Here is a 72,089-nt window from a genome sequence, read left to right as displayed (position 1 = left end):
TGAGCTTCATTGGAACTTAGGAACAAATCCCGTCAACTAGCTCGGCTAATGTTTTGCATTCAATCAAAAACAAGGTTGATGTAACTTTAGCAAACCATTAGTTCCCTGATATCAGTTCAATTTCATTTGTCTAGCACCAAATCAAAACATCAGTTGCCTCAAGGTGTGTAATCAAAGTAAGTCTCCTGTTATCTATGTACACAAATTCATTTTTAGTTCAGTGTGACTCAGTATTTTCTCCATTTCACCAAATGAAACAGACAAATGCACGACACAGCAGGCATCTTTGGAGTGGAAGAGAAACAACATATTACGTCAAAGTTTGAGCAAACAAAGCTTCTCAACAACCGGTAACTGTTTTAGATGCTTTGCGATGAGAAAGCACATAGTTGTTCCTCTGTGGTACAGTGGATCTTTTGATGCACTTGGTGTTTTCTTTTGGGGTTTTTTTTTAACATCCTTTACATTCTCCTGTGCTGGGAGAACAGTATAGTACAGTTAAGAACAGTTTGCACTGTGGGCCTGTCTATTGTTTCTATCTAACGAAAGAACCATGAGGAGAGAGCAGAGTTAGTTGCAGGCAAGTGGCTAAGGGAAGTGATGGAGAAGAATTTGCACATTTATATAGACCTGCACACACTTAATGGGCCAAAAGTGTAAACTTGCATTAAAGTCATTTTAAAACTTAAAGTAATGAATGTAAAAAGTAATAATAGCAATAAAACCAAATAAAAGAAACTATACAATTTTGAAAAAGCCAAATGCGTACAGTCTATTAAGTCTTTTAGATAAACTGACAAACTCAGGCATTGCTAACAAAATATTTATAACTATTACTATATATATTAATCTGTTGTACATAACAATCACAACTAAATAGAATTCCACTTTTGAACTGAATATTATGAATGAACTGACTACTGCTAACTGAACTAATACTGTATGTGAGCTGTGGAAAACCAAACATGTGCCAGAACTTTCTTTGGACAAGGTTCAATTGTTAAGTTTTTTGAGGCAAAAACTGACATAATTAAATTAAGACTAAGGCATGTACATGTTACCATGTTCTGTAAGTGCAACTTCATAATTTTCCTTAACCCCCCCCAATCTGCAGCATTGTGTACACTATAATGTCAACAGTTATTTGTGACTGGGGTATAATTTTCACTGTAGTATTTATGGCATTTACTGGATGAAGCAGTAAAAAGTCCTGTTGGACATATGTGACTCCCTCCATCCCAACACTGCAGAGAGATTGACAGGAATTATAGGCTTTCTATTATTTGGTTCTATTTGAGTAGAATGGCTGCGTCCACACATGACAAGGAAGCAGAGACGTCAATGAAAAATGAATTCTACCCACTCAAATCTAAAAGTTGGCAATTACTACAACAAACCACCCTGATTGCGAGCATGTGTCATTCCTTTGGACAGGCTTTAAATAACAAACATATATATATATATATATATATATATATATATATAGCTTTCAGAGACACTTAAATGCAATAATGTATTTTTGTTTTTGTCAATATATTGACTAATTGATTGAGGCAATAAAGACTTTCCCTCAAGGTTAACCACCATCAGCATTGATGCAAAGTGTCTTAAACTGAACTACTCTTTGTGTGATTTTAACTGAATCCCGCAGAGGTTTCTCAGTCCATGTCTGGAGGTTTGGCTGAGAAAAAGCTGTCTCCAGACGGACAGGGATGATATAGTCACTTCTCCTAGGCTCCCAGTACTCTAATCGGCTTTGAGAAGAGAGACGGATAGAGGACATCATTGTCTGTTGCTTGGTGTTTTAGCCCTCGAGGCCTCAGCTTCTGTGTACCAAGGCCAAGCATCTCTCTGGCCTCACGCAATCCAGCTTCTGTGAGGCACGATCTGTTTCGTGCCCCAGGGAGCTTGCCACTGCTGGAGCTCACTAAAGTTTGTGAAGTCATCCCGGAGTCGCTACTTTCATGTCTGGATATGTCAGTGTCTCTGCAAGATCTCAATGTAGCCAGTCATTGTTCACTATAAAGGTTAGGTTTATTTTTCTTTTCTTTTCCTTTCATGTCTGAAAAATGAAGCCATTTTATTAGCACAAAATTCCATAACAGTAAAAGGTCTGCTCTTTTTTACTGAATCTTCTGGACTGCCCACACCACAAATTAAGTGCCTTGAAAGGCTTCCATTTAAATTGTGCCCAAAAGCATATGCAAAGGTATTGCAAATTCTGCCATTAAAACCTGTATCAACAATTCCCATGGCTTTTAAAATTTGCACTGGCTTTTAGAAGTACACAATTCTGCCATAATTAGGAAGGAAAATTACAAAGTCAAGTCCCATTTCACCACCAGAAACAAAAGTCTGCATTCATTATTCATTTGTGATTTTATTGCATTTTGCTCCTCATATTGCCGTGTTATGTCACTCTGTATTTAGCAATGCTACCACTAAATCAGCCCGATGTGGGCTTTGCACTTTCATCAGATTGCCTAAACATGATCTGAGTTGTTTCTTGAATAATGCATGTTTTACCAGTTCAGCCACACACCATACTTGAATGTAGGAGAGGTACTTTTCACTGATAAATTTTTAATATAGCCAACCTTGCTTTTGAAGGGCCCATAGCACTGTCTCATTATAAATAAGATGCAGTTTCATTAGTATCAATTTTAGCACCTGGGAGACTTGCGAGATTCACCTTAACTCTTGTTTTGGCCAGGAATAATAGGCGGGATGATCAATAATGCATCAACAAGATAAACACAGAACACTCCTGCTGTTTATTTCAAGAGCACTTTAATAACCATATTATGTTTAGTATAAACCATTCTGCATCGTTACATGAAATAATTAAAAGTACATTTTGCAGACAAGATTTTTACCCTTATTAAAAACATATTGATGTAGATGGACATGGACATGTTATCGCTCAAATAGGGGTGTCTGAAGCAAACATAAGCCTGTGGGTTAAAGTTAAATATGCAGATGTTTGATGTTGAATTCAGCATGTTAGGGTTAGAACTGTGTGCAGCACATTCTGCAGTAAGCTGTAATTATCAAGTCCCCATTGTCATTTATGACAGTGAGTGTCTTCCACTTCTGGCTGGTTAACCCATTCAGAAGTGTGTGTGTGTTAGTGGTTATGATAAAGTAAGGCAAGGACAGAGTTTTTGGCTTTTATTATTATTTTACATGGTCTTGTGGATACTGAAAAAGTATTTTTTTTTAGCATTTTGAAGCATATAAAGTGTAGGCTTTCATGTAGTCATTCCTAGGCAGCAGCACTTTGCCTAGTACTGAGTCAGAGTAATGACTTATGGCACACTAAAGTAAAATAGGATCCAAAGCTCAACCAGCTACTAGAGGAGCAGGTTGAGCGAGTGATTGCACTAAATTTTTTTACATGCTAGTTGTGGGGACCAACTGATCTCCCAGCAGTTGAGAATGTACATTTTTCACAAAAGTTGGGAGGTTGTAATGAAGATATAAATAGAAACAGAATGCAATGATATGCAAATTGCACAAAACCACATTTTACTAACAATAAAAGACAGAAAATAACATGTCTCAAAGTTGGAGTAAGAAAAGGCTGGAAAAATAAGTGGTACTAACAACAATCAGCAATCAGCAATTCCTAAATAAAACCAAGGTTGCCAAGGACCAATATCATTTAGCAGTTAAATCACCATCCTGCAGCAACTGCATCACGATTTAAGAATGAATTTCTGAATTTCAGTTTCAAATCTGTGAGGCTATGGCTAGACTCTAAAGCCCCTTTTCCATTACTACCTACTCGTAATCAACTCGCCACGGATCACCATGGCTCGACTCGGATCGACTGGTTGTCCATTACAATCCGGTACTACCTGACCTGTGTGGTTGTCATCATAGTAACATGTCCGAGTGTCCTGCGATGTAATTAATATGCAAAACAAACGCTATAAAAAAGGTGGACATCGAGGCAAGAATATACCTGCTGCTCGGTCTGTGGCTTTTCATCAGACTCCGGGACCAAGGCGTAGTTTTTTGTAGCCATTTCCCTCGTTGCACTGTTTCAAAAATGGCAGTTTTAATTTTCGTGAATGAAGTGCTCTCATGACTCATCGAGTGATGCTACTGAGCAGCCAATCGTTGGCATGCAGTCAGACGACTCACATTTTAGTACCTGCTCGGATCACTTGGAACCCCGGGCAAGCAGGTACTAAAAAAGCACATAGTACCTAATGGAAGTGTTGATCCAAGTAGGTACGAATCGAAAAGGAGCTTAAATGTAAGTAGTTAATGTGATTTTCTTTTGAATGCCAATTTATATCACAAATAGACAAAAATAATAATAATAATAATGGATTGCATTTATATAGCGCTTTTCGAGACCCTCAAAGTGCTTTACAATTCCACTATTCGTTCACTCTCACATTCACACACTGGTGGAGGCAAGCTACAGTTGTAGTCACAGCTGCCCTGGGGCAGACTGACAGAAGCGAGGCTGCCATATCGTGCCATCGGCCCCTCTGGCCAACACCAGTAGGCAGTAGGTGAAGTGTCTTGCCCAAGGACACAACGACCGAGACTGTCCAAGCCGGAGCTCAAACCGGCAACCTTCCGATTACAAGACGAACTGCCAGCTCTTGAGCCACGATTGCCCCCAACTTGACCCCATTCAAATGCAAACTGACAGCAGACTAACTCTATCCTACTGCAGTTTTGTTTCCATTTTGACCACTAAAGTCACTTTGAAGATGACAAACAGAAAAGGTACAAGTACAGACATTCTATACTTTAGTGGAAGAGAACATACTTATATTATACTCTGGTAAAAGTTGAAGTACTGAGTCAGATCCTTTACTCAAGTAAAAGACAAAAAGTACAGCCTCTGAAATGTACTCAAAGTAAGAAAGTAAGAAGTAGCCCATTTTCAGTTTCTACCAGCTACATCTGTACAAAGCAAACAGAACCGTGTGCTACATTAATACTGTAAAATATATTAACATTTGCATTCCCATGTATTATTTCAAATGCGCTCTGCTTGAATCAGCTATATAGAACATGAGCAGTGAAAAAGAAGGAGACATTTTAAAAATAGCTCTATTTTCTGTTGCCTACATTGTAGAAAGTGACTTTGCCTCCGCACCTTAACAGGAAAAAGAGTACAGTCAGGGGTTAAAGTGCGAATCAACAGGTGGGGGGGACCCTAAAATCATCTGTAGTGGCTCAGCCATGGCTCTCAATAATTTCTATTGTAAACTACAGTAGATTTTCTTAGTGTGTAGTGATCAGTTAACTGTCTTTGCACTAGACACTATAACGTTTGTATGAAGTTGGAATTAAGTGACTGAATCCAAGTATCATCAGCTAAAATTCATATTAATCTCTTCTACTCTTAATGTAACCTAACTCTGACCATGAAAACCACAACCACTGTGCACAAGTCCAACACACTTTAAATCCATCACATTACTGGAAGCTAACCTGTTTATCCTGCACTAAACTGCACAGTATTTTCAGTGCTCCCTTTATGCTCGCTCCTCTTCTATAAGGCAATCTTGATGCTGAAGTACCGCAACCACAACTTATAAACATCTGCACTCATCCAAAAAAATGAGTGCAAAAAACCCCCCCTGACTATGGCGCTATAAATGATGCATAAATTATATGATTTTTACCTCTTTCATCTCTTGATTTGCAATAACCCCTGGTGATTGATACACCATTAGGATTGCCTTTAATGCATTATTGTTTAGGCTCAAATCGGTTTGATGTTCAAAGGCGCGCAGTGCTGGGAAATAAAAGCCTCCATCAACTGTCTCAAATCAAAAGTGACGTGCCTGTTTTGAAAATGTGAGCAGTAAAAAGTAGTGATATTTGTGTTAAAATGTAGGGAGTAAAAGTAAAAAGTAAAGAAATGAATACTCAAGTACAGATACCTGAAAACTCTGCTTAAATACAGTAACAAAGCATTTGCACTTAGTTACTTCCCACATCTAACGGGCAGTGACAGCGAGTGGTTGCAGACCTTGCCCTGTCTTTGAAACAACAATTTCAAAGGCAACAAGATTGCAACTCCATCGTCACACCGTGACAATAATTTAGGTTGTGCCGCAATCCTAGTCTTTGTGAATGTGTGAGTGCATTTTAATGTGTTTGCCTTTAATCAATAATTAGTAATGTTAAAGAGATAAGCTTAGCATACTGGCACTTTGCTTTGAGCAGCACTTATATTTTGTCTAATTGCTTTCAGTGGAAGAACTGGATTCTTGGGGGATGTTGCTAACTCCGGGTCCGATAACAGGCACCATACCGGGAGTAGATGTGCTCGGTGTGAGGTCTCGCAGCAAGCTATCAAATATGGTGCATTTCTCGGCTTTTAAAAAAATGTTATGCATCGCCAGGTTTTTCATCAAATTCGAAGTGTTACCTCCTTTGCACAGTATCACCTTAAAGCACTTGTTGCAGGCTGTTGAGTTTGCATCTTTTGCTGTGAAGTACAGCCAGACTTTTGACCACTTCGCCTTGGGCATTTTTAATCTGTAGCTCTGCTCTAAAAGAACGTATGTACATGGGCCCGCCTACTATCCTTGGAAAGGTAAAATGATTGGCTAGAATCCAAAGTGTATGACATCTCAGGGGGGGGGGGAAAAAGCACAGAAATAAAGCACCGAAATGTGCGCTGCTTTTCGGTCTGGTTACTACCGTTTATGTCAGAACATACCGGTACCCATCCCTAGTCAACAAACCTATGTTCAGTTACTAGAGTTAACCAGACTGTTACTACTACTGTTAATACTAAACACACAAAATGTATTTTTTCATATGCAATAAAATGCATAATTAAATATCTAGCAGACCAGCATCTAGGGGAAATGCTGATGTTGAATATTAACATTAATTTCTTAACATGGGGGATTGTGCAAGTTTTGTGCAGGCCTGTATGCACACATGCCTGTGTGAGGAAATTTGCATCTGGCTGCCTCAGTGTATGTGCATGTGTGCGTTTGTGGGTACGCTTCTATTTTGCATGGTGACTCAATTCCAAGGCTGTGGCTGAGCAAAGGGTTGTCCTTGGCTGTCACTTCTCATTATTTGCTGGTCAGTAAGACAGCTGAGCAGAGGGCATTGTATGAACAGTGAGGAGATGAGTGACAGGCTCTGGGATTGAATGACTGCGCCCTGTTAGAACCCCTGTTGTCTTCAAGGGAAACCTGACACTCAAGTGGTTTATAAAAGATGAAGAATAAAGCCGCACATCTATGCTACACATCCCCCCGCTTCCACCAGCCAACGCAGAGGTATTTGACTGCATACATGTAAATTGATTCGAATCCATGCAGAGATTTACACAGCCACACACGTGCAGGAAAAGAAAGAAATGGATGTATTCACTTCACAAAATCCCCATGAACACAGAGCCATACCATCACCACACACTGACAAACAATCACTCCGTTGTCTCCATGCTATTGATATTCCTCACAGCTGCGGCCTTCATGCACTTACAAGTTATCAGAGGCTGCTTTCAGCCACCACATATAATGGAACTCAGAAGCACTTCATTTCTCTCTTTTTCTTTTCCCTCTTATGAAGGAATAAGAATGCATATATGAGCACAGTGGTAAATTTAAAAATGAAAACCAACTCACATTAGCAAAGCTTGAAGTACACACCCAGAAACTCATGTATTTAGCACTTCAGCAATACAATAAACCATCTTTAAACTGAGAGGAGCTTCAGCTAAAGAGTTCTGTGATTAATACTAAGCATATAATTCAGAGGGCACTATAATGAATGGCCCTTTTTTGGGATTATAAGCATGAGAAAAACTAGTTTTACCCTGCGCGTCAGCAAGATTCTCTTCCAGCCCAATCTCTCCACAGAAAAACCATCAGCGTCATCGCTGAGCATGCTGTAATAGACGGAGAACTGTGAAAAGGAAAGGCATACGTGCCTGTTGGAGATTCAGCTGTTAGAAGGCTGACAAAACAACAGCGAGAACATTCCAGAATTTACTGCATGTTCCAGTTTCAGATAAAGGGTGTAGTGCTGCTATTAAAATTTTATGATCCCTGATTTGTAAGCTGTTAGGTGCAGGAGAATTAGGTAGCGGATATTTTAGATACGTAAAACAAAATTGGATAATGTTCTTCTCCTTTTGGCCATTAGTGGAAGAAAACTGAGAATTTCAGCATAACCTTGAATGCATTTTACATACCGTATTCTTCAGACCATAAGGTGCACTGTCGATGAACGGGTCTGTTTTCCTACATAAGGCGCACCAGATTATAAGGTGCATTAAGCGAAACACAACACTCAGGTAAGTCAAACTTTACTCAACTCATTCTTGTTGCTTCCTCCACTTCGGTACCATTGATTCATTAATGTTGAATTCTCTCGCAGCTGCTCTATTCCGTGTTTTTGCAGTATATTAATAACTAACCTCGTATTTTGGATGGATTATCTCAATTGTTCTCCTGACTGAAGTTTGATCCGTTTACAGCATCCTGCCATGTGATTGCATTTGTCCCTAATCATCGGGAACCCTCCCGTGAAGTGGAAAAAAGTTAGCGTTCAGCCTCCAGCTTCACGGTGTTTATGTTATGCTAGCATAGCTTTGTCGCTAGCCATCACGTAGCACATCATTATATACCAGCTAGCCCAACTTCAGTAACCCTACAAAAGTCACTGCTGGTTAGTTTCCTGTTTTCATTTATGTTGGAAGTGATAGCAGAGATGTACATTTTATTTTTTTCAGAAATATCTCAGTCAGAACATGTTACACCATGTTTAGGTAGAAACTAGCGAGCTAACTTCTTGCTAACTTCTAACTCCGTTAAATTTAATATATTCTGTTTTCATTGATATCTGGAACTTAATTGTTACACCTGGTAAAGTAGCAAAACTGATCATTTTCTTAAAGATGAAAGAATTGTTTAACTCTCAGTGATGCCACGGTGTTCGTTTGACTTTGGGGCCTGAAGGCTCCTGACTACGGTAGCCGTAATGCTCTGACAATTCATCAAGCGGTGCGGCTTTGTAGCTTACCAAAGTCGTACTAAAACTGATTTTGACAGATTTCTGAGCACTGTGTATCACATAAAATCAGTTCGAGGTCAGTAGGCACAACCAGAATTCATACATAAGACGCACTGGATTATACGGCGCACTGTCGATTTTTGAGAAAATTAAAGGATTTTAAGTGTGCCTTATTAGTCCGAAAAATACGGTAGGTGACAATAAAACACCTTAAACATGTGACTATAATAATACTATAATTAGCTTAATGTCAGTGTGCAAACTTCTTTGTATATGTTTTTTACTCTCCTTCCATTCAAAAATGTAATTGTTTTTCATAATTCCTTAGCTTTCCACACCCAAAGTGAAGTTTTTGACAGTGTCGGATGAGCTCTGCATAAACAACTTGATAAGTCACTTAATTATTCACTCTGCCTTGAAATATGATTTATAAGTAAATAAGCAGACTGCCAGTGGAATGGGGGTAATGTCACCTTTTTAAATGGCATCTCAGTTGCCTCGAGAGATTTCAAGAAAATCTGACTTTAAAAATAAATCAAAACTGCAAGATTAATTTTAAGCAGAACACTGATAAGGTGTCCCTAAGTGTTTTATATGGCTGTCATTGTGCAAGTGGCACTGATATTTTTTGTGGCTGAAAAATTTCACCCCTTTCTTCATTTCTCCAACCCCTATCTGTATATCTCTCTTGACAATCTGTACTGTAGGCAGAGATAAATCAAATTGTGAAAGTGAAAGTACTCTACTTAACTTATTGACTTTGCTCAGGTCACAACAAAAAAGGAAAATGCCTTAAAAATTACTTGATTACAATCTTGCTTTTATCACTTTGCTCCAAAATCTACTCAAAATCAGAGGATTCCTTCTATGTGGTTGTTGCAAGTGACACGATAACAACCAAGAGACTGCCAGTGGTTCCATGTCAGCTTGTTATCAAAAAAGCTACCGTAAATTTTTGGATGAGTATTATAGATAAGAACAAGGAAAAGTCCATCCATTTTGCTTGAAGATTTTACTTTCCTTTCCTGGCTGCTACATCTTTCAGCTTTAACAGTAACATTCAGCCCCTGTTTTCTCCTTCTTATTGTCTATGTTATTCATGCTCTTATTAGCACAGTGCATGCAGGCATTAATGTCTGCTCCATGCATTTAGATATTTAAAATTTCAAATCCCAAAAGACAACACACAGTGGGTATTAATCTTTTTGTTTTTTTCCTTTGGTTACCCACTGAGATGTTGTGTGTGAGCTTTGCATGTGTGTGACAGAGAGCGAGCAGTTGCATTAGAGAAACTAGGTAGAGAAGAGCATGAGAGGTATTTGTTTTACAAAACTGCCAACTGAGAGTTTGTTAACTGCAGGTTTTAAATTAAAAGAGATTTAACTTGTTGCCAAGTTAGTAAAGTATTTAAAGGTGTCACTACTGTAGTTTTAATGATGTTATTGATGTTAATGACGAAGGTAATATACACAAAATTGGTGGTATACATTTGTGGCACTGTACAGAATGCATGCAAAATATCTATTAGAAAGATAGATTAATCCTCTATAAATTATTTTGCAGGAAATTACATTCCCACGGGAGCATCAACACACACATAACACCACAGATCCCAAAAAGCAAAACAATATTAATTCCTAATCAAGTTAAAATCATATAAATGGGAAAAACATCAGTAATTAACACTCGCAAATATGCAAACATAATCATTGTCATCATCATCATTATTATTATTGTTGTTGTTATTGTTATTATTATTATGCAATAAACAGTCTTATAGCAGCTGGTATTGTCCACACACATACACACTGTTTTGTCTGTGTGTGTATGGGCTCATGTGTTTGTTATTCTATACTATTCTATATTTAAAAGAAGCCACATACCGTAAAAGCATGCGGCTCAGGATGACAAATCTCCTCTCACTATCTAAAGCCATGCAGCCCTCCAATGCATGGCCGGGGCTATGTTTCCTAGTCTCTGACATACAAGCAAGTGGCCTTTCTGCTAAACTACCCCAGCTCCCCAAATGGAGTTCTCATTTTCAAGGGGAACGGCTGCATGGCATAACGCACTTTGTCTTGGGAATTACTTTTTCTCTGCCTGTGTGGCTCCCCTGGATGGACATGGCTGGCTGGCTCTAGGGGAGACAGATGGAGGCTGCTGGCTAGCCTGACACATGTTGAGCGGCTGTGATGAGTCGGTGAAGAGGGGCGGCAGGATAGAGGGGCACAGCACTCTGTCTATGTGATGTGTTGATGAGAGCAGGGAGAATTGGAGGGTGGAGGCCTCACTTGGCCTGAAATCAGCTGCCGACAGACTGAAGCTTCACCAACCTGTATAGTGAACGTTATTTGGATCAGACTAAATGCATTTTTATCACTACTGGGGAGATTACACAACTCCCAGGATTTTAACTGATATTATTATAATGAATATATAATGAAAATATTTATAAAACACTTTCTTTTTTTTAGTGATATCTTTGGCAAATTCACTCTTCCACTCCACTGATCTAATGACTACCTATACAAGCATGTTACTTGATGGTGGATTACTTCTACTTTCCGTGCTTCTTGTCATCTGTATGTAATAAAGAACTGCAGTAGGTGCCGACTCTTCTTACACATTCAGTAGGCACTGAATTGTTGAACCCAGCTGTGATGATGTTGTTGTTCATGGAGGTGCTGTTACAAGAGTCTTAAACATTAATCTCCTGTTACCAGTGGCTATAAGACTGACGTAAACATGTTGTAATTTCAGCTGGAAATTAGTTAATGACACTGACAAGGACACCACAGACAACACCAGAAAGATCAGAGAGGCCGTTTACATCAACCATGATCACTATTATTCATTAACAACTACTTCCACTCCATTCAGTGAACATGGACCATTATATATTGTTATTATAAGCTTAAAGTTCAAATTCTAGCACACCGCAGGTGTGAGCCCCTTGATTGCAAGACAAGAAAAGCCAGATAAAGAAATGAGAAATGTCACAGCAACATGACAATTCTGTAACAATCTGTAATCTTGTAGTTGAAACAATTGGAGATATTTCATATGCCCCACAGATGCGTCAGATCAACATTATTCAGAAATATTTTAGCTTTTTTAAGCTATGTTTACAGCTTTGTAAAGCCTTTACAAGAAAACTGCAACCATGTAAGTCAAGCCAAGGCAAAAATAATACTGATGTAAAGGAGCATTGGGCATTACTTTGCTTGTGAACATCATTAAGAAAAAACTTTCAAACAAAAGATTTTCCATGAAACTATAATGAGGCGGAGTGCGTGAGTAAAAAGTGAATTTAATATGATAATGAATCCACTGATCCACTGTTCTACTGATTAATGTAATTCATGGCTGCCTGCAACCTAACTGTTTATTAGAGGATCACACTTTTGGTGGTGTCTGGTGTTTCCTGCTAGATTCCAGACCATGGCAATGAGAGAAAAACTTAGGGTGCCTTAGGCCATGAAACAAAACTGGCAGTAGACATCAGGGTTGAGCTGAATAATTTAGCCTCACAATACATTTTCATATTCACATTCATTTTCACTGGCACGTTCACTTGAGAAGCTACCTCCTCTACTGCCTGACTGCGTCTTTCCTTTCAGACCCAAAATAGCTGAATTAACTGACTCCTCTTGAGGAATAGAGAAGGCACCACCTAAAGGTTTGGTATGATGTACTGTGAGGACTTTGTTGATGCTGATTAGGAAAACTGTCTCAGGGGTTGATCTGTTAGAGCAAAGCCATTAGTAATGACACCAGGTGCACATTTAATTTACAGCATTTCCCTGTGCACTTGTGCTTTGCTGAATAGTGCGAGCAAATTATTATGGCTGATATAAGACAAAGAACACAAAGTCAGAAATTCTTTAGCAGTTAAATGGTAATTATGGTATTTCAAAAGATCAGTGAGGCAGATAACACAATTCTACTGAAAAAAAAAACCCTCAAAAAGCCAATAAATACAATATCACTGGACGAAAATATAGTTTAATTATCAATTAATATTTTCTGTCTATGTACAATTACTAACAAAAGACCTTTTAAAGTTTGATGCTAATTGTGTAAGCTTCAGATATTCATACTTGCAGTGGTGAGAAGTAATGAAGTGCAAATACTTTCTCTTATATTGGTAAGTACTTTTAAATTTTATTTAACTTTTTACTTTGAATCCCTAAATTTTAATATAAATATTTGTACTTTCTTGGCTTGTTACTTTAGGTTTACAACATTTAAGGGGAGGTATTATTTCCCAACACCTCACCCCTTCAAACATCAAACCGATTTAAGCCTAAACAGTAACACATGAAATCAATCACGTGGAAAAAGATGAAGGAAGCAAAAATATATAATTTATGCATAATTTATAGAGCTACAGTCAGAGTGAGCTTGTGGCTTTTTTATTTTTATTTTTTTTGGCACAACACCAGAAGGAGTGCAGATGTCCATAAGTTGTGGTTATGGTACTTCAGCATTTAAGGTCCTACTACAGAAGAGGAGCATAAAGGGACTAATGTTTTTAAGTGGCAAGTAATTTCAAATGCAGCGTTTCCATCAGCTTAATAAACATCAGCAAACACACAAACTGTTTGTGTGCAGTTTGTTGGACACTGTGTCTACTAGCTAAATGGACAGCTGCCGTGTTTACTAGGAAGAGAAAAGAATGAGATATGACTTCACTAAGAGATGGAGTAAGATGTAAGTAAGACAGGAGAGGAAGAAGAGAGGTTATAGTTAAATGAAAGGACTGCCCTGCTCAGTGGTATTTGATCAAATGGAAATGTAAAGCTTACACGCAAGCTCTCATCTATATATCATGAGAAGTTATGTTTTTTTAATATTGGGAACGGTCCTGCAAAACAAACTGATGCATACAAACTTTGTGTTATTCAAATGTTGAATGTCAATGCTCTTCGGTTTAGTGCAAGATAAATACTATAGGTTAGCTTTCTGTACTTGGAGGAATTTACAGCAAAGCACTGTGTTGGACTGGTGCACAGCTGCTGTGGTGTTCATGATAAGAGTTAGGTTAGAAATGATTTTAATTTAAACTGCTGATGCTTAGATTCATTCATTGTATCTATCTTAATAGCATCTAGTATAAAGACAGCGTAAGCAGTATACTGTCAGTGTAGTGGAAATTAGCCAGGACAACTCATGAAACATCTGCTTACGTCGTGTTGATTCAGTTGAGAAAATCCAGACAGAGCGGTAAACCTCAGTGCACCTCAGTGTCCTAATGTTATTTTATTAATATATTAATTTAGCAAAAGGTTCAGTTAGCTTTGCACAAAACACACATATCTATACTTCTACTAACTGCAGCTGCAGTGGTCCAATTAGTCAAATCTGTTTATTGGCATAAAAAAAATCTGAATACTCAAGCTTGATCTAGAAAAAAAAATCCTCTTGTAAGATTACACAGTCAGAATGGCAGCATTAAGAACAGGTGAGTCTGAAAAATATTTTTGACGCACGTAATATTTGCACAAATCGTACACATCCAGTCTGTAACTCTTAGATAAGACAAAGACTGAACTATTTCCAAATAGTTCACAATGACAAGAGGTAGGTTCCCATATGGAAATATCCCATATTACTAAAAAAATATATGAAAGTAATGAGAAAGTGGCCACTTTCATGAGTAAATCATGTAAGCCTTATATGATTTATATATGATTTACTCATGAAAGTGGCCACTTTCATAAGTAAATCATATATGTTTTTACTATTTCTTTTCCATATGGGTTTGGAGGAGTAAAAGTAAGGTTTTCAAATCTTAATCAGACCTCATTTCATTCTGTCCCTTAATGCAAAGGATAAAAGATTAACACCGTTCAACACTTTTTTCCTACTTTTTATCAACAAAGATATACCACTTTTGCCACAGCAGCAGTGGATTTCTATTACACAGGTAATGTCTGAATACCTGGAGGGCAGAGAGGATTCAGTATGTTGGACAACAAATCAAACAGATCAAACAGATACGACACAAGAAAAATGACAGCAGTTCTCTCTCCTTCTGTTGAAGCTTTTCCCCCATAATATCCTACTTCAGAGCACTCTGTTTAATTAAGCTTGCTTGAACAGGTGACAAACACCTAGTGAGGATTATTTTCTCTTTGAGTGAGGTAGATTTACACAAGAATAATGTTTGTCTTCTCAAGTCTGCTGCAGCAGTGAGACAAAACATACTTGTCAAATAGGCAAACAGGTGTGCAAAAAGAAAAGTATGACGAGGAAAAGGGAGAGAAGGAGGGGCAACAAGGAAAATGTGGAGACAGCAGAGATGACCCACATTGGTGCGAGTTGTTATGAATTCACAATGATGCTGCTGGGCTTGTTAGCACACGGCTGGGGAGCCAGGGGTGATGGGAGATGCACAGTCGGCTACCTCGGCTAACCCCTCTGCAATTCTATTACACTTGTTTATAGCTCTTGGCAAACCGAACACCAAAGATACTTTAGCTTCTCAGAGAAGGGCAGGGTTAAAGGGGGATGACTACTTAGCATTTCACAAGGAGACACAGAGGGCATCCTGAGCAAAGTGAACACGCGGGGGAAGTGAAGAAAGACTAGAAAGGAAGATACAGATAGAACTGGGCTGACTTTTATACTGATGCATGATAATAGGACAAAACGGTGAAACAAACATTATGGGATTAAATATTACTTTGGCTTATGTTTTCTTCTAAGCTTTCTGTAAATCTGGGCCTTTATTACATATGCTGTGAATGTTTTGGTAAACATGTCATTGGTTTCCATTAACACAATGTTTTTGAATGACAACTGGTCATCCCGTTTCTGTGGAAGTATGAGAGATACCAGCTGTCACAGCTAATGTAAGTGTTTCTGGGCAGCAAACTGGGGATGAGAGTAGCACCTGCAAATTAGAAAGTCTTGTCATACACATATGCACACACACAAAAAAGTGTTTTTTTGTCTGTTTACATCTGCAGGTGTCAACAGTTTTTCCCTATTAGTTAAACTGTGGCAGTTTCTTTACATTGCAAATGAAAGAAAATGACAAAAATACTTTGCTAGATTAAACAGCAATTTAAATGAATGAATGTAAATTGCATAACTTTATATTCAAGGTATTTTGTATGACGTGTAGCTTTGAATTCCTCTCCTTTAGATATCCCATTCATCTTTTGGATCACAGACAAAAGACAGACAATGGTTCGACAAGACATAAACACATGTGACAATGTAAAGTTTTAACACCATCAGAAGTGCAAGATGAAGAAATTTTCTACTGTTTTGCTAAATTTCTCAATTCTACATTTCTTAGAAGCTAATTCAAAACTCACTTTACAATTAGTAAAAGTATGTAAAATAAATCAAAGACAATCTGCCAACACAAGAAAAGATGAACCAAGAAACCTACCAGTTATCTGCCTTAACCCTTTAATAAACTATTACTAATGGTTTAAACTGTGTATGGGAAGAATTTAGTTGACTAAACTGTAACTTTTACATGATTAAAAAACATCAAAACACCCAAATAAACAGGACTAGTCTTCACATCTCACATATAGATAGATGCAACATGGATTTTCAGTACAGCAGTGAATACATTCACAAGAGATACCTCAACCCATAGCTGGACAGGCCATCGGGCATACCGGGCAATTGCCCGGTGGGCTGATGGTGTTTTTTCGTTTTTACGGGCCGATGTTTTGTTTTTTTTCCCGTTTTTTTCCCCCCGTAACGGTATAAACACTGAAAGGTGGTGGATTGGCCAGATGCTGGGAGGTGTGTAAAAATAACTCAGTTGTTTGGTGGTGGCTATTGAAGAGCTTCCACAGATTCAGTAACATTAGCAAGTGGTGGAGGCCAGCAGATGCAACACGCTGGCAGGTGGATGACGGAAAGGCAGGAGGAGCAGAAACCCGAGACGGTGAACTGAACTTCAGGCAAGAAGTTATGACCTGCAGTCTATCTGGGTCAGATATAAACCAAGTTTAGGTGGAGTTTATTTTCGTTATGCTGACTTTTTACAGTCAGTTACAATAACTCGTATTGCGTACTAGCTAGCATGATGGAGTTTCTATACTGCTGGGCGGGTGTTATGATATTATTGATGTTGAACTTGTTTTATCTTATTTTATTTGTAAGGTTAGTTATTAGAGTTTCCAACCCTCCCGTAAAAATGGAATCGTCTCGTATTCAGAGAAAATATTGTGCGTTTCGTGTTGAGGTGAAAAGGAACACAGTTTGTCCCAGACTTCAGCTACAATGAAAAAGACACAAAGCTGGAGTTATTCTGTGTCTTTGCTGCTCAGCTGCCTCTTCTTCTCTCATTCTCTCCCTCTCCTGTTTCTACTTCAATCATGAACCTGATCAATGATCAGCTGATCAGCTTTTCTCTCTGGTTTGTTTATCGCTCACTTTGCGCCAGAAAGAGGAAACCAGCGGATGTCGCGCTAAACAACAGCAGCATGTTTAAGCTCGATCAGCTGTTGCTAGAATTTATTTAATATTAATTTCTAGTATCAGCTGATGTTTGCTGGAGCCACAGCTGTAAAAGCTGCTGGTCATGATACCGGTTTGGTTATCTGGTGAGAGGGAAACATGAAGATGAAACCAGGAGATGTCCTTACTGAATCATCAGAGCTGAACAGGTGATGGAGAAACAGGTTTACCTTTAGATGACACGAGTGAGTGTCAAGGGAAGTTATGAACTGTTTCTGAGAGACAAATAACACCAGGATCCTTTTCTAAGTAGCTGACAGCTGGTAACTGTGCAGGGGCGGGTCTAGCAAAGTATTGCCAGGGGCCCAGGTAGGGAAAGGAGGGCACAAAGAAATACTTTTCTTTCTTATTCTCATTTAAAATGTCTCGCTTTTAACAAATAATTATCTGAATCTTACAACAAACGTTTTCATCTGATGTAAAATGTATAGAAATCCATTATTGTACATAGTAATTTTTTTTAGAGTCCCATCAAATTTTCTTCAGAAGTAGCTAAGTACTGTATATGATGCCAGTATTTTCCCACATTTTCTAGATACTGTACCAGTACTGGGTGTAAAATGCCATCAAAAAGTCAATGAAGTTTTATTCTTTCTCACCTGTCTTTCTATCTCCTTTCACTTTTTAAAGGTTGCCATGTTAGAAAAAATATTTTGCCCTGCCATGCTGTTTATTGATGTGGTAAATGAATGGTTTATGAAAATATATCTAAATCAGTAATCAGTGATGATCATGTCTCACCTCTAGTCTTCTCTGTCTTAATTTCAGGTTTTCACCATGTGTTGTAGATAGTTCAGGAGGTTAACTCGACCAAGCAGTCTACTTTCGGGTACTGTTTAGAATACCAGAATAGGGAGGATGGTGTAGGTTTAAGTTTATTAGATTGATACATATATACCAACAAGACAGTGTACATCACTGTGACAACAGCGTTTGTTTTCATTCAAAGACTTATTGGTTTTTCCTATAATACCTGGTGGGCCGGTCTCTAGTCAAAATGCCTGGGCCGATTTTTTGTCCCAGTCCAGCCCTGCCTCAACCAATGACAGTTACTGAAGGAAGAATACTGCAATCATGTTTTTCAGCGCATATGGCTTTCTATCCTTAAGGCAGTGAAAGCATATATAATGGAAGCCACAGTATGTCTCAACATGCTGGGCTCATTTCTATTTCCACTGCATCCTCACAGGAGGAGATAACCACAGTGACCCATAATAAGCAGGGAAGAACCATGACAGTCCCCATCCTCAATCGTGCTGTGTTCAAGTCACAGTTAACTGATGGGCCCGTCATGTGTGCTCATGCTCTTGTGGTGGAGTTAATGGGAGCTGAACACTTTTTTGTTGCCATTTCACATTAAAAGCTTCAAGTACAGTTTGAGGTACTTTTGGAATTCATTTGATTTAAAGCTCAGAGGAAGATGTGGTACATTTCACTCAGCTACAGTTGCAGACATTTACCACATACATTTCTGTTCAAAATGTCACATAAAAACTTAAGATAAGCTTATGAAATCTAATACACTACTAAAGCCCACATCACAGAAAAAGCAATATGTAGCTGAGGTGTCATAATAGTTTATCTATAATATATATCAATACTTAATTTAATTTTCCACTTTATTTTCTGAAATTAACAGTAGCAACATTATCATATATTTCAAGAAATAAGGAACACACATTAATTTCAAGAAACCCCATCCTGCCACACCACGCCCCCGCCCGCCCCATGGCAATGTTTAACACTTTGTAGCACCCTTTCTTCTTTTAGCAACAGTCAGTAAATGTCTGAAAGCCAAGACCAGTTGTTGTTGTTTGGGAGGGAAATCCTGTCCCATTCTAGCCTGATGTACATTTATAGCTGCTTAACAGCCCCCTGGGCTCTTCTTTCTCCTAGTTTTGTTTCATGATGTGCCAAATTCTTTCAGTTGGTGAAAGTTCTGGACTGCAGGCAGGCCATTTCAGCACCTGGAGGCTTCTACTCCGAAGCCATGGCGTTTTACTAGATGCAGTATGCGGTTTAGCACCGTCTTGCTGATATAAGGAAGGCCTTCTCTGGCAAATGTTGCTGGATCACAATTCAGTTCAATTCAATTCAATTTATACAGGGGCAAATCAAAACAACATCAGAAGAAGGCTTTTTTGCAGTGTGGTGAACCTCTGTTATCTTTACTTTTTAGATATTCCACCATTAAAAAAAAAAACAAAAAAACCCAGTAATGTTACTGACCTGTTGCCAATTAACGTGCTTAGTTGAAAATGTTCCTCCAGGTGTTTGTTTTTAGCACTTACATTTTAATCTTTTTCTAGCTCCAATCCCAATTTGAGACATGTTGTTGCCATCAAAATCAAAATGATCTAATACTTTTCACTAAATAGTAAATTGTTTCACTTTAAACTTTTGATGTGTTTTCTGTTTTATTGTGAATAAAATATGGCTCTGTAAGTTGTAAGCCATTGTATTCTGTTTTTATTTCCAACACAACACAACCATAGCATGCACAAAAAGAATTAATTTGCTTTTAGCATGAAATTTATCATTGCTGTTAATGGCCCCACCCCACCCCAGCCAAGCCACACTGTAAATAGTGCATGGCTATAATTAAATACAATTAACAGACATAGCACAATTGAAAATTTCAACTAAAAAACGTGGCTTGAATATGAAACAGGGCTATGGTTTATAATGAGACAACAGGTTTTCTCTTGCCAGGGCCCCTAGTGTAGCTGCATGCAACATCCACACTTTAAATAAGAAAAATCAATCAAACACTTAAGCTTCATTTCACTGTATGAGAGCATTGCTCCATCACAGGGTTCTATTGTCTACATGCACAGTTCTGTAGATGGGGGAAGAAAAAAAAAAAAAAAAAAGACACACACACACACACAACACATACACCCAGAGATAGAACACACACAAGATGCCAGATGAAATATCAAAAGGTCAGTAGACAGGCAAGAGGATATGGTGGTGCCACTGTAAGACAGGCTGGGTCCTAGCACTCTGTCCCCGAGTGTTTGTCTGTTTGAAATCAAGGACAACACTGGAAATTGTAAACACGCCTTAATGTCTATGTTTATCCATGCATATTTTAGATGCCAGATGCGCCTTCCAATTCCTTAGATTTTCAAATCCGTCTCAGTCACCATGAAGCTAAAAATCCAAATACAGAACTATGATTTGCAGAGATTACATAGAAAAATACTTAAACCTCTTAGAGAGTGTGCAAATTATCAGTTGAAATGCTATAACTATACATACATTTAACGAAATTATGCTAGACACAAACTAAGTGCCAGGTGGCGCTTAATCCATGAGTATATGGTGAATGCTCACTGAAAGTTCCATTAATCCCCAGAGTTCGTGCATCATGGTTTCATCTGATTTATTAACACAGTGGATGTACCCTGTAACAATAATTACTTCAGGTCATCAGTCAAAAAACAAGAAACGTTCAACTTTTTTTAATGTCTGTCGACCATTTTAGTCTTTAATCAAGGCAAATAAAATGCAACATGTCACAACTGCACAACAGCGCCACACAATGGTCAGGAGAGGGAAAAGCATAATGGATAAGGATTCATTAAAAGAACAATACCTTAGATTGTAGCTTATCACTTGGCAGGTGAGGGAGGAGACAGTGTTTTCTCATATGTCTCCAAGTGATTAAAAATCTCAAAAATATTACAACAAATCTATCAGAGTAGAGTAAAACACCAGCTCGGCATTCATTTGATGAATGATCAGAATGGGGGATCTCTACCAAAAGAAATTGATTGTTACTGCTGAGGTCCAACACACAAAGTAACAAACATAGTTGCTAAAAAGAGAATAGAATTCTGCTAGTTTAAGCATCAAACCAGAATGACCACTTTATTATGACTGGGCAGCTGCATCATTACATACTGTATTCTGAAATTCGATGGAATGGGAGAGGGACAATGTCGGCCACTGCCACGGTAAAAAAAACCCGAAAGCATTAAGAGTCGTGGTCCACTAAAAAGCAAGTTTTGTTTACGCACATAAGACTTATGTCTTTGCAGAAGGCATGGCTCCGTATCAGCAGTAAATAGATGATAATTAAGGAAAAGAAAATTATTGCTGGGGAATGGAGGGTGTGCAATCAGAAGCATAGAGGGAGAACAATACCATACAGATCAACAAGGTGATACACAAAGTTACTTTTAAGATTTTTTCAGTATATGTATCTTTATTAAACTTAATAATATGTAAATATATTTTCTAGTCAAAACACTTTGCCATCCAAGTTTTTGATGGCTTGATAGTTTTTTTGGCCACAACTGTTTGCACATCTGTTACCTTTTGGGGCAGTTGTCTCTGCAGATGTTTTTCATTATGCAATGCAAATCTTTTTTTGTTTTTTAGTAAAGTATTTTTTTTTCCAGAGAGTGCTAGTGTTTTATCCAAGATGGGGTAGCCTATATGTACTTTAATGTTTTGGAGTTAGGTGCAGTATTATTGTGTAAAACTGTAAATATGAGACCAATTACAAGCCAGGACAAAGTTTCAAACAAATATGGAAAACAGAGGAAACAGCTTGCCTACCTCTATCCAAATGACAGTAAGTTCTTGAAGTCTCTGCCAATTTCCTGGCAACCTCAAGGTGATGACAAGACTGCCAAGACTGAACCTGGCCAACAAAAAGAAACAATGCATTTGTTTTTTGTGGAAATCAAAGAAAGGAAAGACAACATATAATTTCGGTGGCACTGGCAGGTTGAATTAATTATTTTAGAATATAGCCAATCTCTCTGTTTCCTCCGGTTATATATTTTACTCCAAGATACTATAGTATTCCTCCTACCTAGACATCCAACTGTAATGAAGATATCAAATCCCCTCCACAGCCTCAAAAAAGCATCTTGAGTCTTTTAAATGAGAATTTTTTTGACTTTACTGGGAGATAAACTTGTTTGGAAATACACAATGCAATGCAAATAAAATTTCTCCTGGCTTCATTCTTATGGTTGGAAACTATTACTATAGTTTCTCACAGATAACACCCACTCTGCTGTTTATATATGTATTTGGTGTGTACGTTTGTGGGTCTTCGCCTGCACGTATTCGTGTGCATCTCTGTGTATATGCATCTTTGTGTTTGTCAGCCTGTGCCCAACTAGAAAAAAAAATACGTTCCATAAAACGTCTCTATAAACAGCATGGCACAATAAATCCAAGGCAGAAATATTAAGTGGAACCAATATTTTGCTGGACTCACTCCAGATTTCTAGTAAAACTCACAACTTGTGATGATCTTAGCATTAAAAATATATATTTTACAGGGGGGAATAATCCAACTCCATTCCAGCCAAGGCATCATTGTCATGGAGCTATCTGCGTTGTGCACCTGTGCCTTTCTACTGAGAGGTCATTAGTTTACATTCTCTCTTTTAGGCACAGCTCTATTAAATACACCATGCATACCCAAGCAAAAAAGGATTTTTGCAATGTCACGAAGAAAGAAAATGACTGGGGGGGAAAAGTGCTGCAAACTGTTGCTGTGTTCTAAGAAGGAAGCCTCCCATATGTGCAGAGAAACGAAGCAGTGAAGCTACAAAGGAAACATGCTCAAGGACACCTGTTCGTTGCAGGGAGCAGTTTGTGAGAAGCATCTTGTCTGTGCAACACTGCACCAGTCATGTGTGAATGAAAAAAAAGGAACAGGATCCACTCCCTTATCGCCACATGGAACCACAATGTACTTTTGAAAGTGATGACATATTAAAAATTTGATGAAGTCCTAGGATGACACAGCGTGACTGTGTACTTGTGGAAAGTATAATGCAGACTTTGAAGCATTTCTTTATGACATTATTTTTAAGCCTAACTAGATCACTTATTGATCAAAGAAAATAGCAAAAGATAATTAATACTGTAATTAGGATTACAGCATCAGCATAATGTCTGTGATGCTGGTACTAGAAACCACAGAGGACTTCAAAACAAATTCATCTGCATGAAAGACCCAAGTACCCTGAATCAACTCGGCATTTCCCATGACAGTTATACCAAGGAATGTGAAGCCATACGAGTATACTGAACATACCAGCCTATATATACCAGTATAGACTGAAGAAGTCACTTGGATGAGCGACAAAACGTTTCTCCCACTGAAAACGTTACGTCCAGATGAACAGAATCAACTTTTGGGGCATACTACTGTAGGTGGAAGTGATAGGGTTGAGTTGCTTGTTTACTGTAAGGCATATAACTAATGTTATATGTTAGAGCAGTGGTTCTTAACCTTGTTGGGGGTACCGAACCCCACCAGTTTCATATGCGCATTCACTGAACCCCTCTTTACTGAAAAATACAATATGATTTTTTTCAAATTCAAGACATAGATCTGTTTTTTACTGGTGCACAAAATGAGCCGTGCATGTCACGGCGGAGGCTCTGCCGAACCCCTGAGACCGACTCACCGAACCCCTAGGGTTCGATCGAACCCAGGTTAAGAACCACTGTGTTAGAGGTTACATTAGCTAGCTATAAAAACAAAATAAAAAGACTGAGGGCAACATCATTGCATACATCTAATGTGGCTTAAAAATGCTCTGTAGACACTGCAGCTATTATCACTTTTTTAAATCAGCGTCACACAGTCACAGCTGATGATTTTAATTATGTTTTAAATATAGTTACTCTGGTTGTATTTACGTTCAGACCTTGTGTCTGAACTCTAAAAACAATTACCAGACCTCTGTGACCACAGAGCTATACATCAGCATCTGCACAGAGCCTCTGTCTGTTCGCCACAGCCATCTGCCAAAAATTGCATTTTCAGGAAGCTGACATTTTCAATTGGCTTTTAAAATGTTAGTTTCATTTTAGGTTGATTCTGGTTGTGTTATGTGTGGCTATGCATTGTGTAGAAATATAAATTTTGATAAAGAGGACAAGGGAGGGAGGAAAAAAAGTCAGCTTGGTCCTCCCTTCCTATTTTTGTCTCTCAGCGAGATGAGGTCATCAAACACCAACCTGCTTTGTATATTAATGATGCAACAGCCAGGGTTCTTTGGACACCCTGTCCCTGGAGACTGCTTGTCTGGCAGCAGAGGAAGACTTCATCTTGATTTAAGAGAGATAACACCCTCGACAGAACTGTGACAAAGGCTAGATAGGCAGTGTGAGAGGAGATAGTGAGGGAGTGTCGACACCAGTAGAGAGGAGAAGACAGGACAGGAGGGAGGCAGATACACTGTGCCTTTAAAGCACCAAGCCCCTCCTCCACAGAGCCGAGCAGAAGAGCCGAGTGGTGCTGGCAGGAGCCTGAGCCCAACGATAAACTCTGGCATCAGCTTCCCTTCATCCGGCAGTGAGCGAGGACACAGTGAGGGCGTAGGGGCAGAGGGACAGGGATGGAGAAAGAGTGACAGAAAGAGAGGGAAGTGTGAGAGAGAGGCAGAGAGAGACAAACCAGGCCGATAGACAAAGAGGGAGAGGCTGTCATAAGAATCACACAGCTCCTTTTTCACAGTAGCAGCTCAGTTGATCTGTCTGCTGCCTCCCGATGCAGGCGAATGCTGAAGGGGATGACGGGTGGTGTGTTACGGCAGCATAGCTATCTGAGTGATGGTAGCGGCCGCAGCAGCATCACAATCCGAAGCAGAGGCTCTTCTTGCCACTCTGGCTCTTAGTCATCTTCGGCGTCCGCTCTCCCTTCTCAGAGTGCTATCAGGGCCATTCATCGTTCCCATCTCATGCCTCCTGCCTCCTCCACAGCTTCATCCTCCACTTCTACTCCTCCTCTGATGAGCCACAGCCTCAGAGTGAAATAACCCTGCTAATAGAAGCTTCTCCCTCTGTCAAGACAGTAAGTACGGGAGGAGGGGGGAGAACTCTCTGTGTGTGTGTAAGGGAGAGAGGGAGTGTGTCTGCGTGTGTAAGACAGAGAGGAAAAAGAGGGAGTGAGAACGGCAAGAAGGAGAGAAGATGTTGGTGTGTGCGACACAGGGACTTCTAAAGAACCAGCAGGTTGTGTGTAGCTTCAGTGATTCGGCTGTGCCTGGACAGTAAGCTCTGGGCATAGCAACAGCAAAGTGATGCACAGAAAAGGTGAGTAGGTGTGCGTCCCAGCGGATGTGTGTGAGCGTGTGTGAGCGTGTGGAGGTGAGGCAAGTGCTGCTGAAGTACGAGATGCATTTTAACAGAAGCAAGAAATAATCAGCGCAGTTAATCCCTGACCATATCTGAGTCTTATTCACCCGACTGATGCTGCTTTTCATGCTGCTATGATTTAGAGCAAGCTTTAAAAAAGAAAGGAAAACGAGACATGAACGAATAAGTGATTGCTTTCCTTCCTGTATGACCAGGTGCCATGTGTGATTGGCCAGCATACCCTGTGGCAGTGGCATCGCCCTGGATTTGGCGAGAAGCTCTCCCCCCTGCTTGTTCTCTGGGGCTCCTTTGGGAAGCTTTCATGGGATTTATCTTGTCCTGCTGGATGGCACGGAGCTCTCTGCCTCTCTGAAAAGAGTCCACAGAGAAAACATACATTACACGGATAAGAAGTAAAATAATTATCCAATCACAGCACAAGCAGGCAGACCGGGTTCCCTTAGCAACAACTGAAGGAGACGAGAGAATCCTTTTCTCTTTCTGCTCCTTTGGTTTTTGGGCACACCCCTGTGGACTGCTGTGGGTCAGTCTTTTGAGAAAGGACTTCAAAAACATTTTTACATAAGACAAGCTATCACCGAAATTCCAGAGGAAGGTGCTCATTTGCCTTCAAGTCAGCTTGTTACTGTGTCTCATTGGCACAATGAGTTTTTTGTTATGCCTCCACAAATTCGCATCGCAAGTCACACTGCACTGGCTTAGAAATCACTTCATTTTGATCCCACGCCACCTGGAATGAGCCCTGCATTTTGGGGGAGAATTTGACACTGTGTGAAAAGACCCACTTTTACATTTCTCCCTGTCATGGACAAGAAATGAAGGACAACATGATTAGGTCATCAACTGCAAAGAAAATGGATGAGAAGCAGAGTTTATTTTGATGTGAGTTTCTACTGAGAGTCTTTTTTTTCTCAGAGGAGGTTACACCACACTTGACAGAGGAATAATCTCTTTTTTAAACAGGAGCTGTCCTTTCTGTCTTTTAAACAGTAGCCCTCACTAATGGACTATTTTTAGAAGGCAAATCTTGGCCCGCTACCAATAAAATAGAACACGATCATTTTGAGAATCGAGCCACTGCTGGGAGTTTTCTTTTTCTATTTCAAAAAGGTTATCGTGAACCCTTTTCCTGTTTTCACTTTTGTATGTTAGCCTGCCATTATGCCACTGTGTTTTACATGTAAAAAAGAGTGTACAGGACAAATGGAAGAAAGAAAAAGTCTTTTCCCTGTATAGACAGGCATTTTAAATAGCATCTCCTTGAGAACAATTTCAAATATATACACTGACACATGAGATGAGTTGGCTCAACGTGATTATGTAAGAGTTTCATACCAGCTTTAGCCCATGAATTTTCCCTCTTCTTTTTCGATGGATTTACAGCATTTGACTTTTCCCATGCTCCTTTTCTCTTCATTTTTGGAAGTGTCTTCAAGAAGGCATGGATGCCAGAGTGTGACCCTGTGCCGAGAGTGCTGGCGAGGCAAGGTGTTTTGGCTGCCGAGGTGCTTTTAAGATGTTGAGGTCTCCCTGCGTGGCCGGGGCCCCTGTTCGGATCAGTAGCACTGAGGCTCCTTGTAGCCAAAGACATGGACCCCGACTCGGCTCCCCCACGCCCTCAGCCTGTTGGCCACTGGCTCCACGTCACCCTGTAAAGGATGTCCCTCAGCAGAGCTCCGGCCCGGGACACCTCTGAGACCCCCAGCCCGAGAGAACGCATCCGCAGCCACATGAAGATGGTGATTGATCAGCTGGAAGGAATTCTCAAAGAGCTCAAGGATGTGGCCAAGGAACTCCGGGAGGTGAGCATCAAAATAAGTTTACAAATATCAGGCTTTTTCGTTTAGAGAGGACTATAGTAAGGAAGACACGCAGGCAGGGAGATAACAATGGGTGCCAGGTGGGCGTGCTTCTCTTGTAAGCTGCATTAAATTAAGTGTAAAATTCTTTTTCTAGCATAGAGATATTGATTAAGATTTGACAGTGATGAGATCTAACTTTTCTGTGTGTTTGTAACAAAAGAATGTTGTTTATTACAACCACACCAAGGCTTTTCTGCTCTTACAATAAGCCCACAAGAACACAGTTGCTTATGGGCAATTACAAATGTCCTTCATGTGTTCACTGGCGTCTTGTGGGAGGTACAGTAGATGTGAAAAGCTGCTGAAAAGCAGCAAAGCCAGGCTGAAAGGAAATACAGACACAGGCTTAGATAAGATACATGACTTAGCGCTGCAATAGTTACATAACCATTTTGTTAAGAATCAGCTGGATTCTCACTGTATTTTTCAAACTGCCATGGTAACACTGTAATATGTGCATTTTAGTGTGTGTGCGTGTGTGTATACACCACAAGGTCTGAACAAGGATCTTCAAAGAGACACTTTGAGCGTTGTTATATGCACGTACAACCACGTAGACTTAAACAAAAATCTGTGTGATGTTTGATAATCAGTAGTACATCTGTTTATGTGGGAAATCTCTGTAGGATCCTGCAGTGTCCTCAAAGATGTGAGCTCTTCTTGCAAAGCTCTTCTGCAGAAAGAGATGAAGGCAGATATAGACAGAGACAAATGAAACCTGAGTAAACAGTTTTGTCCGACCCATTCCATATCCTCCAAGCTCATGACATGATTAGCCTCCCACCTGCTTCTGGGATCGACACGTGTGTCTAAATGTGTTAAAAAGGCAAAAATGGTGGATGTTGGTGCATATAATCACCCGAAGGAGGAGGGGTGTGGGTGGCTATCATAACTTAGTTCATCACCCCACAGGAACCTTTCCCCCCACATTCTCCCTGACTCCCAGCTCTGTCCTACTCACTACGCTCTACTTTATGTACTTGCACAGTTGGAGGTGCAAGGGCACCGCTTGCAGTGCACCTTCTCTCTGGTGAACAAGAGAAGTCGGCCCATGAGCAGAAGTGATTGATGGTTATGGGACAACTGCAAGTGGAATAATGCTGGCTGGAGCTATTTATAAACAAAAACACAGGCTGTGCCTCTGCCAGCTCCAGTGCATATTACCATTCTTATCCCAGACCCCATTAGAGAAGGCTCTGCAAAGTGGCTCAAATGTCATTTTTTATTGGAGCACATTCCCACATATTAAAATGGTTAAGGAATCATATTAAATGAAGTAGCAACTGTGATACTGGTATAAATATTCTACAATTAACTGACCTTTGGGGTGGGAGTCTGTATCAAAGGGAAATGGAGAAATAGAATCAGTGTCGTGCTATCAGATGCATGGAAGCCTAATGTTCCATAAAATCTCTCATTCTTGGCCACATGAAAGGAACACTATAATAGACAACAACTGTCATATAAATAAATGATGAATTGCAGTGTGAATGTAGTGAAATAAATAACTCAGTGGAGGAGCGGTAATGACTGATTATCACCCACAAGGTCTTTGGGGAGCTGAAGATAGAGCTCTGAGGAGTTAAAGCTGACATTCTAAAGGAAAAAGCTGCCCAGATATTGGGAACCTACGAGTGTGTTACTAAACTTACTTCACGGTACCGCTTTCAAAGCTCAAGATCACATATGTACCATGTCACTGTGCCAGCTGGTCAAAAGCTGAAACCAAGAAGCGATTAAAACATCTAATTTTAACACATTATTAGTCATGTTGCCAAAAAAAAAAAAAAAAATCTACCTACATTTAATTTTCTTTTCCTCCATATTGCCTGCAGTGTTCATTTAGATCATTTAGTCAATGACGTTAAATGTCACATGAATTAAAACACTTACTTTTGGGAGGTTTTCTAATTATACTGTCTGGATTTTAGAGCATTATCTACCTACAGTTAAATAATGTATCCTCTGCGTTTTTAGTTGATTAAAGTAAAAAGGAGAACACTTTCCATACTCTATATAAAATAAGATTTAAAAAGCACAGATGAAAATCCAAGAAAAATTCTAATTCTAAAATTCTCTTTGAGAACAATATAGTTTGTTTGTTTTGTTTTTTTTAATATGTATCACTGCAGAATTGTAGCCTTCCATCAAGAGACGTCATCACTATCTAGGTTCTCAACTCAATATAACACTAGATAATTGGCACGAATAAACATCCTTTAAATTGCTGTTTAAACACTAAACCCAGTCAATGTGCTGTTATACACTAGGAAAATAAGGCACAGTTTAAAAATGACTCAGTGCTTTTTCTTCACCTTCCCACGAGTGACTACCGTTTCTCATAAAGAGAGAAAAAGACTTAACATGGGGTCACTTTTGGGTCTTACTGGTTTTGACTTTCAGACCTCACCATCCCCATCAATAAGCATTCTTTCAACAGAGGATGTGCTCTACATCTTAAATGACAGCAAATATAGGTTCACAATTGTTGCTACAGTTTCAGCACCCATACAGCCTAAATGAACTCACCAAGTTTAATGTAAATCTGTATTATGCAAATGTACAGTATAGTGAGTGCATGCCATTCAGATTTGTTTTTTTTTAATTTGTTATGAAAACAAAATATTTCTGGAAACAAATTTCACAAAGATGGAGCTATTTCAGGAGACTTTCAGGAAAGACTCAATGATTGCTAAATTAAAAAGCAATCTAAAGCAAATTTTTATATAATGGCATGCTTCTGCAAAATCTTCACACGATTTACAGAATTCTTCTCCACGCTAGTCATTTGGCTCAAACATTAACACTACAATCACCTTTAATTCATAACATAACATGGCAGCCAGTGAAAAAGCACCAGCTGCACACAGAACAATACATATAGTTCCTCAGATCTTGTGTTAAACATTTTAGCAAACCATGCCATATGGTTATATACTCACATAAATATAACCGATTATGATAATACTACTAAAACTACCCATAAGCACCTTCCAATATAACCGTGAACTTATCCAGTATAAATTCTGAATAATCCTAGTGTACATAAAAATGTGATTATGGTAGGAATCGTGAAATTGGAAGAGTGTAAAATATCAAGGTTTTCCTTTCCATGCTGCAGCAATGTCTCAGGCAGCAAATCTTCCTCACATGTTGAAGAAAAATGTAACACGGAGCACGGGTAGTTTTTCAAGATTGCTCCCTTCAAAAGCCTATTACTGTCAACTGCAGCCTGTCTTACTTGTGAATCCCATTAAGGCTCCATGACAGGTAAAATGAAAAGGACCTAAAGGAAGGACATTGGAAGGTAATATACTGATAAACTACTCCATTTGTAGTAATAATACTGGCAGGAGTGGCGAGACTAGAGGAAATAATTCATTTGGATATCATGTCAACCTTGGACTTTTTGCGAAAATGGCAGCAAACAGAATGCAAAGTAACCTCTGAAAGTTATTGAGTTCTTACTTTTGCTCAAATAAAAATTTAAAAAGAAAAAAAAGGCAAATATAGAAATGCAAATGTTAGAGTGCACCCGTGATGGTTATTGGAAAATTTGGGAAATTGGAGATTAAAATTAAAAGAATTTAATGAAGTGCTACAGAAATAAAAAATGAGGCACAGGAAAAGTGTATTGTATTTGTTTTAAATGCACTTATGTTGGTACATGTTTTTTGACTTTTGTTGCCATGACATCTGCCATGAGTCACTCTTGGAAATTAGATTTTTGAATAAATAAAGGACTAATAAAAAAGCACCAGTGGCATCAACTAATGTAAAAGGTTTTGGCAAATTATATTGAAGCAAATACAAATGATGGACTGTTATTATGTGAACATGGGTTTTATACTATATGATAGCAAAAGCAGACAATACTTCATGCCTGTGCTCCTCTCAAGATATTTAAACACAGGAAGCTAATCAGGAAGAGAGGAGAGAATATAAGCTAGAAAAAAAAGGCAATTATCAGAAGTAGACATCCAGAGAACTGGCCTCGATCAGTCAGCCTTTTCAGAATCAGAATCAGAAGACTTTATTTATCCCCAAGGGGCAATTAACAAACAACAGAGCAGCATAACGTTGAAGATAAGGACTATAAGAACAGGCAATAAGAGTGATGGTAGCTTTTGGTAGCTTTATGCATATGTTCATGTAATGCTTAAGAGCAACTAACTACCCTGAAGGAGGAGGATAGACGCAGCAACAAAAGGCAAGCGTCAGGTGAAATCTGTGTACTCCAAATGTCAGCTTTTTTTCCCCCCAGTGATGATGTATTGAGTAACAGTTCCATTAATGGAACTGGTCACTAAGCTGTTTCAGAATGATATAATAGAGATTTCAGTGTGTCATTAAAGGCTCCAAGTGACCAAAAACAAACAAAAACAACAACAAAAAGCAGTCAGCACAGTTTTTCCTTGTGATTAGCACCAGCATCTCTTACTTTTAATTTTTGCTGGTTTTTTAACAAGAGAACTTGTGCTCAACAAGCTAAGTTCGCCTCTAAATGGCAGATGCATGCGGCACAAATGGGTGGTCTATTTAATTTCTATTCATCACCCAATACCATTTGCATGATCCCTCTGGCCTGGCTGTCAAATCAAGACATCTGTGCTAAAATGGAGTCTGTCAAAGAAAACTGCCATGTAAATTATCTGATCGGGAAGGCTACTATATTGTTTTCATGTGCGAGGCATACGTAAATGCCATGTTATTAAAGCCTGGTGTGGATAGTGAGGTAACCAAGCACCTGGCCTCAGCCTCAGAGCCATCTGCCAAGCCAACAAGCCAGTTGTGTCTCCTGATCAAGTCTGAAACCAGTTATGACACATGTCGAAGTGGGGGTGGGGGCACAGTGCCCCTCTGCTGAAGCTACCATGCTCAGCGCTGAATGAAATCTGTTCCAAACCCAGAGGCAGCCCAAGGGAGACTCAAACCAAAATCAAAGGGCCTTTTTTTCTCTCTTTTTTTTTTTTTTTTTTAGAAGAAGAAGCCATATCCTCTCCTCACTCTGTTCCCTCCCCTGCTGCTGCTGCTGCTGCTGCTGAGCAGAGCAGGGAGCAGAAAACTGCTTAGCAAGAACACTTCAACATTTAACCATAAGAGTGGCTCTTGCAATCACTAGCACTTTAACTCAGTGAGTAGAACAATATAGAGGACAGTGGTAAACACACTCTCATACCATAACATTGTTGAGCCTATTACTAGAGAATATTTGCAAAATTTAAGGGCATAGCAATGGTATTAGGAAATCCCTGTGTGGAAAATGGGCCACTGCAGAGTGATGTGATAAAATAGATGAGTTCCATTTATTTCCAAATTTTAGATCTGACCCCAATTGACACGTGTCTAATGAAACATCTTTACAACAAATATAAAAATATAGCCGTAATGATAAATGAAATCTTGGGAAAATTCAAGATAATAACTAAAATGTTTTTCTAAGACATCCATGCCATCACGCTGGACTTACTACAGAGCAAAAACCAAACAAAACAAATTTCTATTAATACTCATGATAACTAATCAACTTGGCATGTGGATGGGATTCGTTTTGTTTGTCCAAACAGACGCCTACACTAAGAAATTACAATGTAATAAGTTACAAAGCTGTGTTCTGATGTATCATTTTCCACAAAACAACCATTTTGACTTGGCTTACTGCATTGTGGATTTTACTGCCCAGTTAACCACAGCCCAGTGATCTCCACTAAGGAAGGCCCAGCCGGTTCTCCACCACAGAATCCATTTACTTTAGATTGAGGCAGGGTTGGGCCAAGTCTCTGACATGCGAACATGCCGACCAGCTGCTCCTTGCAGGTCAACGATACTCAGTTGCCAACAGTAAAAGCTTAAAAACACACAGAGAGAAAAGTGCCCTTCAACCTGACATACCTGGGCCAAAGTGTTTCATCTTATTAAAAGCCATTTGGAAGAAATGACAAGTACCCGCCTGCTGTGTCTGTCAATTTGTTCTTCCTTGACTGACCTCTTTTGTGTGTGCAAATTAAATTCCTAAATTAAACTTGGTGACGTGCCTCCAGCAGAATTCTCCTTGCTCAGGAAAACAAGAAAAAGCAGGTATCTTTTTTTCGGGCTGAATTCAGAACACCCTGCCATCTCCACATCTGTGTTGCTGCCTTAAGCTGAATTCCCATGAGTTCCTGGAAGGAAGCAAGGGTTCAATTACTCTCAGGACTGAAGAAATTGCTCTTTGGGATTCAGTGAAAAACCAGATCATCTGCTGATTGTGTTACGACCCGGCTCGAAATGACCGTAACAAGAGCGGGGTGTCCCGCGACTTCCTACGCCCAAACAGACATAGCCACAGCATCGGACTTTTAACAGTAATTTATTCACAGCAATGGCACTCAGTACACGGTAGTGGAAGTGTATGATTTCAGGGTGAGCTAAGGCCAACACAACAAACAAAACCCAACCTAGGCTTCGGTTCCCCTCTGACCTGTTCAAGGAAAAGAAAACAAAGAAATGACACAGTCTGACCTCCCTGGTCTAAGAACACAGGAGAAAAGAAGGTTTCCCAAAATAATCGGCAGCTCACCCCTACTTGCTCCGCACTTCACACACATGCCCGACTTTAACTAAGTAGCTATGGCTGTGGCTGCTCCGTCTGGACCTGAGGCAAGTGCATGGGAAGTTTTCCACAACCCCCACACCGCAGCTCTTCAGTCGTCCCTTTATAGTTACGTCCACAGCAGGAACCAGTTACATCAGGCCGTTCCTTAGGTCCACCAATCACAGCCGAGCCCCAGCACAGGTGAATTTGCATACACACATTAAGAAACAAACCAACAACACACGCACGTAACAATTGGCCGATTTTAAATGAATTCGGATATGTCCACAGTTGTTAGCAAGTGACAAAAAGATCACTGCTTTAATAAAAGGACATTACCTTTTGTTTTTATTTTAATTCCACAATCACAATATTTAAAAGTAAGCGGTTTTGAGAACTGCAACGGGATCAAAGAAAGAAAGGACTAGTGGTAAACAATGTGTTAAGACTTAAACGGCATCTAACCTTGAGAGCTGTGGAAAGAATAAAAACTGCACCACGCAAAGCATTCCCCAGAGACTCTTTTACCTAGCTCTGCTGTGGAGCTCCAGCATTCTTTCGGATGCAGGCCCAGCATATTGACTAGCCCACCGTGCCTATGAGACCCACTGGATTAGTTGGCCCTTTGAGCTCTGCCTCCCTCCACGAACCCTGCACTCAGCACAGACTGTAATGAGGGCTTTAGGTTAGACCTCTGCTGAGATAAACACTCCAAAAATTGTGCTTGTTGTGTTCAATGAGTTTTATCAGCTAACACACCTACTGTCGGCTAGTTACAGTGAAAATTTTTACCATGCATGTTTGTACTTTGTGATTCAGCAACAAACCCCTTTGCTTGTCCCAAGGCAAGGATAGAGCCGAACAGGATGAAAAAAGGGTGTTACAGGCAAAGCAAAGAAATACTGAGGGGAAAAAAGAGAGAGAAAGGGAGAGATGAAGGGCGGATGGAGATAATGGTTTCTCCTGCTGCACAGAATTGCGATAGACTGGGTGGAACAGCTTAGATCAATTGTTGCAATTGTGCTCGTTCGTGGGCGTGTTTAGGATTGTTTTGGCCTATCTCTGTGCTGTGAATAAAACCAGTAGACTGTAGTTAATGGTGTGAAAAATGGCATCCATCGAAGTGCACAAGCAGCCTCCAAGAATAGCTACATCATTTCATTGTGTCAAAGCATACTGTATGCAGAGGGACAGCTTTCTCTCCATTAGGCCATCAGATTGCATTTTACTAAGGTGTGGATATGTGATTTTATAACTGTTGAGATACACATAATGCAAAATAAACCGATTACTATTATGATCAGATTTTGAAGAGGCACTATATTTTTCTCTATTTCTATTGCCTGTAAAAACGCTCAGGGCAGCATGGACCAACCCACTCACCAGCGGTGCAGCTTAATCCAGCTACAATCTTTGGAACTGTGTTATACTGAGGGATCATCAGGAGGCTTTTTTTGTCATTCCTTTTATTTTTAGCCATAGTCTGTGATGCATCGTAAATCAACCCAGTTTCGAATGAGATTGTTCAGTTTTCACTAGCAGAAATAGCTCAAGTTAGATGGCACACTACTAAGCAACTGGGCCATTTCTAAAGCCTTTTAAGGGCTCAAGTCTTTACACATCCGTCCTGACACATAACACCAAACAGGTTCTCTCAGATAACACACAACAGGTGTTTTAGTGCTATTGATATTCAGCATTTCTGATATTTCCACCATAGGAAAATTATTGTGCATCTGGTATTTTGTTATGCATGTTAGAAAAATCCTGCCAGAAACTGTGTGACAAGTTACAACAGTATGACTCACTTCTAATTCTGGCTTGGCATGTGTAATGTTGCACACTGTCTTAGTATAATTAAAAATGTGTTGTTTACAATATAGAGCCAGGATGCAGCTGTGACAATGCAATTGGGTGTTTTATTTTTAATCAGTATCAGCTATTAGTTTGTAAAGCTATCTAACCTGATTTTATCATGTGTATAAATATCAGAGGGACAGCTCAGGTTGAGCAATTTGGAAACCAAGTTCTGGAGACAAGACTGAGGTGGTTTGGTCATGTACAGAAGAGGGAGAGACGCCAGGGAGAAGGAAAAGAGGAAGACCACAGAAAAGAGTCATGGATTTAGAGAGAGAGGTACGTGCAGAGGGTTGGTATGATAGAGGAGGATGCTAGGGTTACATGGCTGCTGTGGCAACAAGGTAAGTCAAGAAGAAGATCCCTACTTGACTTACTAATTAGTCCAAAAGTAGCATTTTGTACAGTGGAAAGTTTACTGAGCAAAGTTTTTAATTGTAAAGTGCTCGAGCAACAGCCCACTTAATTGTATCACTCAGAATGAATCATAATAAAAAGGATTCTACAATTTGGGAGTAATTTGTCACAATTAAACAAATAAGGTCTTGCACAAAAAATAATTATATAAAGGAACATTTATCACATTCAGGGACAAGTCAGTGTTGTCTTTACTTCTTTCGCTCTTTTATATAGTTGATGAATTTACACTTTGTGAGTTTAAGAAGGATGAAAGTTCTATGGTAATGTAAAGCCAGGTTTTATTATCCATTATTCCATAAACACCTTTATGTGATAACTTGTACAGTTTTTAGTATCACAAAACACAAATGGTCAATTATTCTGTAAGAAAGTTATTGAGTTATACATTAATTTTGAATCTGGCCGTTTTATTACCATTCAAACATAAGTTTCTGACAATATGTACTCAAGTGTATTTTTTTCCACTATCTTTTTGTTTTTTAGATTGCATATTTTTAATTTCATTACTATTACACAAAATAACTTTGGATATGTGATGAATAGGTACAGAACCTGTAGAGAATTTTCTGGGAATAAATGACGGCAGAAAAATTACTGCTTCAGTACTATGATAACAGAGTGTATAAAAGAGGCATGTCTCCTATCGAAGGCTCAATTTGGCTCTTGAAAAGCATTTTGCCAAGGCAACATGAGAACACTATGGGAGTAAAAAGTCACTGAAGACACCATGTGCTTTTCCTCAACAAAACTATCAGACCCATTTCTAGCAACTGAGTATTTAGAATAGAAACAATTCCTCACTAAACTATACAATTTAAAAAGGCTACGTTACTGTGCAATACAGGCCTTATGTTCTTTTGAACATACACAAAGATCTGTTTCTTTTACTGGTACAAATCACAGCAGATGTGGTGTACTATATAAAGTCAGATTACAAATACTATTAAAAAACTAGTTTAAATTCTTAATTCAGTGTCTGCTCAACAGGGAAATTAAATTACATCTTGAAAAATGTTCTCAGAGAAACACCCTTATCCTTTTTAATGTTTAAACACCTCAGCTACTTTATTTCCCCCAACGGCTAACTAGAAATGCAAATGTTCTTGAGGGATAACTTTATGCCTAGTGCCATCCTGTTTGGCTCTTTCATGAAGTTCCTACCTAAAATGGTTGGTTTAAGTCGATGTTTGTCTCATTTTGGAAATGCTTTGTTTAAATTTGAAGTAGAAGAGCTTGTTAGGGGGTTTTCACAGTCTGAGAGTAGGTTTTTCTTTAGATCAGGATTTTAGTGGCCAGTTAAGTTTGTCTGCTAAGGTTGAAATTTAATTTAAGACTAGTTTTAATTTTTTTTTATATTGTTTCTACTGTTTTGGAAATGCAGCATAAAACTGACACAACTGTGTGTGGTGGCAAATAGGATTAGCTGAATTTGCATTCAGTTCTGTGATTGCAAGATCACAGGCTCTGGGAATAATAGGAAATACAAAGGTAACACACCTTGCAATGTGTGCATCAGAACTCTACAAATACCATAACATTAAATTCTCTTACTGGGATTATTTTGAATCCCCTAATTAATGCCAACTAGCCCAGGATCCATTTAACATTTAAATGTCATTAATTACTTCACGTTGTAAAGAGTTGATCTGTCTGAATATTTAAGCAGGTGGCCTACAATGTCTGATGCTATGCTAATCTTCATTGTGGACCTATGCAGAACCTTCTTATCAAATAAATCTCAATTTTTTGTTTTCATTTAGTATGCAAGTCAAGTTTTGTATTTCACAATGAGAAAGAATGCAGATGTCTACTGACCTTAAGTGATGTGCATTTTTTGGGATGATATCATTACCTTCCAGCTACACAGTGCTCAAAGTACTACAGAGCCAACCATATTAATCATCACAAAAACAGTGAATCCTGCAAAGTTGCCTCATAGACATCTTTACTAAATCTATGAATCACAAAATCTAAGCATTCATATAGAAAACAAGCCAAGCAAAACAGAATGACACACAGATCTTCATCAAGGCGTAGCACCTGTCCACTCAGGGAGCCTTTTTGCATGCTGAGAGCCGAATGAATTAACAAGTACTTAAGAGAGTCTGTGTGTATGCCTCTACATTCCTACATGAATGCCTTTTTTTTTTTTTTCTCTTTGTACTTCTTTGTGTACTACATCTTTAACGGTTTTGGCGAGGTGGCTAGTTGTTGGCTTGCATACTGGGTAGCTGGTATTAGGTTTTGTTGCGGATGGTATCCAAAGGGAAGCCATCTATCCAACATAGATTGAGGCTTGTGCCAGTAAGTGTTGGTGGAGCAGGTGCTGAGGCTGCAGGTGAATAAGTTGGCCATGAGAATGAGTTAGACTTCCAGAATAAATTCAGCTCTTCTGTGATAGAAGAAACACTTTGTTCTCTGAAAAGCAAGATGTAATGGCAGGTCATTACATCTCTGCTTTCTCGTAATGTTGGTAATGTTAACACATACTACAGTCATTCTAAAGAACAGCACATTCAAATCTCTTTAAATTCAATGCCTTCAAAAGCAGCTCTATGTTTTTGGAGCCTTCCTCTGACTCCGTTTCTCTCATTGCTTTGCACTGGCAGCTCACACTGACAGAAGCACGGCATGGATGGCTGCCACCACTGTCATTGTCAATAGCATGACAACACACTATCTAATGCAGGGCAGGCAAAAATGAAACACGCACAGCAGAGAGGACAGGCTAATTATTCAGACACACAGCTAAGAGCAGAAGGGGACATAACTTGTCAACAAACTGTTTGGGTGATTAATTTTTTTTGTCATTTGCGCAGTCACCTGTGTAGTTGGCGGTATGTGGTGATAAGATGACGAAGAATACGGACTTTTATGCAATGCAGCAAGGTGTAAGAGGGTAAAAATATAATGAGTCTTTAGTCTGCTGTTATTTGTAAGGATATTGTCTGGCGAGGGGACTGCAGGTTTGTGTGGGCTGTGAGGACCATAAGTTACAAGGTTCTGATTAGAGAGATAAACACTGGAAAAAATACTCATTATGATTATGCAAAAATAGATTAAAAATAACAATTACGTGTCTGCTCTATTTTCATAATTGTGCTATGCCAATGATATATTTTCATACATTTTTCATGTGAAAAAAACCCCATATATATTAATTCCTAGAAAGAGGTTAAAGTAACAGGAAGAATAAAAGAAATATAATTTTTCCTTGGTTTATATCCAGAACTTAATTTTAATAAAATCGTACAAATACTGAACCTCAGCCTTTTTACATGGCATCAAGCAAACTCACATTTGTAATTATCCACAGACCCAATGTCTGCATTATGTCAAATGTTTGACTATAAATAAAACCGTATACACTAAAGGACAACAAAACCCCTTTTTGAGAAAGTTGGGCACAGTAATCATTTGTTGTAAGCATTTTTATTCTTTTATTTCATGGACTCTTTTTTGATACAGTAATGCTCATTAATGCATTTTTATAGAAAATATCTTCTGTCTCTTGCCCTGAGCAGGATTCAAATGATCCGGCGCTTCATTTCAGTGTGAAATAAGTGACAGCTGTGTTGTAGTGTCACATAAAGAAACTGTTTATGGCCACTTGTGTCTCCAGTGATCACAATTTTTTTTCAAATCTCTGGGAAGCCCTTTCTGACTAAATGACTCTATTATATACAAAAAGAGCCATTTAGGGGTTAAAATGCTAAATCTCAGCTTCGTTAGCTAGATTTGTAATTATCAACTGCATGACCATCCAGCTATCTAAATTATTACTTAAACCATTAATGCATTTTAACATCTCGGAAATAAGGATTTGGAGAATATTAGGCATATAATCACTCAATGAGGTATCTTAATTTAAATAACTTAAAAAGAAAGGAATAAATACTAATGTTTATGAGAAGATGCTGATTAGTAGTACATAGAATGTCCCCAAGCTAAATGTTACTAAATGTTTTACATGACAAAATGAATTCAATAAGATCATCTTGTGCTCTTGGGTACTCAGGTAATTTAAAAATATTTTTCCCAGATATTATATATATATTATAATATATAATTATATATTAAACTGAAAAAAATTGTTGCTAAGTGCATGGGCTGATGTAACCCATGCACTTATGCATGCTCCAATAGAAAATCAGTGAACCCTTAATAACAACAGCTGCATTTTAAGGTCTTCTGGATGACTAAGTGTACTGATTTTAAGATAAAAAAAAATAAACAGAAATGCCACTTTAAGATTTTATTGATGTGATGTTCATCACATTAATAAAACCTGTCATTAAAGCTTGACTGACTGACTGATTAGCAGGATTGTACTAACCTCGTGTAATTAGTACTTTCATTTATTCTTTCAGCTTAGACTGAAAATACATCGCACAATATAATCAAACCCTCCACCCTGCTACGGTAGTCCATGGTTAACTGTGGTCATTTCATTAGAGAATTCATTATGCACGATAAATTCATATTCATAAACACCTACTCAGGTGTAAAGCCATACATAACACATACAATACATTCACTTTGACACAGTAAAATCTATATTTGCATGCTGTGTGTGGTAAGGAATGGAAAAAAAAAAAGAAGAGCCTGACAAGTAGACCCTCTCTGCTGCCCTCAGTTCAACTATGAGTCACAGTTTTGAGGCTTCTAGTGAGACATACAAATACAGATGGAAATCAGATGGTTGGTAGAGATACTAAGAATGACCTTTTGGCTGGAAGAAGATATGGACAGGTTTTGTTAAGTGTTAAGTTACTAAACCACACTTGCTGCTATGGTGACATATGACAATGAAGAAATGTTATATCCTATATTTAATCCATTCTGCTGTCTTTCTTGAAAATAAAAATGGTAGATTTATAGTTTAGTCATTAAAACAGTATGATTATCAATGTCAGGACCAGTGTAAAAAAAAATCCTTACAATCCATGTGATCAAGGACTAAGGGTCAATCATGACTGGGATGACTGTCATACATTTTTTTGTACTACCACATAAATCGTAAAGCTCATTCTGCAGCTTGAGGTTTATTACCAATTCTGTGTGCATCTGTGAATTCCCAAAAGGCAAACTACGTGACTAATTGTCCTAATGTTTAGAGGCCGTCCTTGTTTGGCTTTAGAGCCATTGATATGGATTGTAAGGAGGTGGTGAGGAATGATGAAGCAGAGTTGAGCTGCACTGATGACCTCAGGAGCGGCTGCTAAGGTCATAGCTGAAATTATAACTTCTAGAATCAGCTGTTCGTTTTTGCAAAGAGGGCAGCTTGATGGAGTGGTTTGCCCAAAGTCAGGACTTTCAGAGTCAGGTGAGGGTGAAGACACAGGTCACCCGTTGGTGGTTTTGATTGGGGAGGCATCTGTCAGCACAAAACAAAGAAGACGAGGACACAGAACAGCACAGCATCCGACGTCCAAAACAGACTGTATAGGGGTCTGTCTGTGGAGAGAAAATATTTACAGACTAAAAATCAAGAGATGAAGTAGAGAAGGCGGCAGTGTGAAATCGAAGAGGAGAGAGGTGGAGCCACAGACAGACGGGGGGAAAAAGAAAAGAGAGACAGACACAGCGAAGGCTTATCTCTTGGCCTGCAGACAACAGTTCTTTTTCAGAGCCGCAGCTCCGAAAAAGGGTGGGGGTGTCTCTTTGGGGTGCATGAGCCAGAGGGTCAGCAGTTCATCCCATAATTCTATGATTGCAAGTCAGTTGCAGATGCTCAAAAAAATAATAAGAATAAAAATAAACAGCTATCCATTTAACACGTCATTCCAGCTTCTGACAACTAGAGAGGCTCTTAATCAAAGCATATTTGCCAGGGAAAGGGAAAGGAGAAAGAAAAAATTCTCTTTACCCATCTGTGCACTTGCTTGTTTGTTTGTTTTTAGACGTTACTTATATTTTAACTGATACTGGAATTCACAAGTCCTTTGCCCCCAAGAAGCATCGGATCCATCTGTCTTGCGTCACTAATGCTTTGCACAGTCATTTGTAACAACCATAAATAGCAGTGGTCTACATTTAGTCAATGACATCTGCTATGACCTAAATGGAGGAAATATTAAATGGGCTGCCAGTGGCTAAATTTATGATAGCGCACACACACTTTAAAGGGATCTGTGTTTTCTGTACGTTTAAATTACGAAGGACAATGCAAACACTAAACACTAAAAAAAGCATTTAAAGTCACAATGACTTTTACTGGAGATCCTTTTTTCCTTTTAATATGTGATATTTATAAAATAGTAGTGCATATAGTACATACAGCACTTAACATACAAATTTGTTCTGATGTATGTGCCCTCTCATTCTGTTTAAGATAAAGCCCCAACTTTGCTGAGCTGTCACTGTGATGCTCTAAAAAGTATTAAAGAAAGATAACTTGGTGCTAATTCTTAACTCTTTAATAACTTGTTACAAAGTGTTTTTTACTTTATTGTCAGTGAAGTTCGGGGAAAGGCATCTAACCATCAGGCCTCATATGTAAATAAAAGAGTAAGAGACATGTTAAAGATTGTAATTTTAAATCTTTTTCTTAATGCTCTGCTTTGAAACAAGCTGGAGACAGGATGACCTTTGAACATAACATAGCTGTGAATGTAAATCTCACACGAAGCTCTTTAACTCCACTAATTGATGCCTGGAGCAAAAAGATTTGTTTTTTTAAATTGCTACTTTGACGTAACCACATGAAGGCTTTGTGGCACTCCTGTACAAGTACACCTCTGAGAAATGTGCACTCTGTCAACATCCCTATCCTCCTTTGACCAGATGCAGCCCATCCAGACACCTGGAGGAGGGCGACACCATTACCTCTCCTCAGCCTAATTGCAGGGACATAGCATTGGCAGTTGGGCAAGGATTCTGAAGCCAACTTCTGCAGGAGAAGTAGCAGGGGCTTGATGGGCTGAAATTCATTCTGACAGTCACTGCCTGATTGACAGATTGCTAAAGGTTGACTGCGGCCTCTATGCGCCACAGGTAGATGGGCCTTTGCCCCGCCACCGTGGGGCTCCAGGGAGATTGGCTTTGGGATTGGGAAGCAGGGAACAGCTCAGGAAACATTTAGTGTTGGATTTGAATCTGGCTATAACTGTTGGTGGTCAGGCAATTAGATATACACAGTGCAAAACACAGCCTCATGCTGTTCTCAGCCCACTCCTGCCTGCCTGCCTAAGCCTATACATATGTATGAGTTTGTGCTCACAAAGTGGAAAGGAGTACCAAACCAGCCATAAACTATGGCTTTTCTCATTTCTGAAGCTGTTTTAATAGATAAGATAATCATGGTGGATGGATGATAGATAATGTAGAGGTGGTTACTATTACTGACACGGGTTAATAGTTTTTAATACATGTTTTTTGGTTTAATACTATTCATCGTACATTTCTTTCATACATATCATCTATCCTGTCATGCTGTTTGCTGCAAAAATTGCAATCTGAGTAATTACTTAAAATTGATTGCATCAGATTTTATGCACTTGGACACAAAAAAAGGGGATAAAGATCAATAAATGCTACTTTCACTTCACAAATATACATCTTTTTCTTTTTTTAAAAATCAGTGAGCCTAGTAGAGGCGGAGGATACACTATTGATCTCTAACTCTCGGACACGAGTGGATATCCTTGAGGAATAAACTTTGTTTCACAGCTAAACTAAGCTACATAGCCTATCAAAACACATCATCTGTATGTGGGGCTTCAAAATGTGTTCTACCACATCCCTGAACAAAATTACAATTAAATAAATAATATATGCAGGCATTGTGAACAGTTTATTTAAATAAGATATACAGAGGTTGCAAATTATTTGATTTTTTTACTAACCTCTGATCCAAAAAGATCAATGTACTGGATTTTATTTTGCACTCTCAATATGCATGTAACTCATGTTTGATAGACAAAGGGAAAAGCAGCAGATAATTTCAGTTTGATGATCTTAAAAAAGAAAAAGAGGAAAGACAAAAACAAACAAATGGAAGCTGCCTCGGGTATCATCTCATTGAGGGGCATCAAACCACTAAAAGCGAAAACAAGCTTCAAGGAAGGACGGAAAAAGGAGCTCTGGCACTGCTAACAACATTGTCACACAGCCTACCCACCCACTTCTTACCCTCCTTTCACACCACATTGTCAAAATAACTGTCAGAAGGGTTTCATTGCTCAGAACTGCTGGAGAAAATGTTGGCCTTTGCGGATGGTGGTGTGTGCTCACAATATTGAGGGCAATAAAGAAAGAAATAATCTGACATAGCAGTTCAATTTAGCGACATCATTAATTTGATGAAAGGTGCACCACACCGCATCTAAGCAACTTCTTATAGTGACATTTCGTTTTAAAGCAGAAGAGAATTTTTCTCATGACAAACCTGCTATAAACTTTTGCGGCAGCCAGTGGCTGTATTTTCCATCTATTTTATACTTTATTGGATTTCCTGCCTTCATCTGCTATTGCTGTATTTAGTGTTGATGATTTCCATTGTGAGAGGAAAAATAGGCCATCGAATTCTCTTAATTCACCACATACACTCTGGCCCCTGTCATCTAATTGATAGATGGAAGCTCTTTCTTTTTTCACTTTCTCCCACTCCCCACATAGCTCTCCATTTATCGCCACTTTCATTACTCGGAGCAGAATGGTAAGTTTCTGAGATCAGTGCTGGATATCTGGAGGCTAATGAGTTGGGTGGACTGCAGTGATTGCATAAGGATATGCCTTTGCTATCTGGCAGTAGTGACATGTTCAGGGTGACAATAGAAAGATGAGTGACTAAAAGCTATGGCTGCTCTGACATTACATAGAATACTCTGATTTCTTTTTTCTTGCATTTATTCCATTTGTCCTATTTGCGTACTGTTAGGATTTTATCAATAGATAGTCCTCACTGACAATCTTATTGGTACTAGTCTAGACATCTCACACTAAGCTTAAACTATTTGGGGTGGGGGTTTTCATGTCAGCCTGTTCTTGATTCAATAAGCCTAACAAGCCATTGCGTTTGTGTAAAACAGAGCAGCATTTTGGACCAGGCAACTATTTAAGCGCTATTGGGCAGGTGTTGTGAAAAAAAGATTATTACTGGCCTTTTACTCTCAAAGATTTTTGTAAAAGGAGTAGTTGTTAAGACGTGAAGAATATTATTGTTGACTTTTTCTGAATTGTCCCCATGAATCATCATCTCTTCGATGCCTGTGATGTGTCAGAGAGAGGAAAGGATTCTGCTTAACACCAAAATGATACCTGCAGAAAATGTCATCAATTAGAACCTTTCCGCTGGAAAAAAAAAAAGTCTTCTTGAATATGTAACATTCTAACCCTAACAGATACCCATTACTGTTGTCTAGGTGTTTATCAGCAATTTAGTGCAGACAAGTCTGGTACTGGAACCAATTTAAAATTGCTTATATACAATACCTATCACTAAGTGCTGACTTATTAATGGTTGCAGTTGTAAACACACGTTTACCAATCACAATCGTCTGCATACTGGAGGTCTTGAGATACATTTTCAAGTTTACTTACTAATCAGTGTATCTCAATAATGACATGCAGCTTGAGAGAGTACGTATTTATTAATGAGCCATCTCTGAGCAAAATCCCAGCAATACAACAGTAGGATATGCTGGTGTAAGTGTGGGCCTGAAGCACCCTGCCAACAGCACTGAGGCATGTCATTAGAAGCACCCAATCTAGTCCAGATACAGGACTGTTGCTCAAGTACCGGAATTATGACCACAGGCAAAGAACACAAACACTGGTCCTCCAGCAGGTGTGGGAACAATGCAGGTCTGGTCAGCTCTGTTCTCTTAAAGATGGTGAGGCCAGTTCCTTATATTTTTCTGGTTAAATTTAGACCATTGTCCTCTGCTGCAGACAGAATACTAATAAGGCCAGTGCAAAGCCAAAGAGAGCTGCAAGAGACTCCGCTCCTGTATTCCTCCCTCTTTTTTTACTGCATTAAAGCTTTCAGGCTTTCAGAACATCGTACAACTAAAGTAACCCGAACCATAAGTTTAACTGTAGCCCTGAGATATATTGACTCCTTCTCACACAATTATGAGCAGCTTTTGAAACACCTTAGGCATTTTAGCGACACATTAAAGTCACTTAATGGGATGCCGATTTTCACCACTGGACTATCCAAATAAAGTGTAGCCCATTAAATGAATATTTCATACGCATTTTGATGGGATCTATCAGACACTCTGCAAACATTACCTATTATTTATTGCTCCACTAGCATATTCTGATTTCCTTTCATTTTGCATTAGATGCAGCGAACACTTCTGAAGCCCAGCCATTTGTTTGACTATGTAAATAATTGAGCGGATACAGTATAGTCACATACATCATTGAAGAGTTGCAGATGGAAAAAAAAAATCAGCATTTTGCTTTTCCCGATCAATCGTATTTCTGAATGCAGATTTTTTTGTAATCTAACATTTACAGACACTGCTGATGGAGACAAACTTTTTACATAATAAAACTGTTGTGTTGTGATTAATGGTAACCCTTTGTGCATATTAAAAGACTTGTCAATCAAACATAGCATGTTTTAATCTTTGATTTTTAATAACATAAAAGTAACACATGGATAATTCATTCTACTCTAAGTGCTTGGATGGGAACCCTCGCTAGTTATTCGTGCAGCCTGAAGCCCATAGGACTGTTCATTTCTGACCAAGGCCTCAGTTCAACACCAATAACAAGACTACTCCAACAACTACAGGAAAAGCTAGAGCAACATTAGTGCCTGACCGAACATACCAACCCCCCATCTTGTTCTCTCTTCCTTCCTTTTTTTTTTTGCTCTGGTAATGAGAGCAGATGCCAAATGAAACCACTAAGCTAAGCAGAGCAGTGCTGAAATAAGAAATAGCTGTAACCAGGACACACTGGGTGAATATTTAGAGCAATGTACATATTTTAGCATGCCCTTTCATGTGATTCCAGGTTAAAGTAGATCATGACTGTGCCTTCACTGATTTAACTCCAGGTTTGAGGGCAAGTGCAAGTATAAGTACAGTAGGACAGTGCCAAGTAAGCACTGTTGACACTATGTGTTATTCTTTTCAAAGATGGGACGTGGGTTATGAAAGGGCATGGTTTCTGCCTTCTGCAGTCTCTCTCATGCTCTGCTTTTCTTATTATCATGCTCTTTCAGTCCTTGAACTCCCCTGAGTCAACAGAGACACTCCATCTGGGGTCTGAAGTCAGGGAGCTGGTACAGTAGGATAGTGCCTACGTGTCAGCATGCTTGCTTCGGCCTTGGCTAGAGAAAGAAGGGTAAGGAAGGGTAGAATAAGGGCGAGACAAGAGAGCTGCAGACAGTGAAGGAGGGAAAATTCAGGGTGCTTCATCATCTCCAGCGACAACTGCACACAGAGGGAAGCAAAGTACATGTCCACTTACAATCTTGCAACCTTATCCAGCAGCAGGCTGCCAGCTAGCGGTCACCTCGCAGACGTCTGGCCAAACCCATCTATTAACCCAGAACAGCTGGCCACTTCCCAGCTTGCAAGACTGTGCCTTTAATTGTGCTTGTGGTCTAAGGAGAGAAGAGTGGGTGGTCTGCAACGATTATATTCTTATTCCAATAATATACTGCCCAAGAGACTCAATCTGACAATCATCCACAGACCACACGTGGAATACCTCTCATTCCAGAAAGCGTGTACTGTGAAATTTGATGTGTGCTTTACTGTTAACAACCTTAACTGCCTAACCTCCCACCCCATCCCTAATACCGCCGTCTCAACTGCTGAATCCTGCCGATGCTGCAAAATGAGCAGGCATCTACATAATACAACAAAACTAATTTCCTCATCTCCTGCTGTTCTTGAGTCCTGGGAAGATGAAAATATTCATTGCTGTTGTCCTGAACACAGCATAATCATCTAGGATTTACGCTTCTAGCTTGTATCAAATTAATTGTGCATGGAGTGAGGAGGGTCGAGAGAATATCTCATAGAAATGGATTTCACCACGTCATCACACAAATGTATAAAGTAGAACTATAGTCTTTGTTTTCTTGTCTTTGATCACAGCAGAGTGCACATGGCCGCTGCCTTTACTAAAACACGGAAAAGCAGAGCAAAGATATGATGCGGCATTGTATATTAGCTCGTTTCCAGGCTTGTCACCACATAATAAAAAGGGGTGGTATGTACAGTATTTACATTGAAACAGCTAAAAAGGAAACACATGACGAGACCACTGCTTTAGGATTATCTAGTGGCTTTGAAGTCTTCTGCTGATGCAGTGGTTACTTTTGCCTGAACACTTAAGCCCCTAGATGAAACTTAGCAGGAATTATTAATGGAGGGCTACTTGCCTTAAATGACAGAAACAGACTAAAAAAATGTGCATGTTGGTTTGATGTTACTAACAAATTTGTATGATTCAGAATCTTTATTCGCAATTGCCAACTGTTTGTTTTTTCTGGGATGAAGAAATCAAAGTCTGAAAAAATATAGTTTAAGAAATCTTGCTTTTCCTGCCAGTTTGCTAATTTATTTTGGAGCATAGACAGTAGGTATTACTCCTCATAAGGCATTTCTACAGTGACTGAACTTTAGTTAAAGCCAGTCTCTGCAGGGCTTTTAAAATCCAAATTCCAAAAGAAGTTGGGATGCTGTTAAAATGAAAATAAAAACAGAAGGATTTTTAAATGTCATAAACCCATATCTATTTACAATACAAAAAGAAAACGTGAAAGGTTCAACAAGAACTTTTTGCATGAAAAAAAATCTTATTTTGAATTTGATATAAGAAAAGCATTTTAGTCATCATCTAAAAAAATCAAAATCCAGAGAAATCTCTGCACATAAAGGCCAAAAAACAACAAAACAGGCATGATTCTGTCATGGGAATCATTGCATAAGTTCGGGAACACTTGAAACACCAGATATCCCTGTTTGTGAACACAGTTCACCTGCATCCACAAATGCAGGTGAAAGCTCTATGATGAAAAGAACCCATACGCCAGCATCATCCAGAAACACTGCCATCCTCTCTGTGGGAAAGCTCAATTAAATTGAACTGAAGCAAAGTGGAAAACTGCTCTTTGGTCAGATGAGTTAAACTCAGAAATTATTTTTGGAAAACATGGATAAAGTGGTGAAGGACCCTCTCACTCAGACAGAATCTCTCATGGTACTGGGGTGCATTAGTGTCTATAAAATTGGCAGCTTTCATACGAGAAAAAGCACCATTAGTGTTGAAAGATGTATACAGCTATTAGAGCAATATATGCTCCCATCCAGGTGGCATCTTTTTCATGGAAGGTTTCCCATATTTCAGTGAAATAATGCTAAATCACACAACCCATGGCTTTTGCATTAGAAGAGTCCAGGTGCTGAATTAACCTCCCTGCACTCCAGACCTTTTACCAATTTAATCAATTTGGAGCAACAAAAAGAAAATTTAAAAAAAAATACAAAGTAGACTGTTGAGCAGTTAGAATCCTACATCAGAATGGGACAACATTCCTCCTTGAAAAGTCCAACAACTGTTCTCTTTAGTTCCTAGACAATTACAGACTGTTGTTAAAACAACGACGGATGCTACACAGTGGTAAGCATGCCAATGTCCCAAGTTTTCTGAGATGTTTTGCTGCTATCAAATTTAAAATGGCCTTATTTTTTTTCTTAAAATTGCACATTTTCTTATTGTCAACATTTGATTTGTTTCTATATTCTATCGTCAATAAAATATGGGTTTATAAGATTTTCAAATCATTGCATTCAGTTTTTATTTAAATTTCTGCTCCCAAACTTTTTGACAACTGTGGCTGTGCAATAGTAAACCTGATACTGAACAGTGACTTCACACAGATTATAAGGAAAATATCTTACTACTATAAAATGATAGCAGCTTTTTGACTAGAATTGCATGGCGTGAACAGTTTTCTATGTGCCATCATAATCTGCAGATCTGGTCATTTCTCAGCCATATAATAAAGTGTGCGGTTCCACTTAAGGTGCTTCTTCTATCTAGTATACGAAAAATGTGCAATTGAAAATGTCAATTTTACCACCACTTATTAATTTGCATTGATTATATCCAACAAGTGATGTTCACTGCAGATTTTAGGATTTGCAGCCTAAGGGAGCAGAAGCTTTACATTGGTGTCAACCACTCAAGTCCTCCAAACTGACTAACGAAATTACTGCCCTTCAGAACAACAACTATTTCCTGATCTGACACCCGTATTAACAAGATGACATTATTTGTCATCGCTGTTGTCAATCTCCATTTGGAAAACAAATACATATTACGATCTGCCAAGATGATAGTTACATTTTGGCTAGGTTTAGTTTGATTTCAAATGAATACTTCATTAAGGTTAGACCTACGTTATCATTTTTATTACAGAGTAATGAGAGAATTGTGGTTTTAAAGGGAAAAAAAGAGGCACTCTCTTGTATTAAGGTTTAAAACGCTCATGAGAACCGTGAATGCATTATAAACTTTATTTATTAAGATAATTTTCTACTATATCATGCGCAGATTAGGACATACTATTACATTAATTTTGGAAAAGAAATGCTCAAACAAAGAAGAGGCAGTGTCAGTGGAGTGGCCCAAAGTGAAGAAGGAACAAGTCATAATGAAGGGATAGATAGTGTGGAAATAAAAGATTGGAAAGAGAAGATTGTGCCACATTCATAAGCCCAGAAAAAGGGAGGGGTTGACAGTAAACCCTGTAAATCCATTTGGTTTTTCAGACATGGATGGAGAACAGAACTGACAATAGCTTGAGGGGCTAGTGCTCCATGGAGTGAATACCAGAGCGGAGGAGAGCAAAAATAAATAAAGAATGTGTCACCTAGTGGGAGGAGGCACCAAGGCAGGATCTGTCAGAACTCTGCTGCTGTCTGCAGATTAGATCTGGGGCTATTTAAAGAGGGAGAGCACGCCAGAGCCCCCAACACCAATGTCCACACTGCACCTACCACCAGTATAACATTACTGGCAGCGATCACCTTTTGAGAAAAAATATGATTCATAAACGATGACTACAAAGGGCCAAGGGATGGGGACATTTTTTTCTGTCGTGACTGACCTGATCACATCGCGTGTTCTCTGAGTCCGTGCAGATAAATCCAAGGTCACGTAAGAGGGGAATTTGCATGATGATGTCATAGATGCAGTCAGGGCTGCCATATGCATTTTTTTGGGTTATATCTGGTCTATCAAAAAAAAACATCTCAATAACCCTGAGGTCAGATTGACATGCTGCCATTCAAATAATCACCATTTCCCATCAGGATCAAAGTAACATGAGCCAGTCTGGCAGTCAGTCTGATTTGGCATGCACTGTATATATATATATATATATATATATATATATATATATATATCCGTTGTGCCTTTATGACAGGGTTTTTTTATTTTATAGGGGAAAAAAGAGCTAGTGATTGATGCATGTGTTTGTGTGGGTGTATGAGTATCTGCCAGAAGATATGAGTTTAGCTATGAGCATGAGAATGCGTGTGTATATACTGTAGTTTTGTTTTGTTTTTGTTTTTTTTGGGGTGTGTGTGTGTGTGTGTGTGTGTGTTCTGTGAGTGCATGCTGTTTGTGTGTTTTCTGTCCTCCCACAGTAGATTGATTAGATAGAATGCTGCTGGCGAGGCCCTGCTGTGTGTTTGGTCACATCACTCTGACTCTGTGATGTTTCTCTCCTCAAATAAAGCAACATTAGCCCAGTCATGTTTGCCTCCCAAACATGAGCCAAGGATGATGAAGCTATGTGCACAACCAAACTGCAAGGCCTCATTTACCCTGTGATACCTTCTCCCTTTCCTGCTCCCTCTCATTCTTGCACTGCTGTCTCTTCCTCCAGGCTGCAGCAGACTGACTCTGTGCTACAGACTGAGTCATTCTCAGCCAGTCAGTTATCTCTCCATCCAGCCCTCAGATTTCACCACTCCTTTTGTTGTCATCAATCAAAGCTCAGCTGCAAGAAAGAGAGCGAGAAACCCATGAAAGGTGTCAAAACAGTGGCCAACTACGGACTTGCACTTGTAGGTTGGCGCCGCATTTATGCATGAACACAAAATCCATGGATTATTAATGAAGCCCCTTTTCAAATGTTTCCAGGAACCTTGTAGAACGGTGTGTGTGAAAAGCGAGGGGAATGCATCAGAAGGCGCTTTGGCGAACACCGATTGTTGTATCATGCAGAGTTGCAAACAGTAGATTTGGAGGATGGCATTTGCTGGCAAGCAAAGCATATAAGGAGAGGGGGTCATGGACAAGTGCAGGTGAAGACAACGAAGCGACAAAATCTCAGTCAGAACGATCCTCAAAAATGTTTTCCACAGATGGCTCAACAAGGCCTTCATACCATACCTCTACCAACTAATTACATGCTGCGCCTGACTTCGCACTCTCTCTTCCCTTGCCAAAGCCAAGTTTATTGAAAAGATGAATATGCTTTACGTAGAACAATACATCTCCATTCTTCACTCTTTCCAATTTGTGTCAACACAACAGTACAATGGGCCCAGTGTTTATGGACTAGAAATTCAACGCATGAAACGGAGATGAAGTGAGAGGAGAAAAGAATGGGAAATTGCCTCTCCTGTCGTTCACCTTCACTGTACATTGGTTATTTGTCTGCTGTAATTGCCCCTTTTATTGTCCCTGGAGAATGCAGGTAAAGGGAACCCCACTGCACTGTGTGTGTGTTGGTTTTATTAATACTACAGCAAAACCAGGGGCAGTATGAACGACTGACATAGCTACTGTGACATCACAAGTTGTGTTTTGAAGCTTTAAAATGAGGTCACCATCTTGGTTGCAAAAAAATTTTTTTTTCATCAAGGCTCAAAATGAGTGACTAAGACCAAGAACTCAGCAGGAGAGTTTACAGAGGTCAGTACAGACAGCATTTTCCCCCTCAGACTTCAGAAGATATTTGGGTTGGGTAACTGTGGATTTCTTGCCCCTAAACTGTCTACTATGCCGTATTTGAGCTTGACAGTCCACAAAGGGCACGAGGGCAGACTTCTGGCTTAGTATAAAACAAATGAGTCATGCATATATTAATTTTAAACTCATTCTTTAAATTATTTATTTATTTAAATATGCAATAAAATACTGTCCTAGTTAAATATTTTCTTTCCTCTCACTTTTGTGAGATGTGTTTACCAGGCTCCTTTTGCCCAAAGGGGTTGTGTGACCGAGGTAACGCTTCTCCAAACACCATCGTGTTTCCCTGCCAACTCGACAACATATAATTATCAAGAGACACACACACAGAAAGAGATAGACACATTAAATCACAAATCAAGAGAATTGTTAAGCAGAAAATAGGCGGTGATATTTTTCCAAGGGGGACATATATGTATCCTTGCCTCGTTTCAGGCACGTAATCAATATGTTTTTGGGCTTATGGGTAGTATTTCAATATGTAATTAAAGGAACTGATCCATGCACATTGACTAATTGTTCTCTTGACGAGACGCCTGATGAAATCTATCCAAAACTGAGAGAGAGAAAGAAAGAAAGAAAGAGAGGATGTTACAGAGGCTTTTACTTAATGGGGAACAATAACAAAACATCTGGATTTTGATGACTAATTCATAGGCTGTATTTTACATTGGAATTTGTTTAAAGTTCAGTATTGCTCTCAGATGATAAAACCTTGGATTAGGAAAAAAATGAAGGGGAGGATATGTGAAATGTGCAAATAAATACATGATAAAGAGTGCATGGAGGCAGAGAGAACATCTATTAGTCAGGATGAATTTTGCAGTTTTTATTTGCTTAAGTTAAAATTATATTTGACATTTCGGCATTCCAATCAAAATAGTACATTGCTGTGAGTGTCCTTAAAGCATTCAAAATGTAGTCACTGTGGACCATATCAAAATACTGCAAATGTCTAACAAGCTTGCAAGTGCACGTCTGTTTCGCTCTCTGTATTCTGTGCTCGTTTGGGAATGCACGTTCAATAACATAATACCAATAATCAGAATACAACCTACAACGCTTACAGAAACACTAATTGCTTTATTGATAATTCTGATACTTCAATGATGGTTGACAGCTGACTTCCAAAATCATCGCAAATTCTGCTAAAGAAAATCCGCAAACATTATATCATACACAGTACCTTCAGTTTAGGCGTTTCTGTCATTTTCACAGTTTGTCTCACGACTTAGAGCCAAGCTAAATATAGGAGAAGAGTTCAGATAATGACAAAGAAGGTCACTGCTGGACTTGCTATCTCTGCGAAGTCTGGCAAGAAGCCGGCTGCTTGTTCATTTCCATTGTTAGCGACAGCAGACTGTTAAGAAGATGTTATCCGCACATTAAGGGGGAGATGTGTTGACATCTGTCACCCTGATGATTGATTGCCTGAAGGAATATCTACAGTTTGCTAGATTTTAGTTGCTGTTTTACAAGATGCATTCTTTGGGTGGGTGGACAGGAGAGTTCCTATAAATAGGAAACCCGGTGGTGGCAAGGGAGTGATGGAGGCAGGTATATGTGGCAGCCAGATGGTGCCTTGTGGGAAATGTCTCCCAGTGATTTTGTTTGCAAATAGGTCTCTGTAAAGTCACCGGCTCTTTTCCTCCAACTTGCCTGCTGTTATAGGCAGAGCTTTAGGAACTGCCATATCTGATAAAGGTGCTGCCAACTCAAAGATGTCCTGCCGCTTGCCAAAGAGAGAGTGAAAGTGACGCACTGTGACAGGTTTTGTCACTCTCTGAGGCGACCGCCCTACAGATTGTCACAGATAGAAATGGCAGAACCCTGGAAGCAATGACAAATTGTTTTGAGAGAAAGAGGTAGGAGAGCAAGCCATGCCAATATCTGTGGCCTACTTCATAACCACGGTGGGGAAGGAGGGGAGCTATCATCGTTGAGTCAAAGCATGTGTAAGTGCATGGTCTTAGCTTGTTTGATTTCCAGCATAATGATGCTGCTGTTACACACCTGCAAGAGAAACACTGGGCTCTACCTTTGATGGTAAAAGTATTAAATGGATGTTCACAAGAACAATTCTATTATAAAAAAAAAAATTATAGCCAAAACTCTCTCTAGGTCATCAAGAGAGCAATCATTGATTTGTTCCACTGGACATTGCGAACACAGTAACAGAAGCCAGGGTGATTCCACAGAGATATGGGCACATTTTCTGGTTCATAAGTGCTAGCACCTCAACAAGTAAAACTCATTCGGGTGTAAGAGCTCAAACAAACATTTTACGAGTACACAAATTTAATCTGCAGTGTCTTTCTTAATAGAGCAGGCACATGTTTGTATATCTTGAAGCCTTCAGTGCAGAGGGTTCTCTGCTTCAATCTGTGATTCAGGAGAAACCAACACAATTATTAAAAAGACATTTCTTTTGAAAGATCACGTATTTACTGTGGAAATGTATTTGTACTAAATGAGATGTGTCTTTTTTAGATGTGTGTTTTTGGAACTATTTTAAAGTTGAGGATTATGTCAATAACACCTTTAGATAATATATATCACTGTAAATAGGATAGCATAGCGGTTATTGTGGGAAGGTAAGATACCACGCTTATTTTAAACACCTCACTCCTCCAGACAGTGAGTCACAGTTAAAGGGCTGCGGATGAAAATGCTTTGTTGATAAGAGGTCAGAAGAGACTTTCTTTACCCAGGTAAACAGTGTAGCCCCCAAAAAAGAGTTGATCTACAACAGGAGTTAAAAATGTGGTCATAAGATGATTCGATTTATTATGATAGAGATTAGAAGGTTAGCGTTTGTCATTCTGGCAAAGATCGTCATTGTCCATATTGTATGAGTTTGCTTTCAAACAGCTGCAAAGTTTTTAGGAGCTACAAATTATTTATCCTTGGCTGGCATAGCAGTTGCACCTGAACATGGTCACACTCTTTTAGTAGGACAATGCACTATCTGACTAAGCATGTATCATTTCAAGGAAACTCCAGGTAAGCTTGAAGGAGGATGAATGAAAATGCTTCTCAACAGAAATGTGTTTCTGCCCACTAATGCACACCGCATCATCCTCTGTGGTATGCTTCTGAGTAATAATGCTGCCACAAACACTGGCTAGCCAATCTTCACTAAAGGCCAAAGAAGATGGAGCAGAAGTGAAACAGCAATTGAATATTCCTGAGGTCCATCATTGCTTCCATAAAGGCTCAGAGAGAAGGTTAAAATAAAAATAAATTGCATTAGTTTTTGGGGGTTTTTTTTCTCCTCTGTGCCTCAGTGTTTTCACAGAGGCCTGTAGATCTAGCTATATTTGTTGGGTAATGATATATGTGTTCACACTATAAAAGAAAATGGGAGCACACTCCCATTAAGATAAGCGCTGCAGGCCAAGGAAACCTAGAAATGCCACTGGCATATTGATTGCATGCCCTGTATTAATAGTAGGGTTAGCTGCTGCTCTCTCAGCCCCGAACAGTTCAGCCATTGTCAGACAGCATTTAGCTGCAATGGAAACTAAGCTTATGTTAAAACAAAATGAAACATAGAACAAGTGAACCGAAAATGCAGCTAGTAGTCTGGTGATTTATCGTACTTTAGCCCAATGTTTGTTCAAGACTTCATATTTTAGATTACTGAGACTGTCATCATGGCAGATTCATTATGTAAAAATATATAGATAGTGTTACTGGTTATTTATTTATGAATGTTTGACATTTATAATCAATCAGACAGAAAAACATTACCATTTTTACTTTATTGACACTGATTATCAGCAATGGGCTTGTTTTAAACTTCCATGCAAACATACAATAGAAAATGTTCTGTGGCCATACAATGAAAAGCTGTTAAAAATCACTTAAATCACACACAAAGATTATCAACAAACACTGACCCTAACAAATCACTTATTTATCTAGAATGAGGCAACTAATTTCGCACCAATAACGTAGCAACAAAGAGGTGGAGGAACATAATCTCCTGTGCTCAGTGCATGTTAGTAGACCTTTCTACTTGGTCGAGGTAATAAGGCGTCCTTTTTATGTTGTTTTGATGTTGCTGCTTGATTTTATTTACTGTTTTAGACAGGATTGAAAAAAGGAAGAGAACATCTATGCACTGTCAGACACCACTGTTTCTCAGCTTCCTTTACTTTCTCAGTGCTTAGTGTGTAATATATATTGTAGGGATACAAATGTTGCTTGTAATGAATTTAGAATAGTTCAGAAAGCATTTCATGATATGAAAATGGTATTTCTGTGCAGTTTTCAGTAGGTTTCTCCAAAGTATTAATACATTCTTCAAAATATATACTACAGGTGTATCACAATGAACTGTATGTCTGTGAAGGTTCTCAGTCATCCAGGTCATCGTAGTCAAAGGAGCTTGCAAAAAGCTTTGCAAGCTCCTTTGACCACAATGAACTGTCAATGCACATACTGCAGACTAGACTCCACCAAATGCTACCGCTAGTTGCACTCCGTATGACAGGAAGAGCAAACAGTAGATCGAAATCATTACTATATGGTGGTAAAGCAGGGCTGTAAGCAACTGGTTAAAAAGCCGGGCTTTTTAACCAGTAACTTGGACTTTTCTCAGAGTTACATCATTACAAGCAGAAAATACTTTTATAGTTTTATGAGGTTCCTGAATAGTTACAAGCTTAAGTTACCTTCATTTTTGTTATGTTAAAGTTTTAAGCAGTTATTTTATACTTTTACTTAAAATTTCTGGGGAAAACTCTACCCCATCTATGTTTGCGCTTAAATTTGACTTGTGCTGTATCGCTACTATTGCACTATAATGCTGCTGCTCCCGGCACCTTATTACAAGAGATTGACACTTCAAATTAGGTAGTATGTTAATGGCCGTAGCTTATTGGAAAAGAAGGATGGAAATGTCCTCAATTTGCATCCATTTATAAATGCTGCTGCCTGCAAGTTGTAATCACCTGTACTTGAAATATTGTGATATGACAAAGGCTTTATAGACCACCCATTGTCTTGGCAGAAGATGAGACATTTTGCAATAAAATTCAGTTGCTGGCATACATGATACACGGGTGATTAACAGCAAGCTGTGTGGGTGGAGTCATTGAGATTTACACATCCACATATCAGATCTTTCAAAAGCTGACCACACATATAGCTGCCTGTTCTACTTCTCCACTAACTGAGCTGATAGATTTGACCACAGATTCTTGTAAGGAAAGAGAAAAAAACATGTTGTCTGCTGTTTAAAAAAACCCTTTGTCTTCAAGGTAGTTTTTTAGCAACTTGTTGTGCTGGGTTTGCAATTCCATTTACACTCCTAGAGTTGGGAAAAAAAAAAGTAACTCCTGCTTCATTACTGATATGTTGTTAGGCAATATTTTCAGCCACAACCCAGGAAAGATGACTGCATTGTAAGGACTTTTAATTACAGAAAGAGAGCAGGTGATAGATAGCAATGTGTGAATCTGCATGTTAGTGGTAATGTGAGAGGTGCAAATGGTGTTTTATTGTAGAACATGTTTTTGAAGGTATGAATGTGTCCTCACAGACAGAAAGAAAATCAGGAGTAAAGCAGGCAGAAGAATAAAAAAATAAGTTAAAAGTAAAAATAAAACTGCATGAAGATTATGATTTTCTTCCCTGTCAGTCTTTCACCTTCTGCTTGGTTTCTCAATCTGTCCGCCCCTTCATGCATCTGTTTCCTGTTTCTTTTCATAAAATAATTTTGATTTTGAGGTGTTTTACAAGTGGTTATTAGAATTTACAAATTTAGATCATGCAGACTAACATGCAGATATACATCTTTGTTTGCCTGACTATTTTGGCCAATGCTGATCAAAACCATTTCAAACGATGTAAAGCTTGGACTACCACTGTTGCTGCTTATATATGTCGGTGCTCTCCACTAAAATACAGCACAAATAAATAACTCAAACCCCAAGATGCACCCAACTTCAATTATTTCAACATGTTAATTCAGTCAGTAATGAGATGGGTATATATTTAATATTCCATCAACATTAACTGTTTGCTCGACTATGCACATCGTCTGATGCAAATGAGCTTTGACAGCCCAGAAAATGTGTTTATATTCTGCTGTGATGTTAATGTAGTAACATGTCTACACCAATTTACTGCCATAGTAGGAATTACATGAGAAATTGTTACTGTAACAAATCAGATCAACTGTAAGTACGCTAAATCTAAATTTATTTAAAACATTGAAATTATGATTAGTCATTGGCATAAAATGGGATAAGCATGCAGCTATAGAATGGACTGTGTATTTCCCACCCCCTCGTCGGGATACACTTATTATCTGCTTATTGGCTGGCATGGAGACACACTTGCAGTTTGTGGTATTCTACCCTCTGCCCAAGAGATTCCCCCCATTTTCCAGTGCAGGTCAAATACATTTACCCTTCAACCCAACCCACAAAAACACACAAACTACTATCGCTTTACACCTTCACTGGCCTTTGACAGAAAGACACCATGTTGCTAATAAAAACTGAGTCATTAAAATGGGTCAGTGTGGCCTGACTGCACTCACATGATCCATTTTTCCTTGCATGTGACCAGCATGACCTGACGGTACACAGGCCTAATCCACCTGCTATCTCAAGGAAGCAGACAGACTGAGGAGCCCCGTAGCGTGGCCCTACCATCTTTTTCTGGTCATTACCGGCACTAGGCCTCTCAACACGGATAGAAGCAATGAAGGAGAACCTCAATAAATGATCAGTGTGCTCTGCCAGCACCAACACATGCTGCATCTGCTACCTCCCTATTGCTGGAAGACAATCTTCCCATTTTCCTCCCTCACCGATTGTACAACCCATAGCCTCTTGAAGTATGATAGGATAAACCTTCCAAATTTGCCATAGAGTTCGAATATAAGACAGTCCAGTCTAACAGTCTAATGACCTAAATTTGGCTAAGGAAGTGGTTGATTGCCCAGGCCTACAGGGACTTCAGAAGCCCACCTCTTCTAAAGCCCCACAGGGATAAATGAGGCCCATTATGTGCTGAAGTTTGTAATGATGCTTTTGATTAGTGAGTTGTCAGGAGGTACTGGCCGTATGCTCATCACAGCGTTGTTTAGCACTTTAAGGCCTCCATAAAGATGAGTGTTTTTTGAGAAAAGATGAAAAAGCAGCAGGCATGTGCCTAATGAAGTCTCAAGCTTATAGCCCCTCTCATGACAGGATAATTACACCAAATGCTTCCAGCGAACACTTCAAAGGACATTTATCCCTGTGCCAACACTAAGCAATACATCTGAGCAATCAAGATGGCCTGACCCTAATCAGGTCCCCCTAGCTTGTCTGTAATGTCTTCTGCCCAGTGACTCATTGGTCTGCAGAGTGAACTGTATTCAAATCCCAACCATGCTCAATATACTTGGCTAGGACAAAGTGCTATGGAATTTTGTACAATGGAAATGCATGAGAAGCTAACCAATCTCAAGTAGGTCTTCTTTAATTTTTGTAACATGTCCCACAGAACTTAAGATATCAATACAGATTTTAGGGAAAAAATTCTGATGTGATAAATAAGCTGAAATTAGGTCTGTCAAGATACTTAATGTAATGTATTATATATCATACCGTAAATCAGCGACACCATTGACTCTACTGTGATTAGACGGATGCACCAAACTGCACTGATTTGGATCAGATAACTATCTGCTCCAGATTCAGAACCATAAATAAGATACTGTAACAATGTGATGAACTGTTCAAATCGCTGTTGTTCTTTAGCACACCTAGCAGGAGAGCTGAGGAAACATGGGGGAAGCTAACGGCAAAGCAGCACAACGGAAGTATTTCACACCTGTTATATCAACAGATTTTCTTTGTATGTTTGAAAACATTTTTATTCAACTGTAAATAAAATAAAAACTGGGGGATCTGACAAGACAAAAAAACAAAACTGAGACTAGACAATGCTTTGGCTCTTGTCTCTCATCCACTTTTTATGTTACACGAGATTTTTCAAGACCTTGCTTGCGTGTGCATATTATCTGACATGAAGAGTAACGGATATTCATTTGTCATCTGGATCACATTTGCAAACCCTCTGTTAAGCAGCCCCGTCTCCTTTCATGCATATGATTAGGGGGGAATGATGCAGCATCTATTCCTCTGCATTAACCTAAGTTCACACAGTCTGGAAAAATATATTCTGAAGGGCAGCTGAAAAAATGTTAAGCTTTATTAAAGTGATTCATTAATTAGTTTGTAGTTTGCTCCGTTTTGAAACAGAGACACTGTGGTTAGGTTGTTATCAATGGTACTGCATTATTCTGCCCCGATGCACAACCCTAATCACACTCCAAGCAAACAATGTCATGTGTAAAGTTCTGCCCGAAGCTTTTACTCAATGAAGTCTAAACTCTCAAGCCAAGCAACATTCTGTGCAGATATGAAATACTTGCATGTTCTTCACATACAGCAGGGTAATGTTTAGTACATTACAAATTTTAAAATGCTCCCAGAATTCCATTTTATCCGGTAGTGAATAAAGATGTCTGGAAGAGACTGCACAAGTTTACAAGTCACTGGACAATTTTGCTAGTGAATCTGGTAAATATGTCCTTTCAGCGTAAGTCGGGGATGATAAATTAGGTTCTGGGGGATAAGATAAACCATATCACAAAAATATGAGTGGCTTGGATGCCTCCCTCTTCTCGGCTTGAGGAGAATTCAATTGAGGGGAAATAAGGAGAGGATATAGAGTAAGAAGGAGCTGCAAAACTGCTGGAGTTAACTGCATTAAAACAATATTTGTGAAGCCTTTACTTACAAAGCCAGCATGCAAGGCCATTTGGATAATTGCTGAGACTTCCTAACTGGCATTAACCGCTTTCAGTGCTGAAAGTGCTGCACAGTGGAGGGCTGGAAATCTATTGTGACATGTTGAGAAAGAAATAACACTTAGATTTGTTTGAATAGCGCCTCTGAACATTTGAGATTTTCCCATGGAAAAAAAAGCAAAGCTATGTTAGACGCTGGATGCTGCATAATTAACGAACAAGCACTGCAAACTTCTCTCAGTCTGCTCTGAAAATGACTCCTGGAAGAACGGGTGGCACAGGAACAGATGGAGAGAGGCCACTTGAACACAGCGTAATGAAGTGATCCACAGAAAATTCACTCATACTGCGTGCATTTCAAATGAACCCAGTGAGGGTGTTATGTCTCATTTATTTTGGTAACTCACACCTGATTTATTTTTTTACATATGTACAAACTGCATTGCTACTGATAGCATATTTCAGAGCTGTTTTCTACTTTCTGGTAAACACTAAAATATGTAATGCATACGGAAAACCAGATACCCTTTCTACTGGCATCATTAGAAACATGTTAAAGATGCACTTTTATGTAAGACTTGCAAAGAATTGTAATTCCCATCTGTTTACTAGACAGCTAACAAAAATCTTTCCACACAGAAAACCATCAATGCGCATCAAAACAAGCGATTCCAATTAAACATCTGCTTAAAGACCAACTGAGTGATTAGAACATGTGGTAAATATACCCTCCTCATCAGAGGCAATTTCACACCTAAATTTTCACATTTGCTGATTTTGACCTCTGTCTGAAATTTTCAACAACATATTAAACATCCGATCTGGGAAAAAATGTTACAGTACTAGTGTTCTGGTACAATTTTAGTTAGCCGTAAGAGAGAAAAGACACTCACTTTGGGAGAAAGAAATCAGGTGCCCAGCTACAATAAATAAATCAAGAGACCAGGTGGTGCTGAATATTACAGAAAAATCACCACTCCTGAGGGGGGGCTTCATTAATAGTTTTTACACAAATCTGTACTAGATAATCCTTGCCTGTCTTTTCCGTCACTCAGCCTTTCTGTTACAGACAAGGCTGGAGGGCGCCCTCTTTCAGTCTGACCCTCAATTACCCAGACCATCATTTCAGACAGGTGTTGAGGTACAGTAATAAAACCTCGCCTGACGCTACTGAGGCAGCCTCTCTTTTAAAGTACCTCAGAGAGCTTTGAAATGACTCAACTCTCTGTTGATCAGGTGATATGCTCACAATTGACTTGTGACTGCTGGCTGATAGTGTGCAATGAAACAGAAAAAAAAATAAAAAATCACAATGCCATTTATTACTCAGTTTGTGTGTGCGTGATTCTTCCTGGGCAACCGTTAATCTAAAATAAACAAATCATGTTCTGCTTACCATTCACACACAGAAAATCATAGTTATTGTTATAGTCATCATACTTTTTAATAGCTTCTATAAGACAGCATTTACAGTAAAGCGAGTAAGTGAAGTTGTCAGCAGAGGGATGGAGAGAAAATTATAGACTGAAGTTAAAGTCTAATCCCCAGCACTTTATATCCATGCTTATACTATACATTACTGCTTAACTGTGTTGCAAATGGAGTCTTTTCAGTCACAAGGATATGCCATCACCGCATCATAAACTTTGTAGTACGAATGTGCCGTGAAGTCTGTTGGGGATACACAACCTGACTCCAGAGGTTTATCACAACTTTAAGCTTCCAGAATTTTTACATTTTTGAAGGAAATAAAAACAAAAGAGAACTCAAAATAAGCACCTTATGAGCTAACCACTATTTTCCTTGTAGGCCTATGTTTCAGACAATAAAAACCATACGCACATCGGGGGAGGGGGGGTGGGGGTTTATAGCTTGTTTGTGTACATGATCTCTGGAGTGCTTTCATTTATTTATTTATTTTTCCAGTATATGATTAATAACCCACGTGCAGTGATGTCCACATGAGATAAAGTTCCGTGTTACACGTTTCATAATTACTTCATAATGTATTCTCATAATGCATCTGCTATTTCCAACACATTGTGCACAGTGTTAATAACTTGTTCCTGATGTGTTCATTCATCCTTTGTGCTAAAATAATCTTCTCATCCAATTCCATCCATAGATCCTTCATCACACACTCTGGAGGAAAAAAAGCAGAGACTAGACTTCTTTGTTGTTGCATTGAGCATGTGCAGCATTGTGACAAAAAGAATCAGCAGATCCTTCAGGCTGAAACTGTTATCAAGCTAAAATAGCCCACTACATACTGCAGGGAGAGGTCACGCTAAACAGTTGAAGCATGCAGGAACGCCTTTTAAAATAGAAAATAAGCAGGTTCAGGGTCACTGCAGAGGTACAGCAACACTCAGTATGTATTTGGCAACTAGAATCTCGATTTGTGCATTACCTGTTACCTTTCTCTGAACTTACGTATGCTGTAAGTGCTCCATCTGTTTAAACGCAAATTAGAAGATTTATAAAAATGACTTGTTGCTTATGGCAATAACTACTAACCAAACAATAATAAATTCGGGTTTAATAGCAGGGTTGAGAAATACATCTGATAGCTATTCTTTTAACACACTGATTAAATTAGGTTTTGCAATCAAGTAAACAAAGCTATTCAGACTCCTCTGGCCCTGAAAACATCTTACATTAATAGCTCCATGAGTAAAAGTCTGCAAATCACACAGCAAACAGGTGGAGTAATTCAAGGATTAGAGGATTCATACAGCCTAGTTCCCTCCGGGCAGCATGCCAGTGGAGAAGCACAGTCCAGGTACTCATGAGGTGCACGATGCCATAACTGGCAGATCTGCAGAGAAGCTCATTGACAGATGAGCCAATGCTGTGCGTGCAGAGGTATACAGCCAGATTCAAAATGCAGGTGCTTTGACTTATCAGCACCAAGGAAAATTCAGGATTCAGATAAAACAGCAGCAAGGAGAATCTAACTATGCTTGAGCCAAATTTAGGATGGAAGATTTATTCAGTTTTATTCTTAAGCTTTTTATTGAGCACACGAGCAGCAAGTTTGAATTTACAGCTTTTAAAGTTGGACAAAGAATGAATTACAATAGCAATTCCACATACAGAGATAAGACTTGGAGTTTTTGATACAAGCATACTCATTTTGTAGTCATAAGAGTCAGAAAGAAGCAAGCACTGCAAATAATTATAGGGGGGCGAAAAGAGATCATATTCAACAAATCTCAGGGTGAAACTACACTTTCTCTGCTGTTCGGCAGCAATTACAGGGCAAATCGAGGTGTACACATTCTAAAAAGTTTTCTGAGTTCAAAACACTGTGCTTAATTGCTGAATAGTTTGGGGAAATGTATCATTTACAAGCTACATGAATGCTGAGTGTTTTCATTTCACAATAGATTGTTGGTGAGAGCAGAACATGCTGATTAAAGGTGCTAAAATGTCAAGTACAGAGGGCTCGGATTTTAGGTGCTGTCAGCAAACCAGCATGATTTCCACTGAAGTGCTTTCTATTCATCAAACACTCAACACTGCTGCTGATGACAAAGGCATTGAGGTTAATTTTGAGGTAATAATAAATGAAATGCTTTTGTGGTACATTTCTGTGCAGCAGGTGAACATTTGAGTTTATTTTGTTTGACATGGGCATTACAATAGCATTACAAAAGCACTACAATTAACATCAAAGTGCAGGCATCAAAAGCACTGGATTAGGGGTTCATACTGGAAAGCTATAGGTCTAAGAAGGTTTATCTCATTTTAAAATGAATCAGCTACTGGATTTAGGATACACAGCTTGGTCTTAGAGGATTCTTTGGTGCACGTCTGTTGCCTTTTCTGTCTCAAGTCTCTTTCATGCTACAGGCTCATTCCAAAGGATTGTTTAATTTTGTCTTAATATAACATGAAGCAAATTTTTTAACACCTGTCTGAGGAAAACCTTGGTGGAAATAAAGACAATTTCCAAACTATGAACAAACAATTATAGATTTATGGATGAAAGGAGAGTAATGGCAAGCTGTAAAGGCAAACTGAGTAAATGTTGGCTTTTGTTAAACTTCCCAGTGGGGGGCAATTCAGGGGCATGCGAAACATCTAGAGATTTCATATAATTGGAGTCGGTCTATTCATGTACTGTGTCTGCAAAAAGTAAGACCATTATCCCTCTTTGCATTTTTTTCTACCAGTGCAAAAATATTTCTTTTTCAATGTGCATTTATGACATAAATATGCAAAAATGGCAAAAGTGCACATGCTATGTGTTCTAATTATGTTAGCATATAAAAGTCCAGCCAAAACAGAGCAGGTGATACGTGCACTTTTTTCTATGTATAAAAAGCTTAATACACATTATTACGCATTATTTTTTCAGAAATATAACTTTTAGCTTTTATCCTAATTATTTTGCCTTCATAAGCTTACCTTTGGACACAGAGGCCTTTGGAGGTAAATGATAACAATGACATATTGGAGGTAAAATGCACTTTATGCTACTTACTATTGGACTAAACATAAAGTAAAGGTCAAGTTGAATTTTTGTAAGCTCTTGGTCGTAAACTAACAAGAAGTAGAATTAGATCTTGATTCCAAAACAGGAGTTAGATTGAATTGCATTTACTTTCCTAAGAGAGAAATAATTGCACCAGATATTGCTTCAACTAATCCATTAGCTTTAGAGAAGTTTATCATTAACTTGAGGTCATGAGGTAAAAGTCACTACTGTTGGCTATTGATTCATTCTCTGGAAATCTTGGCACAACATAAAAAAATTTAGTAGCAATTGCACTTAAATCTCTGAACCATTGTTCAGAGATTTATGATTGGATCTTTGTGGCTGTTAAGGTTAAAAAATAATAATAATATCTGGATCAAAATAATCTCTCTTCCCATTCTATCTTTTACCTAAAACTGTTTATTCTCTTTCACAGGTGGTGGGTCAAATCGATAAACTAACGTCTGACTTTGACTTTGACCTGGAGCCAGATGACTGGACCGTGGCCACAGCCAGCAGCACGTCCAGCAGTGAGCGGGGCTTGGGAGAGGCCTTCCGATTGGACTTCCTCAATGCAGATGTCCTTTCTGACAGCTGGGAGTTCTGCAGTTATCTGGAGGCTGCTGGCGCAGCCGCTCGCAGATCTTGCGGGCAACCAGGAGATCCACAGCAGGAGATGGGTCGTGGGACCAACCTCACCCAAACACAAACCCCCACCCCACCCCCCACCACTGCGTCTGTCTACTCTCAGATGAATGGCGGACTGCCCATCCCCAATGGGCCACGCATTATTACTCCAGATTCATCGAGCGAGGAGGCCAGCAGCTCCACGCACAGCCACAAGACTTCCCGTACCTCTGGCACAAGAGAAAGAGTCCGCTTCAGTGACAAAATTCTGTACCATGCATTGTGCTGTGACGATGATGAAGAGGAGGAGCAAGAGGAGTTACAAGAGGATAAGAGTGGCTATGCTACACCAGATAGCGATACTGAGCCCAGCCTCCTGGCCAGCTCCGTTGCCCCCAAACGTTCTTCCTCTGAGCACTCACTCCTCCATAACTGTCTGGACCCTTCATATGTCTCCTCACCTGTGAAGGGGACGACAGGAGCTCACACACTACCCAGGAAAGGTCTCTTAAACCCCGGCTGCCGCAAAAAACTGTTACGAAATAGCAGCACACAAACTGTCTCTGACAAGAGCACCCAAACTGTACTGCCCTATATTCCAACCAAACAGAAAACAAAGGACCACTGAGAAAGCCCGAAGTTTATCGTAAAATCTCATGAAGGACTGTGCATTATTTAATATTAAATACATAGCTCATAGATTAATACACAAATAAATTAATTACTAAATAAATAAATGATATATGGGAAATCACTTGACTACATAAAGTCATTCTGAGGCTCAGGGAAAACACGATGAATTGAAGTCAAACAGATCAAAAGGGTGAAAAGTTAGAGGCAGATCAAAAGGTTCTAATTTTAAAACACATACTGAGTGGACTCACCATGTTGGATTATTTCAAATGATTTCAAAGATTTAAAAAAAAAATCATTTTTACCAGAACATTTAAGTGCTCAAAATCACAAGAATAAAAATATGAAAAGTTTATTTTCCACTCCTCACACCACACTATAACTTAAAAATTGCTATAATGTGGATACAGAAGGTTGCTCATTCTGTACTGAATCTGTATAAACACTGTCTTTTTTCATGTTCCAGGATTTTAAATGTTAATGAGATGGTTGCTTCCAGCAGGGATATGTATCTGGATGCACATGTCAAGCCTCTTCTTCTCACTGATGTCAACAAATGATTCTAAGTGAAGAGCCGGAGAACAACACTATTTATCTGCCCTTGATTTTATAAACACCAAATTCGGCGCTCTTCTCGATCTGCTGGAGAAGCTGCAACACATAACATAAAACTGACAGAAAGGGGGGGGGGAAAGAAAAGAAAAACAGATATATACATTGTCATTTCAGAAGGTGCGGTTTACAAAGGTGCCATTTTCAATTTTTTTCTTCCTACCGGTGACGTCATTAGGCTTAGGATTTGAGCTGAATAGCGGTCCACAAAAAAGTGCTAAAGGTTTTTGTCTCTTCATTCAGTTGCCCAGTGGGGAACTGAACTCAATAGAGCAGCATTTTATTCACAGGGCTGACGCCAATAAGCATTCCTGATCAATATGTTCGAGGGAGGTTGCAGTGAGAAGTCTCTCTGCTGAGCATGCATGCCACTCTCCTGGGATCTCTGAACAAAAACTCACAGTCAGATCTATTTACTTACACTAAGCGAAACAAAAATTAGAACTGTTGCCCTAAAGAACTGACATTTCAAAAACTGTGTGTCCAAGAGTGAGAGTTGATGGTGAAAAAACAGAGACCGTTAACGTTCAAAGATTTTCTTCTACAAAGCAATAATCTACCCTGGGGAACAGCTTTGTGAGTATGGTCCCTGACTTGGAGTTTCAAAAGAAAAAGTTAAATGTTGCAGTCTTTATAGGAAAACCTTCTTTGTCTCCCATGAAGCTGACCTTTTTGCCTCTGATGACCATAACCTTTCACGGTAGGAAGACTCTGCTTGCAGTATACTATTCTACCATACACTCTCTTATTCCACTTAATAAAAAAAACAAAACATGAAATATTGCAAAAAATATGAAGTAAATAAGCTTTGTATTCAAAGGATCACCCTAAAAGACTGACTTTATAAAGAATTATTCCACATTCCCAAGTTGGTGTTGTTTATTAGCATAAACAAACAAAGCTATACCACCACACAGGAAAGACATCAATTGCAGGAAAACAAACTAAGCCCTTATTTTGATGCCTATACACCTGCCAGATATTACAATGCATTTCCACTCTACAGGTTTTATAAGTCATATCTGCAATGAAATCACTTTTTCAAATATAGACCTGTTTGGCACAGGCATAGAATACATTATCATTGGGGACAGATTTTAGATTTTTGGGCAAAACATTAGCAACGTCTCTTTTGCCAACAGGCTCATTATTCATCTCTAATAGGACAGAGCTTTGTCCTCGGTTCTCTGTAGGACAAGGGTGGGAGGCATCCAAAGGTTATGAAAACCTGAGCACACTGATGCCAAATCATCTGCCTACCAGGAAGTTCATTTCATGATGCCACCAGACACAAAAACAGATGTGTGTTTGTGAATGTGTGTGTGCATGTGCGTCTCTGTCTGTATCTTCATTGCCTTTATGTCTACACACTCTCTGAGGAGATGCATGGTATTTTCTGAATTACACCTAACATACAATTTTATATTTCCCTGTCATAGCAATTAATGGGGATCAATACAAATAGACACAGCACATCCCCTCTGGAAGTCATTTGGCCAGACTAGTCCATAAGACAAGATTAGACAAAATCTCCTTCAGAAGGCTGAAGTGAGTCATGCCATCTGTATTTTGACATTAGCAGTGGGCATGCATTAGTTCAAATCCCTGATCAATTTTCTAATGATAGCCAGCGGGACACTGTTGAATGACTGACAAATAATGTGGGGAACAAAAAGACTTTAAAAGGTCATTATGGCAGAAATATACATGGGCCACAGTTTCCTTACCCACCCTTCATATATAATTACTAGGGGTGCAACAATACTCGTATCGATATTGAACCGTTTGATACAGTGCTTTCGGTTCGGTACGCATATGTATCGAACAATACAAAAAATTTTATTTACTTTATCAACTTTTCTTCTGACGATGCTGCCTGTGTTGTCTGCGTTCGACTACTCCGCCTAGGCTGCACTGTCGAGTGCAGATCCACTGAGCACAGCGCAAGCTAGCAAGACAGAAGCTAAGCTCGTTGCAACATGGCTACTGCCTGAACGCTACCCGAAATTGAACCTCCCCCATCCTCGCGTTTGGAACTATCTTGGTTTTCATGACCCTGATGGTAAGCTCGTCATGGACAAAAGTAAAACAGTATGTCGGATGTGCCACGCAATGCTCAATTGGTGGGAACTAGTGCGCTAGCGCAGTTAGCTTGTTAACGTGTTGACGCCGTCCAGCCCCACGCACGGGGCGATCCGCGGTAACTCGTTAACGGAGATTTGCCGCGTTATGGCGTTAATGTCATTTTAACGAGATTAACGCTGTCAGCACTAGTGGGAACACAACGAATATGACTGCACATTTACTCCGACATCATCCTAGTGCAAAGACAAGTGGAAGCAGACAAAAACAACAAGCACGCATGGTACAAACTTTACCCGAGTCATTTAGACAGCCGTTAGCACATGATTCTCCTTATGGGGACCTGGTATGTTTAATATGCTGCTGAGAATATACCCCAGAAGAAGCGTATAGTATAGCTTTTATTTTGGAAAGAGACATTTCTCTGTAATAAACTCTCTTTTCCAAAGACCAGTGATTTCTCGATCAGATAGATTTTTTTTAATTATTTTTATTTTGTTGTTTAAGCAACATTAAATTTAAAAACTGTACTTTTGAGTTAAAATCTATATTTATAATTTTAATAAATGACAAATTAAAAAGGCATGAACATTTTTTTTGTATCGAAAAAATATCGAACCGTGACACCAAAGTATCGAACCGAACCGTGAATTTTGTGTATCGTTGCACCCCTAATAATTACCACACTTTACTCTCACTGGCCTTTGTCTCCATCAGTGAGCACAGGAAAACAGATGACAGATCTGTGTTTTCTCTGCTGATTGGTAAGGGTCCGTGAAGCGGAGAGCTCAATGCAGTCTCACTGATTACTATGGATTGGCTAACCACCGGGGCTACCTAAGGTTGATTTGTTTCATCTTTGTGCCATTGATATCCTGCCACTACAAGAGCAAACTATTTCTATTGTATCTCCCTCTTTTTTTTTTCTTTACCTGCAATCTCCTTCCATTGCACACACCATTTTCTATTTGTAGCAATTGTGGATTTTAGTCACATCAAGCATCTTCTAGTGATTGACAAAGAGATGGGATGATAATTTTGCATCTCAGTTTCTGGTCAAACTAGTAGAAAGTTTTTTTGATTGAGTGAGTAGAGGATCATGGTCTCCAACCAATATCTAAAACACTTGGATATCAAAGTCAGGCTAAGAACACAACGCTCCTGATGAACAGTTTGCACATAGTTACATGGCTCAGTTTTCTACATATATAGGGGAATGCTGCTCTTATGCACACAGAAGTACCAGTAGCAATAGGCTGCAGGATCTATAGTGCCATGGTCAACAAAAAACCAATACCACCATCTGAAGTATGGCCAAACAAAGCCATGTTAACCATCAAGTACCATCTGAATCAGGGAATGATTAATGAATAGCCATTCAGGAGTAATAGATAAGATACACCTTCACAGGTGATGAAGGACAGGGCCTGTGGCCATGAGGGAGGATCTGGGTGATTCTTGGTACGAAACAGTTCCTTCAGATGACTTGGCACACTGTAATTA

The 72,089-nt window shown here is 39.1% G+C and overlaps 1 protein-coding gene across 2 annotated transcripts; it reads left to right on the top strand.

Annotated features, from left to right (window-relative positions):
• Positions 1-24,766: 24,766 nt before the first annotated feature.
• Positions 24,767-69,409, top strand: insyn1 (inhibitory synaptic factor 1). 2 transcript variants are annotated; one of them, XM_006779818.3, is made up of 3 exons: positions 24,767-25,351; positions 25,851-27,458; positions 67,069-69,409. In XM_006779818.3, the coding sequence occupies exons 2-3, from the start codon at positions 27,315-27,317 to the stop codon at positions 67,885-67,887; spliced, it is 963 nt and encodes a 320-aa protein (XP_006779881.1). In that variant the 5' UTR covers positions 24,767-25,351; positions 25,851-27,314; the 3' UTR covers positions 67,888-69,409. The 2 variants fall into 2 exon arrangements, with proteins under 2 accessions (XP_006779881.1, XP_006779882.1); XM_006779819.2 differs by lacking the exon at positions 24,767-25,351 and adding an exon at positions 25,363-25,593.
• The last annotated feature ends 2,680 nt before the right edge of the window (positions 69,410-72,089 follow it).

Source organism: Neolamprologus brichardi, chromosome 1 (genome assembly GCF_056152115.1).
Source record: "Neolamprologus brichardi isolate AB-2024 chromosome 1, ASM5615211v1, whole genome shotgun sequence".
Classification (NCBI taxonomy): Eukaryota; Metazoa; Chordata; class Actinopteri; order Cichliformes; family Cichlidae; genus Neolamprologus; species Neolamprologus brichardi.
Note: the sequence above shows the minus strand (reverse complement) of the source record. Positions and strands in the feature narration are given on the sequence as shown.

Bases quoted from the DNA above. Each gene is read 5' to 3' on its own strand.
- insyn1 (XM_006779818.3), top strand. From the start codon at position 27,315: ATGTCCCTCAGCAGAGCTCCGGCCCGGGACACCTCTGAGACCCCCAGC. The intron at 27,459-67,068 runs GTGAGCATCAAA...TCTCTTTCACAG, and splicing joins TGGCCAAGGAACTCCGGGAG to GTGGTGGGTCAAATCGATAA.